We start from the raw sequence: 60,948 nt of genomic DNA, 5'->3' as shown, positions 1-60,948 counted from the left end.
TCTTTAAGAACCATAAAATGAAACAAGACATATTTCTAGGGTTGTCAGCAGGTAGATCCACTGGTTTTGTGGTAAGTAATCTCTTTGGGAGGAAGTCTTTGCTCTGATGTCTGCGTTGGATGTTCTGTGGCTCCCCGCAGCCGCCCCAGCGCAGGTCTGTTCACTGGAAGAGGAGGCGGTGATGATATTGCTTCTAACAACCAGACTGAAGTATAGCCCCAGGCCATCTTCCAAAGCCCCCTCCAAACAGCCTCTAATTAATTTTAATCCTGCCACTCCAATGAGTCCCATGAGTGCAGCAACCAAAACAAAAAAACCTTCATCAAGTCATTCAGAGGAGCTCTGACGGCATCACGTCACGATTTTAGGGCTTCAAGCAGAATGCACTATAGAAAGCTTTTAAATGCCATTTTCCTTTGGTTTCTTTATTTTCTGTCCTCAAAACCATAAAGAGCCTGTTCCTGATGAAAGTGTAGTTCTCGTGTCTCTGCAGGCCCGTCCAGCTCACGTGAGAGGTGGGTGGCAGGGCTCAGGGAGACCCACCGCCATCTCCAGGGGAATGGCTCTCCCCAGCCTGGGCTGAGCCATGCCCAGAGCTGCTCCTGCGGGCCTCGACCTCCCCAGAAAGGCTCTCTGCAAACGTGGGAACCAGCCCAATATGCCCAACCAGCACCACTGGACACCCAGCATCGGAGCCAGTACCTCTGGAGCCGCTGTTGGCTTCAGCACCCACGAACCATCTGCCTGGAGCAGGGGGAGCAGCACGCTCCCTGAGCTGCCAGTTGTGTCATATCACTTGGTTTGAAAATAGAAACACTCCCTCTATTTTTGACTAGCTGATCTATTGCTCTAACAGCCTCGTGAATATGAAATTTTGGGGATGCTCTCAAATTGAGCAGTAAAAGTGCTTTGCAAGGCACAAATCTCCACATTTAACTTTCCAACAAGTTTTATTATTATTACTAGATTTTACTAGAAGAAACACTCACCGAAAACAAGTTTCTAAATTGCTATAGAAGACCTCCCAAACTGAATTTTATATCTGTGTGTGTGTGTAAGAATATTAGTAATGGTAGATGTGTATGAATAGAACAGAGGTGCTCATGGAGAGGGAAGCTCAGGAAGACAAGAGCAATTACGCTGTAATGCAAATAGGTGGTGAATATTTCCTTATGAATCACCCTAGCAAAGAATGTTGTTTATCCTTTTGGTTTATTCCATTTAAAATGTGCGTGAAGGAATTAAGTTTTAAGAGTTTCTTGGGAAAAGGACTCTAGCTGGAGATGTGTGAGGAGACAGACACTTAAAATGGGCTGTTAATGCCAGATCAGAGAAAGACACATGAAAAGAGCTGGATTAGAAATGCAGACACCCCCTTCTTCTTGATATAGGTTATAAATCGGGGCCACATTATTTTTCCCCCACATTTCCACAGTTTTGATGCATTATATAGAGCAGACACACATATTTTCCCCCCACTGCTCAATGCATGGCTCCCTTTATTTACTTTATACAATTCAAATGCTGCTCTGATGTCCAAGTTATTAAATTCCTTGTAAGCTTTTCCTCAAATCCCTTGTGATCCAAGGTGCTATTATTACCTCTATTGCACTGACTGCGGAGCTGAGATCTATAGTGATTAAAGGAAATGTATCTTCTAACTGTGGATGTCTAATTAAGAGAGATCTACAAACTGTTTTCTCAGATCACTCCTTATGTGTCCAAAATGGTCTTCAGCAGCAGTTGAGTACAAATTCAGAGCCCTGCATCTCAAATGAACCATGAAGAAACTGAAGAATACCCAATTAGTAACAGTCTGTGAAAAGTTAGGTTGAAGTGAATTAACCAGCATCACAAAGGAGAAAAGGTGGCAAAGGAAGGGAAAACAATCGGTTTTCCAAGGCAGCATTCAATCATCTTAACCATTAAATAATCCTTTCTTCTCCTTTTCTCTAGGCTGATTTGCTACTTCCAAACTCTGAAGCAGACAAAGGAAGGGTCCTGCAGCCAGCAACCTCCTGCACCTCCACCCCTGGTCCTTCCTCCTCCTCCCTCGTGCTGGCCCCAGCAGGGGTCACTCAGAGCCCAGGAACCACGGACTGCCCAGCACCACTCTGGCTTGGCTGGCATCCTCTGGATCATGCTAACAGCACCATGGAGTGCCACCAGCAGTGCCAACAGGACTGGCCGTGTCACCGGTGTGCCCAGCACGTGCCTGGCCATGCAGGGAGCCTGGCTGGGTCAGCACCAGCCACCTCCTCCTCCTCCCCTGGAGGCAGATGATCCGACTGGGGCTCCTCCTGCTCGCTTCAGCTCTGATCCTGGGGAAAGGCACTGCTACCACATGGTCCAGCTCTTTTAATGCACAGCCAGACATGGATGATCTCAGCTTGTCCCCTCCCCTCTGCTGGTGACAAGCCTCTCTCTCCCCAGTGAAGTGCCAGACCCTACATGCTGCTGTGGACACTGCCAAACCTAGTGCTGTTCTGTAGCTTCCCTCACGGAGCAAAGATGCCAACCAGGAACCACCAAACCCACAGAAATTCTCAGGAGCACACTCCTCCACAAGCACCGCAGTGTGGGACAGCAGGCACCAGCTCTGACCTGAAACCCAGGGACAACCTCAACATCTGGCTGAAGTGTGCCCACCACAAATGGAGTCTCCTGGACAGCTGTTTGATCTAATCCCCTCCTCCTGCACACCTGAGAAATGCAGGAACATTCTTTAAAGGTTACAGTGTGGGTAAACCAAAGATAAATCCCTAATGCAAAATCCATCCTCTGCCAAATGTCACATTTGAAATTTGGGCTGGAGATTTCTGGGGAAAAAATGTGGTTGAATTCCTTAATATAAACAAACAATTGCATCTCTAACTCTCTTTTTTTTTCTTTTTTTTTTTTTTCCTTTTTTTTTTTTCTTTGTAGGACTCAACAGTTTGATTGGTGGGGAAAAAAAAAAGACAAAGACCATCAAAAATGGCACTTAGAGCAGACATGGAGAATTTCCAGTTGAAATGCTTTATGCCAGACAAAGGTAAAAGCAGCATTTCAGAATGGGAAGTGAAATTCCCAGGTGTTGGTGCTGTGGAACGCCAGCACTGAAGGTCTCAGGTTATGTTGCCAGGACAGGAATACTGGTCCGACTCCACTGGAGTTCACAGTGGCAGCAGATGGCTTGTCAGGGTGATGGGAAAAGGCAGGTAAGCTCTGCATCCCAACTGGAGCCCCCAGGGCAGGAAAGGCTCTTCAGGAGTGTCCTGGAAACACAGCGGTGTTGGCACTGACAGCGTGGGAAGGCTCGAGAGCTGCACCCCTCCCTGGCATATAAACGTGTCTCCGAGTTTTTGTAGTGAATGCACTCTGGGACATTCTAGATTTACACCAGTAGGATGCTCACGTGTAAAGAAATGCTTCTGCTTCCAAGGTCTACCTATTCTGCTCCACTAAATTCCTTGAGATCTCCTTAGTATTTACATGCTCCGTCCTCGCAAACAGTCCTGCGGTATCTGGAATGCTCCCAAGTGTCCATGCTAAACACAGTGATTCATTGCACTGTGTTAATAATGGACAAGAAAAGAGGCTTTTGAGTTCTGTAACCCATAACAACTTTGAAAAGAACAAAGGGCCCTCTCCAAAGTCACTGGAGTTAATGGGCTCTTTTCACTCAAACTCAACCTGGGCTTGCCGAATATCTAAACCGGGAGCTGCTGCCATCTCACTCGAGACAACTCTGGCTGCGGCGAGAGCGGCTGTTCATTTCCCGTTACCCCTAATGAAACAAAATCATGGAAGGTTAAAGAAAGGCACAGATGGTCTGTGGAGGTGATTGGAACCAATGACTTGGAACCAGCACCCTCCCAGCCGTCCGCACTGCCCAGCGCAGCCGGCGGCACGCCCGGACTCCCTGCAGGATTTTTCAACCCCGTGCCTGCTTACCCAGCAAGCATTAATCCTTATCAAGGAGATCATTTGTGCACATTAAGGGAACCATTTTCTCTCCTCCTTTCCCAAGGACTGTATTTCTCTGGCTGCCTCTGGCAGAGGCTCCTCCGGAAGCCAACACAGAACCATTTTTCCAGGCAGCAGGCAGAAAACATAGGCAAAAATCCAGAGAAAATCCGTACAGGACCATTATCCAACCTGGCTTTTTGGTCCCCGGGGATCAAAGAGCAGTTTGGTGTCTCTTAAACCTGATTCATTTCACAGATCTGCAGAGAGGATAGCAGGTGGATTAGCCAGAAAGGCTGAAGTGGAGGGACCGTCCCTTCACACAAAATGCTGGTTTATATTTCAGAAGATATATTTAATTTAGTGGTATTTCAGTCATTCATTTTGTTTAAATACATTTTAACTACCTTACATATCCAAATGGGAAAAAACTCATCAACTTTAAGGATTCATTTGAGAAAAGTTCATAGTTTATGGATTCAAGCAAAAGACTCTCATGGCAACATCTAGCTTGGAAAAATTTGCTTCACTTCAGTATTTTTGTTCTCCTTTTGGAGCCAACTACTCTTTTTGAACCTGATTGTCTAAGGACTTAGTCATGAAGCAAGATCGCCTGCCTGACCATTCCCACCTCATGCCCAACTTGGCCAATTCCAGCCAAAATGAAAGAAGAAGAAAAGCCTTAGACACACTCATGTGACTGTGGATGCTGTTGCTCGGGGGAAGCAGTGTGGGCACGGTGACCCCGTTGGGGAATGCTGGCTGCTTGGAGGGAGCTGTGTTCCCAGGGACAGGAGCCCATGTGCCACAGCCCATGTGCCCATGTGCCCATGGCTCTTGGCTGCACCAGCCCCAACACAGGGCCCCAACATTCCAGAGAGATGGAAGGAGCTGGGGGATGTTGCCATGGGATGGACAGAGCGAGTCAAGGGCATGGCCTTCAGGGAAAACCAAGCCTTGTGGGTTCACCTGCCTATAGAGCAATTCGTATTACTGCAGAAAATTGTATGTCAGAAATGCGCTGTCTCCAGCTAAGAAGGACCTCCCTAGATAAAATTCAAGGCTGACATAAACCCATGCTGAATCCCCTTGAGCACCCTGGGAAGGCACCATGGAGTGCTGGTTTTCCAGGGAAAATGTTCTGCTGGTGTTTCCCAGCTTACCCATGCAGGATAACTGGATGGGTAGACGTGAGGATTACTGGGAATTAGAAAGAGGCTTAAAGAACACTTGGCATGGGCTGACAAAGGCAGAGGAGCCATGTGCAGCTCCACCGGAGGAGCGAGTGCCTGCCCAGATCCCTGCCAGCACGGGGAGGGGGACGCAGGATCCGGGAGGAAGCGCACCCGCACCTCCGCACTGCTCTTTTGTATTTCAATTTTCTTTGGCCAGTGGGGATGATTTTATAGCATCACAGCAGAACATTATCTTTTATACTTTGACAAAATGAAACTGAGTCCTTGGGATTTTTTCACCCACTGCTCTCTTGGCTACTTCACTGCAGTACTATTTCATTACTTATTGATTTTTCAACGTGCTGTCTGCATCGCTGTAATTTACACAAGTTCTGATAGCCCTCAGCGATTCCTAACACCTCAGGGTGAGATCATGGAGCTCACTTGAGATACCAAAGGTAGGCAACAAGTTTGTCAGAAAAGATGACAAATTGACAAACTTTATAATCAAGGAGGAAATTTGAGCAGCTGCAGGCATATCATATCAAGATGTTTTTCTTAGCCAAACTGAATTAGAGCAAATTTGTACCCCCAAAATTAGTCTCACATACAGCTAATAAGGGACTGTGAAGTGTATGGCTATACCCCAAGAAATTAATAATGCATGTCCCACACAGGGCAGCTGAAATAATGCTATTTTACTTGTAACTGGAGATAACCACTGGTCTGTGGACTGGCAGGTGGTAAGAGAAGGCAGCCTCATCGTGAGCAAGGACAGGGAACTACAAAGAGCTTCTCTTACACTGAGGCAAGAGAACGTTGCTTCTTCAAGGCCTTCTCCGGAGCTGTGCCACTCTGAGCAGCTCAGAGCAGTGGCAGGTGGCAGTGCTGTGTTCACCCTGACCAGACCAGCCTGACGTCCCTGACACGATGTCCCATCCTAAGGTTTGTCCAGCTCCTCGGAGCTCCCACACAGGGATGCTTCTGCGGGAAATGCGTCAGTGCTCGGTGAAACGAGCTCTAATCCTGCTTTGAGTTTCTCATTATACTGTTCACAGAGTCGAAATACAAATTTAGGTCACTTGCCATGAGAATCTGGCTATCCTATGGTTACAGGTTTCTGTTACACCTGTACTTGTGTGGTGAAATCCCTTTACCCCTCAGTAAAGGGGCACCTTCTCACTCGAGCTTCCCTGGGGACAGCCAGCAGCAGACTGGTGGGAGACCAGCCCCAAACAGGCAAACCTGAGCAGAGACTGAAACAACACAGACTTTCCGGCTGTATCCTAAGCATGTGTTCAGATTTAAAAGGAAATATTTGTGCTGTCATGGTTTTCCAAATCAAGAAATTATATTGAGAGGGTCTTTTCTTCTAAAAGTGAGACAAAAAATAAGGCAGGTGCCCCCACAAGGCTGAGTTTTCGTGGCCAGTGAACAGACCACAGGATAACCAGGAACAAGATGGCCAGTAAAATTAGAGGAATGAATTATCAGTGAAGCTCTGTTAGCTCTTCCACAGCATCTTCCATAGCATGTTCCATCTTATTTCCCACTGCAGACCGGGATTAATTGGGCTACTCAACAAGGGCAGCAGTCAGAGCACAGCTCGGAGCTCCTGCCTGGCTGGGACTTTGAAATCAAGTGGTTTAGAAAGTACAAAGCTGTATCTGAATTGTCGTGCATTCAGAAAGATTATAATGCTCACGTGCTGTCCTCGCTTTTATTGCCATGAAGTGATCGTGGCCTACTCTTGCCTTTTCCTCTGGGCAGCGCGATGCGCACCGGGCCCAGGCTGGGGCTGAGCACGGCTCTGCAGTCCCCAGGAGATCTTCCAGCCCAGCATTTTCTCATGAGATTTGTCAGCCATTAAACGCTTCGTGGGAATGTGTTGGTTTAAGCCGATCTTGTGAGGAGCCCCAGCAGTTTTCTGACAGACACCTCTGCACCCTTGCACATTCTTGCAGTGTCTCAGCAGTTCCCACCCCACAGCAATGTCCTACACCCTGTATGGACAACACACATCTCAGGTACTGATACTGAGAGAGTCCATCAATTTAGTTCATTATGAAGGGAAAGACAAATGCATCCAGAATTGATGAAATATTCCAGACAATAACATTTTTAGAAGTACTGTGTGTTCATTTTAATAGTTTATGAATTTGAAGTGGCTGATCTCTCCCTTTTTTTTACTATCCTAAACCGTTCAGACAACAACTGTTACACATATTTCTTTAACGCTATTGTAACTTCAGCTCATTTCACAGGTTTATTTCATATTCCTGAACTATCATATTTCAAAATTTACAGTCTTGCACCAAAGGTCGCATCTGGCCACGTCTAAGTCCTCTAAGATCTGTGATTCTGAAATGCTAAGCTGATGTTGGTTTAATTGATTCTGTGGAAGCCGCGATGCCTGTAACTCCTGAGAATTAGGGCTTTCCACAAACTGGCAAACTTTCAGTGGGTAAAATAAATATCCTCATATCCATGTGATAGAGGGTATATGCACAGCACGCAGTTATATCAACACACCTCTCTAATGATGCACTTTAGATTAAATAGTGTGTCCAAAAGAGCCAAAGGATCACAGTTTGTGGAGCACAAGCCCAAACAAATGCCAGTAACATGTTCCAGCCGTTCCCTTTCTTGGGTGCAGCTGCACCGAAGTCTGAAGATTCCAGCAGGAGGGTTAAAGGAGCTGGGGTGACCCCTGCTGCACCCACGAGCACCCGAACAAGCCCATCTGCCAGCACAGGGTTCCTGGGGTGCCCCTAGCCTCCCCCATGCCAGGCCATGCCCTTACAGGATCCCACAGAGCACTGGACACACCTGCTATGGGATAGCCGAGCCTGGCCTGTACACTTCTCAGAACAGATGTAATAAAACTAATTTATTGCCCCTTTCCCCCAACAGGATTATAGAAACATAAACAAAGAAATGTTGAGTTCTTCAAGGAAGGGCCCCTTGAACTCACGGATGTGACTGGGAGATTTAAGACCACTCTTCTCAAAGTAAGGCTCAGAGTACAACTTTCCTCATCCTGTTTCTGCAGAGTTCTGGAGGAAGTACAGCAGTTTGGGCTGGAGGACTGCTTCCCTTTGAGACACCGAAGTAGCAGCTGCAGGACTGCAGTCCCCTGCCAGCATCCCCCACGCCGGTAGGCAGCCTGGGGGCTGCCCAGGAGCACGGGCTCGGAAAGCTCGGTCCATGCTGCAGAGGGATACGAAATTACGGCCAGGAACCTCGGGAAGTGCTACCGAGCGATCAGCAACCGCGGCCGATGCCAGCACGTACGCGATGGAGGAGGATCAACGCCGTCAGAACGTGTGCCCAGCCGCGTCTCCCCCCAGCCCCGTTCCCTGTGCCCGCTCTGCGGGCCGGGATCCTGCTGCACTTGCCAGCTCGCCCGGACCGCAGCCGTGACCGGGAGCGGGCAGCCCCGGCAGCGCCGAGGGCCGGCCGGGGACGCTCCCGGCTCCTTCCCCGAGACGACGGGAGCAGAGCTCCCGGAGCGCTGCCTTCCCAGCAGCTCTCCTCTGAGTTTTGCTGATAATAACATTACGGTTTTCCCTGCGCTGGCAGTCGGATGAGAGGAGCCCGCAGCCTTTGGAGGGATCGATCCGATCGATCCCAGAGGCTCCGTGTCATTTCCAGGGGATTTGCTAAAGAAGCTACTTATGTCCCTTTTTCATTTTCACCAACTCATTACCAGCTGCTGCTGCTCCCTGCACGCCAGCAGCACCTGCAGGCGTGGCTCGGGGCGCTGCCAGGCCGGTGCCGCTGCAGGGGCCGCTCCCTCGGCGAGCGCGGGGCCGGAGCCGAGCGCCGAGGGCGGGTGACGCACCGGGGCCGCTCCCCGGCTCTCCCTCTGTGCAGGCACGCACCGGCGCTCTCCTTTCTCTTCTCCTTTTTTAAAGGGCAGCCCAGCAGCAGACTAAGCAACTGATCCCCCGGCTTAACTTTTAAATTAAGACCATTGTAAATTTGGGAACTTGAGAAGAGATGGAGAGGACACCCATAATCCTTTGCAAATGTCAAGTGGCTCTCGATATTGGTTACTTTTCAAAGGTAGCTAGGCTACAGCGTGCTCAGTAATGAAAAACCCTGCCAGGCCCACTCCATAGGGCTTCAGTCAATATACATAATATTATTGGGCTTTGAAAGGATTAAAGATTGTTTCTTTTGCCTCCTTCTAATATGGAGATCTATCGCACTTAGAACTCCGAGCGCGCCTTCTCCCGCGGGGAGGAGGCTGCAGCCCTGGGATGCTCCAGCGCCGCTCCCGCGCCCGTCACGGCGCCCCGGCGCCCAGGGATCGATTCACCCGCTCCGCTCAGCCATTCCTGCCCTGGGCATCTCATCGCTCTCCCACGTGGAAGTGGAATCAACACATTTTTAAAGTAAAAGTTAAGCAACACTGAAAGTCTTCAGTTACCAACAGGGCCACAGGGCAGACTTGAAAGGATCGAAACATCTGGAAAAATACCATTTTCCACTACATCCTACTCAAAAAAGTTCATAGATCTGTGTTTTGACTGCAAGAACTCAGTTCCTCACAAACACCCATTAAGTACAAAAAATCTGAACAATTAGCACTGACTGGAAGCTCCCAGGGCCCCTCAGAGCCGTCACGGCAGCTCTGGCAGAGGGGGAGGAGGCCCCAGAGCAACCCAACTCCTGATCCAGGTCCCCTCATTGAGTCTGGGGCTTCTGAAGCACCATCTGCAAAAGGCACATGCAAACTGTGATCTGAGGGGTCTCAGACAGAGCCCCTTATGGCTGAAATACCGACAAACCCAGATGGTTTATCTTTTCACATCTGTATTTTCTTGTCCTGATGTTTAATTAGTATTACTTCATTGAATATGGGGAATTTTTCTTCCTTCCAACCTTGTAAATACGACTATGGCAGGATTCCCCCGAACTCTCCTTTTAGGAAGCCAAATGTGCAATGTTGGCAAGGCTCTGCTCTCAGTTATACTCAAGAGAAAGGCAGCACTTGAGATTCCTGAGTAGGAGAGAGCAGGATTTAGCATCCTGGATGCCAGCGGGGCCCTGCAGTCCCTCAGCTCCCTCTGCTCTGGAGTGCAGCTCCTGTGACTTAATGGCAAAGAGCCATTGATGCCTCCCCACTGGATCTTTGCTGAAGTCACACTAATTCTGAAAAAAGTACTTGAAAAATGTAGTTTTTCCCTTACTATCCATATGGTATCATGATCTTCAACAGGTGAGCTGGAGACCAGAACCTGCAAAGTTCCCATTTCAGCAGAAGACAGGAAATAGGAGAAGAGGAATTAAAGGAAACGCTGTAAGATTTTTAACAGTATCTTAAAAACCTAAATCGGGAAGATTTTCAACTGAAATCCTAACAGAAGTCCTGCTGCAGGTTTCAAGCTTCCCTTCTTTAGGGCTGACTCAACTTTGATTGAATTCAAGAGAAATGGCATCACCAGAGGATAAAGCCTTTGATTTCAGATTGATTTAGAAAAGAAAAATATTCCATGTTAAACCAGCAATAAATAACAGGGAATCTTTACAGACTGGATGACACATTAGTTCGGATGGTGAGAATAGCTTTCCTGAGGTGAGGTGAGCGACTGCCCCTGAGGTCCGGCTGCACAGCCTGGCCAGCTGGTTTGACAGGCTTGTCAGGAGTCCTGAGCTGGCTGCCACTGGCCACTTGTTTACAGTGACCACAGAACTCCATTTTAAGAAGGATTTTGGTAATTCTGTGTGTCACCAGAACTAATCTTACAAAAACGGGTAGGTTTGCTTTATTGTAATGTAAATTTCTTTTAGAAGTTCTGGATGAAAGAATTAGTTAGATATAAGGATCCAAATGAGTTCTTAAAAATTTACATTAACTTTCCAGGGCAACACGTACCCAAAATGGAATAACCAAAAGCTTCCAGTGTCTCTGGTTTGCCTGCTTCTTGTGGGGACAAGCACAAAGTGCTTGTGATGATAGAACAGCTGAGCTGCTGATATCCTTTATGAGATATTGAGAGATTCCAGAAACTCTCCTAACATATTGTAAATATTTTCCAAAAGTCACAAAAATTCCCCTCTGTCTTCAAAGGGTCTGTAAAACTCTCCAGAGATCTGCAGGTGAGGAATCCCATGTGAATGGAGGGAGAAAGGAGAAAGAGCGCCAAGAGAGCAGAAAAGGCCCAATCCACGGGCTAGAAACACAGACATTACACCAAGATAATGGGGGAAAGGGAATAAGAACTGAAAAGGAATCCATGTAATGACCAGATGATCCTTGCTCAAATAAACTCTCTTTATAGGCATCACACTGTCACTTTCATCTTCTGTGATCACAGGAATCCCAGACTTGTGTGGGGCTTCTTGTCTGGTGAGGGAGGGAAACGAGACCCACCCCTGCACTGCCTGCAGGTGTTGTACCCACCTCTGCCAGCAAAAGGGTCTCCAACCTGTTTTTAAAGGCTCCAGCACAAATAGCCCAAGTCCATTAAAACAAGGGAATTAGCAAAAAATAACATCAAAAGATTCTAGCCTGGCAGGGTGATGAATCAGAGGTTAAATACGCAGCACTTGTTCAGGTGTTGCTTGGGGAATTTAGTTTTTCTTTTCATGGTAATTTTAAGTTGAATTTTGAGGCCAACTGTTGTATTTCTTGAGAAATCTATACCATTCTCCTAGCAGTTTCCTCGAATTAACTGACAGAGCTTCACCAACTAAATTCCAATTTAAAAGATTTGTCAGTAAGAAAATCCCAATCTCAATAAAAGGTAAATGCAGCTGGAGCTCTCTGAGCCAGGCTGATGGCAATAAAGGAACAGGGAGTTTCTATTAGCGTGAGTAAGTTAACAGATTCCAGGTAATCCTTCCTATTACCACCAAACACCTGCATACAGATGCCACATCGTAAGTGAGGATGGATTTTTAATTTCTGGACACACCTCATGCTGGGAAGGCAACGGAGGAGGGAAGGATGGGGCAAGACCTTTGCTGAGAAGAGGCTTCCCACTGCAAAAGTCCACGGGATGCTGTAGAATGGTAAAGTCATTCATCACATGTATTTAAAGTTGAATTTGCTGATATTTTATGGTATTGGATTTTATTTCTATTAACATTTTATGCTGAAATTACAGAATGATTCGTGAGTACTGAATTTTTGATTGCTTTTATACTTGCTGGGACACTATTAACGTTGATTTACGTTAATAGCACTGTAAGAAGATATTAACAATGAAATTTCCAAAAGCACTTAGCATCCCATAATTGGAGTTAAATGACAAAAAAAATGAGGGGATAATAAAGTAGAGAGAGAGACAGAATTTTTGACAATACTCCCTCTAAACTGTATTTTTCAGGAAGAACTGGAGCAGGACAATTTTATAAAAGAATAAAGTCACCCATCAGGAAGAGAACACTTGTACTAAGAACGTGAGGGTGAGTGGAGCTGCAGGCGCAGCACGACTTCCCAGGGAGGGATGCCAGGGAACAGCACGGAGTCCCACCGTCACACAGCCCGGGCTGGCAGCTCCCAGCTGAAATCCAGGAGAGGCAGGGGGAGGCTGCTACAGGAGGGACCTCGAAGTGGGCCGAAATGAGCCGGGTTTTGTCTGCTGAGGTCGAGGATGAGGTTTCCCAAGGGAAGGACAGAAATGGGACCCAGTGAAGGTGCTGCGGGATCGGCCAGGACCCCAGAGGTGACTGCACACCTGCCTACGACTTCCTCCGATCCCAAATCCGCTAAAGCAAACCTAATTTACTTCTTTAAAGCAGAATTTCCACAAAATCTACTTTGACATCACTTGGATACTGTTTTTAAAATTCTCTTTCCATTAAAAAAGCATCAAAGTGCTTTTTTGTTAGAAAGTGCTTCACTGATCTCATCGCCAGAAGTTAAACAGCTCTGTCGGGGAACACACAGGGCAATGTGACAAATTGTATGAAAAACTGGGGGAAAAAATAAACTTGAAACAAAAATCTTAAACCAGACAACATAAAGAAACAAAACACCTTGATTGGCTTTGAGTAGCTCTGGGAAAAAAATGCCAAGAATGTTTGTAGGGAGGTGTTTTATCAGTTTTGTTTAAATGACATTTTTGTGGGGGTCAGAAGGGAAATTTGACAAAACACTTTCAAGCAGTTTTAATCAAGAAAATAACTACAAAAATATTATGTTGCAAGAAGATTTTTTTGTCATTTCACTCAGACCAGGAGGGAAGCTCATGTCAGACTATTGTTAAAAACAAATAATTTCAGTGGCGTTTTATGGCCCTCTAGAATATGGAAGAAAGTCATTGTAGAAGTCGAACTACAGAGTAGTGAATAAAAACTCCTGGCTGTACTCAGGAAAACAAATGTGTAGCAACAACAAGTCTCACCAAAGCAATGACACATCAGGTGTGGGATGCAAAAATGAGCAAGGCAAAGGAAATCTTCAGCTCTGTTTGAGATCCATAGACTCAAATGATCACAGGGAACGCTGGGACCTCACCGCCTGGTGATGCCATCCCCAAATTCAGACATGAAGCTGCTGTTACAGATTTCAAAATACAAATATATATATATGTGTGTATATATATATATATATATATATAAGCAAAAATGAGCAACCTAGTCTAGTGGAAAGTGTTCCTGCCCATGGCACGGTTTGGAACTGGATGAACTTTTAAGATCCCTTCCAAGCCACACCATTCTGGGGTTGTATGATAAATACTAATGTACAAACCTCAGCTGAGCAGGGATCTGTGAGATGGGTTAGTGGCTCATGACCTGTCTCTTCCCACATCAACCCACCTCAAGTCTGGAGTGGTCCAGCTGCAGGTTGTGGCAGAGATCATCTGGGGAATGAGTTCTTTTGTGTGACCACAAACAATGATCGTGCTGGTCAGGAAATGCAGGATTTGTTATTATACAAAAGCAAAAAGATTTCTTGTTTTGAAAGATCAGCCAATATTTCCCTTCGATGGGAGAATGACTGTTCCACAGGCATGGCTGTATTTTGGACACTGTAAAAAACAAACAAACAAACCCCAACCCAACCCCTTTTATCAGCAGGAACCACATTTGCTTACAAAGAAGATCTGTCAGCAGCCCAGAGTAAATAGATCAAATGGAGCTGACATGCTACTAAATTTAATATGCATCCTTGTGCCTTTAAAATTCCCATCTACCCACGCATTTCAAAGGTAAGTTTGTGGATTTCTTAAGTAATTATATTTCAGTAACAGGCGAGAGAGAAACGCCTGGAAACTTAACAAAACCACTGACTGCTATATAAATTACAAACTGATTGATGGATGGAGAACTTAGATGAATTGTTAAATTGGCACATGATTGGGTAAACAGGTCCAAGGCTCGTGTAGGGCCCAGCTCAGCAGACTGTGACAGACACGGACCCAAAGGAACAGCCACGCAGACGAAGCAAGGGGTGAGCGCTCACTGGGTACCCAAAGGCAGAGTCAGGTACTGGATGGGCACTAGCGTGGAGGAGAGACACAGAGCTGCAGAGCCAGGTACTGGCACGCAGGTGTATGAGGACACAACCGTCCCCGGCCCCCTCACCGTCCTGGCTGTTCTCCCACAGCCCGTGTGCAACCTGCTCCCCACCGCTGCAGCAAACCCCACCTCTGTGGGGCTGACACCACAGCCAGAGGGCCCCGGGGGAGCAGGGCTGACATGAGGGGCCAGGAAACGGCTGTTTCAGGAGCAGAAGTGTCAGAGAAAAGCAGATTGTATGAAGAGGAGAGAGGAGGTGGCCATGCTCCTGAGGGCAACACCGATCCCCACAATGCCAAATCCTCCCAAGGGCCCAGCGCCGCACTCGCCTCTCCAAGCTGCGCCACTGGCCAGCGCCTGCAACATCTCAAGTGGGAAAATGTAATTTTATTAAGGCTCTTGGAGCTTCACTCTGAGCATCTGCACTGCAGCAGAGCATACAAAGGGAGGTTATGAAGAATTTCTCATTACGGCCACAGGCGCAGACTCATAACATCCCCCGGCCAACCTCAGTTAATAAAGCTCCTGCTCGGCCCACCTGCCCCCAGCCCCTCGCCCACAGGTGCCCCCGCCCTGGGCCACCCTGCGCATCGCTCCCTCAGCCCTCACGGACAGGAAACTCCTGCTTTGTCTTCCCTAACTCTTATTGCATGGGCACCTTCATTTGCAAACCTGCTCTTGGAGGCCCAGAGCTGTAATTAATCCATGTCACAGGAAAGATGTAGTGTCGGGAGAATTTATGACTGGCTCTGAGCTGCCGTGATGAGCAGGGGCACCTCAGCCCCTTGTGATATAAATGCCTCTGCTAATTGGATTGCAGGAGCTAATCAGGAGCTGGAGAGAGAATGAAGGCGCTCAGCCTCCTCGCTGCTGGCGTGGGCTGATAAAGCTGGCAGCCACGGGAACTGCATCTGCAGGAATTGCATCCTGGCCCGAGATGGCTATCGCGGCGTGCCCAGGGCCACTGGCGTGGGGCGGCCGCGCAGCAGAGCAGGGAGAGCGGCTGCCCACGGGGCTGTGCTCACACCCATGGGCTGTGCTCACACCCACGGGCTGTGCTCACACCCACGGGGCTGTGCACACCCACATAGGCATGGGACTGTGCACACCCATGGGCTGTGCTCACACCCACGGGCTGTGCTCACACCCACGGGGATGTGCACACCCACATAGGCATGGGACTGTGCACACCCATGGGCTGTGCTCACACCCACGGGGCTCTGCACACCCACATAGGCATGGGACTGTGCACACCCATGGGCTGTGCTCACACCCACGGGCTGTGCTCACACCCACGGGGCTCTGCACACCCACATAGGCATGGGACTGTGCACACCCACGGGCTGTGCTCACACCCATGGGCTGTGCTCACACCCACGGGGCTCTGCACACCCATGGGCTGTGCAGGTGGGCCTGGGGGCACAGGGAGGAACGGGCTGCACCTGGCCAGGAGCTGTCCAGGAACACCCCGCTGGCTGCTCTGGCCGGCAGCACATCGGGCAGCCCTGGCCGGGGTACGACCATGGCATTGCACAGCCGCCTGGTCTGGCCGGTGTTGCAGACACCCCATGGCCGCCCTCAGCAGTCCTTGGGATCTCCATGGCTGACCTCAAGTATTAGAAAGGAGCTGAATATTCAACGATCCCAATACTGTGTCTATTGACACCTTCAGTACGTGTCTTTCCCCCGAAAGACAGAGAACCCGAGAGATGAGGTGGAAGAGACACAACAAGGACACTCCTGCAGTAGGAGTGAGGTTGACCATGCCAGGAGCAAACTGGGCAGATGTCACCGGCTACACGTGTTCCACACACCCCACAGGCGGTCAGATGATGGGTGGGCAGGCAGGAGGTGGCTCCTGAGGACAGGCTCAGGATGCTCTTAAGATGGTCTGACTCCAGCCTTCACAGAATCTTAAAGCACCATGATCATCCCCAGCTCCTGACCAGGGCAGACCTGTCCTCAGGGAGATGGGAAGAATCCTGGATGAAGAGCTCTAACCTGGCTCTCCACCCACACAAACCAAACACACGCAGGTCCTCACTAGAGGACAGGGGTTTTTTTTTGCAATCCAAGTCTCTTCTACATTCAAACAGCTTTCCTGTCTTCTCCATGTCCTTCTTATTGCCCTTTATTTTCATCTCTGGCTCCCTTTCTTACAAATACATGGATTAGAAAGTAAATCCTGAAAATGATGACTAAACCCAGCCATCTCTCCTTACGGAAACACTTTCCCACCTTCTTAAACCTTTTTGGAGGCACAAGGGAAAATAACCCTTGTATTTATGCAAATTTCAAAGTGGCGTGTGATGATGGAAACAAAACAGTGCTGGAGCGCAGCCAAGGCATGGCACCGACGGGGCCTCTCAGCTGCTCGCCTCCCGATTCTTCAGGGGAAGCAGCTGTAGAGAAATGAAAATACAGAAGCCCCCGCACACGCCCGCCGCCGCCCGCGCGCATTCCAGCACCCGTCACCTCGGAGGCGGCAGGATGCGGGCTCTGGCCAGGCACTGCCTGCAGCCTGGAGCACCCTGTCGTCCCCCACAAGCCTCCCTGTCCCGCTGTTCCCGATTCCCCTTTCAGGAATTTACAAACATTTTCCGCAGATCAATATCTGTATTGATTATTCATTGTGAGCGAGTCGTGTGTCTTTGGTGATCCAACCTGGCAGAGTGAGCAGCCAAAGGCTGCAGCAGATACAGGGGGGGAAAAAAAGGAGAAAAAAGCCCTACAGAAGGCGAGAGAGACCCAGATCTGGCTGGGTTTGCTGCTGCCAGCAATGGAGACGGATGGAGAGGAAGGAAGGAAGAAAATGGGAATGGCATGACAAGGAATGAAGAGACAAGAGAGCCGAGGAGAAAAAGCGAGAGCAGGAAAAACAAAGTCACCGCTGGAGAACTGGTGCCGGGGCATGCCGGCAGCCTGGAGAGATTCCAACCTTGTCCTCGCCCTTCTGCACAGGGATGCGATGGACTTACTGCTTCGGGAGTGAAAAGTGACTCACGGTTTTGGTATCTGCTACGTAAGAGCTTTGGGGGGATTCCTTGGCTGGCTGACAGAAAGGGAAGAAAGCAGCAGCAGTGAGGTAAAACGCGATCCCTTCCTCCTGCCTTCCTGGGAATACGCGTCGCCCGGGCTGGCTGGAGCAGCTCGCTGCTCGCTTATGATATGCAAAAGGAGAATAATTAAAAGCGCCAGCATCACTTGCAAAGTGAGTAAACACAAAGCCTTTCAAAACATGCTCTTCAGCTAATGAGAAGCTGTAATTTCTTATACTTAAAGGCAAAAAAGAGCCTGATGAGGCTCGGTGGAGTGTGCGCGCGCGCCTGCGTGTGTGTGCGTGTGTTTGTAGATATGAGAGAATCAGTTAATTGTTGATGATGTTTAGAAAAGGGATTATGAGAAAAGACACTGAAATGATGACAGGGAACATCTTGGATCAGAGCCAGAGAAATAAAATAATCAAGGACAATCAAGCCTGCAGCTCCGGAGAAAGCGACGACTGTTCTGCCAGGGACTTGGAAGGAATTTCCCCGCGCTGCCGAGCTGCAGCTGGAATACGTGCTTGGCACCAGGAGAGAGAACTGCAAGGAGCAGTTTGCTTGGAGCATGAGACCACAGAAGAGAGAACTATGGAGCTCTGCTATAATTCAGAGGGTAAACAGCTTTGTCTGCTTATGTGTCAGGTGGAGACTTGATTTTGTCCACATCTGACCTGCCCTGAAAACGCAACTTCTGAAATCCCCTGGCTGAAGCCGGAGCTGAGGATTCTCCAGACGCCTCTCCAGAACTACTGTGTTATGAAAACAAAGGAAAGGGAGCTAGAGGAATTAAGTTCTCCTGTGGCTGCAGGACCTGATGGACCTGACCATGGAAACTGTCTCTGGAATCGATTCCTTCCTTAATTCTGGAAATCAGAACCCCCTTGCTCCAGCTGGGGATTGCAGCTCACAAGCACACAGGAAAGGTGGCGGTCATCGGGAATACCGGGAGCAAGCTTTCCTTCCAACCTGGGCATCTAGCTGCTGTCCTGAACGGATGGATTTTAATAAATGTTGGCTTTCTCTTGGGCTGAGGTTGGGTGGGGAGAGAGAATAAAGGGAAATTTAAACCATCCTGTGACTGCTGTGTTGTCAGTGAGCTACAGAAATGCCGTCCCTTTGTTTTGGATGCTGAACTCCGTCTGACTTCATTGTTGCTGGATTTTGGCACGTTACACTCTGGGCTTCTCCAGCAGCAGAAACACATGGTCTATTAAAGTGGGAATCTTTGGGGACGCGGAGGCAGAGGAACGAGCCAATCATACGTGGCTTTTGCACATTCCCTGTTTTCCAGCTTTGCGGAAAGCTTTCCGGACGGTGCGGATGGTAGGTACGCGAGTGCCCAGGAGGGCGGAGGGCAGCGGGGGCGCGGAGGGGCCGGGGCGCTGGCGGGGCCGGGATGTGCCACGGCCGCGGCCGCAGGGCTGCCAGGCAGACTCCCCTTCCTTCTCCCCTTCCCTGCGCCCGGCTGCCGAGCCTGTCAGACCTGAGCGGAATGTTAAACGCCGCGAGCAGATTAGCATATTAACCAGCGCTGCCCGGGCGGTGGCAGCCCGGCAGCCGTGGCCATGGGGGCACAGCCTGTCAGAGCTCAACCGGCTCCTTTGTCAGAGCCCTTTTCATGTTTGTGTTTGCCTTTTGTTTCCCAATCAGACCCTAGAAATTCATTAACAGCAATGAAAGACGGGGATGCAAAAACCTATAATGAAAACAAATGATCTATTTAAACGGTGCTGGGGCTGAAAGGAGGGGGTTCGTGGCGCCGGGAGTAGAGAAGGAAATCCTACCACCTGGAAAATGCCGGGACGTGCGTGTCCTTCCCCGTGCCAAGGCTCCAAGGAAACAGCTACTACAAAGGCGGTGGTGTGCGTAAAGATGTTGTAGCATTGTCTTTACAGAGCCTCAAACAAATACCAGCGACTGGTCAGAAGGAGAGGTCGGTGCTCATTGTCCCTGCTCCGGCTGCCGGTAATGCCGGAATTCCTCTCTGGTACTCGATGGGCTTGAATTAGAAACAACTTGCAGTGCCCGCAAAGATTTAAGATCACTTGACTTTTAAAACCACTCGAGTTGGTTCACACGGGTCCTCTGCTCTGGCCCAGCAGCGTCCTTCGGCCAGCAGCCCTGACGGGAAGGTGCGGTGGCCACAGGGGACAGCACGGACCGGGCGCCGCCACTGTCCTGGACCTGGCCCCAGGATGCTGGACCTGACACCAGGTTCTTCAGGTGTCTTCCTCTCCTGTGCTATTTCTTAAACAGATTATTTCACAAATGTTACTGTCCCCTAAAGTGTCACATGGTTGTGAGAATAAAAAGATTTAATCCAAGCATGGCCTTTTTATCAGAATTGATCAAATAAGAGAAAAACTGAAATAATGTATGTTGTATGATTTCTATTTGTAGATGGTGTGTGGGGGCTTTAAATATCACAGAGGCACAACTTACGTATTTGTCAACAGGATTTTCAGGCAAATCTGAATGTCCTCTGCCCCAGAGCTCCATGCCCAGGCTGAGTGTGCCCATGTGTGGGGTCACACAAGCAGCCGGGGACACCCTTCCCTGCCCCCGACACGGCATCCCCGAAAATGTGTCACTGGCACAGTTCTCTGAGCTCCAAGAGTCTGTAATTTGTACCTCTGGGAAGCAAAAATGTTAGCAGGGAAAAGGGAAACGGGCTGCAGCCCCTTTGTCACTGTACCCAGCTCTTACACTGGCTGGGTCCACGGGCAAAGGCTCCAGGGCTCTCTGTCTGTGTCCAGTGAGGTATCCCACTAATTCCAGCTGATTTCATCAGCTAAGAATCAAAGACAGACAACACAAAGATTTTATCTGTTGCAGGAATTGAAGAAAATCTCTCAACACCTGCCACACGTCCACATTTTTCAGCAAGGAAAACAACAACAAACTCTTGTCTGAGGAAACCTCTCCAATTTGTACCTGGTAAAGACATGCTGGATAATCTTATTCTAATGGACTTAATCTATCTCCACAATTAGATAAACAAACTAAACCCTTAAGAACCTTCAAAATTTATCCTAAAACTACCACCAGTCCTTATCATTAAAGCTTTAATTGTAAAGGAGCAAATAATGGCGAAATCACAGAATTATAGAATGGTTTGGGTTGGAAGGGACCTCATCCAGTGCCACCCCCTGCCATGGCAGGGACACCTTCCACTGTCCCAGGCTGCTCCAAGCCCTGTCCAACCTGGCCTGGGACACTGCCAGGGATCCAGGGGCAGCCCCAGCTGCTCTGGGCACCTGTGCCAGGGTTTGCTGTGTGCTCAGGTTCCTGCTGACCATGGCTGGACTGTTGATGTGGTGCCAATGGGATTTGGAGCCGCTGAAATAAAACCACATTTTCACAGCAGCTTCTGAAAGAGCCTTGTGCTGGTTAAAAAGTATTTTGGAAAATAACACGAGAACTGTCTCTCATATGCCAAAATATCACCCAGGTGATGAGCTGCAAACACATTCCCAGGCATTTTCCTTGGTATTGAAACAAAATAGAGGAAAGTTACTAAAAATATGTTACATTCTTATACCAGAAGATCAAGACATGCATTAAAAGACAGTAACAAATACCCACTTGCACCCTGAAATACAGCCTTGATCCCGTGGTCTGCCCTTCCTCTGCGCTTATGGAAGAGCAATTAGCCCCTAAACAGGTAATTAAAATAACACCCCATAATTACATCTATGAAACTATCACAGAGTATGAACAAGGGCCTTTTCCTCACCAGGTTGAAATCAAAGCCTTCATTTGAAATCAAATGACTTCAGGTCATTTAGAATGACCAAGTCTATTCTAAATCCAAAAGAACCATTCTGACTACCATGGAGAAGAAAGTTCCTTTTTACAGGGGAAGTGAACAGAATGTGTTCTACTGACACAGAACCAAAATTGCTGATTTTTCTCCCTCAGCTGGTTAAGGCCTGGGGTCTCTTCTGAAAGCACACGAGCCTCACAATATCCGGGCCTTTGGCAAAATAGAATTGTACCTGCTTGTACCAGCTCTACAGATTAAAAAGTACAATTCTGCTAAACAAAAGTCCATTTTCCCATGGACATTAGAAGAGTAATTCTCCTCTGGAGGCTTTCTCCTTGTCTTCTTTCCACTTGTGTGAGGTCCTTCCATACTCACCTCACACTTGCTTTTCGTCACCTGTGTATGTCCCTTCAACACAATTTAACCTGCAGTTTTAATTAACTAAGATGCTCGAAGCAATCACCCCAAAGCTCCCCGAGGCATTCACCACTCATCTCTTTGTCACCCCAGTACCAGGTTTTCTTTGGAGTTTGTGTCACCTTCTCACAGCCCCACAGCCCCACTCAGTCTGATGAAGCTCTGAGGGTGGGCAGGAATCCATCCCACAGCATAATCCCACTTTTTCCTACCACTGTCATTAATGAAACAGCACAGACTGGTCCCAAAATGCAGTTATTTTGCAGGTGCTACACATTTTAAAAGAGAACTTGTGATCTCCAATACAACAAAATCAGTGAGGACATTGTAGTGTGAGAAAGTCACAACTGGCCACCAGCGTTGTCTCTCCAAAATCTTTCCAACTGTCCCCATGTAACCCCCTTCCACTTGCTCCTGTCCCCCTTCTCAGTGCTTTTCTGTCCTTTCTGTGCTCCATCCATTGTTTCCCCCCCTCGTTCTCATATCACAGTCAAGAACACTGACCCCAGGGAAGGTGGGATTTCAGCATTGCCATTCCTCCACAAAATCTCTGGGTTCAGTTTGTAACACCTGAAGAACATTATTCACCCCCTCAAAGAACACCAAGTCCTGGAACATTTCCCAACTAAATTGAAAAAGTAGATGCTTTCCTCAGGATCCTCTGAGATACTGAGAGCACAAAGCTAATGAGAGTTTGCCTATCACACAATTTCCCGAGGTTTCCGTTACATTTATAAGTCTGATGATTCTCAAGAACTTGAAGTGTGCACTCGTGTTGTAAACAAAATACTTCAGATAAAAACGCAGGAAGAGGAAAGAAACCTTCTTGAAAGGATAAAACCCCACCAAGAACTAAACACACAGAAAAAATCCAACTCCAAATTTTGCATTTCTCAGTTTTCCATAAAGATAGAGAGCTCTGATGAGTATTTTTTGAAACCTGCCATTAATCTTTCCATTGCTACCACTATCAAGGTTAGTATTTAGTTTAATACTAAATATTCCAGAGATTATGAATGACCTTATAATGACTAAGTATATACAAATATATTAAAAGCAGGTACTTCACAGTAACTCATTGAAGTCTATTTACACACAAAATAATTTTTAATGAAAAATTACTACACTTGGACCACAGGTATTTTTCCAGTGCCAAATCTCACTGGTAGGAAGGAAAGGGATATTTGTCCCATCTTCAGGAAGGTGTGTTTTCTGCCAGCACAACATTTACCATCATTTTGGGAAACTCATATTTATGAATTGCAACAGACCATCCAAATATGATGTACTTTCACCAATTCACATGGAAAATGAACCAGATCAGGGGTCTCACCCTTTCCTCATCCTTCCTCATGGCTGTTTGATTAGGACAGACGTTCAAGGGACAGTTTTCCTGCTAAGATTAAGGCAAAGGCACTAATCACTCGGCCTGTTCTTTAATGACAGAAACTAACAGTTAAGAACCACATAAATAATCAAATAACAGAGTCCTGATGGTTCTTCACCAGCCCAGACAGAGCTGCAGCCTGGCAAGGCTTTGTAGACATGTAGGAAAAATACAATCTATGGATGGCCTTGTTCAAAAAACACATTTTCACTGAAAGTAAGAGGAGCCAACACTACTGGCCAGCGAGTGAGGTGCTCAGAAACACTCCAGGCAGGTGGCATTTAAACAAAACCACAGCATGGAGGAGAAGGAGGAGAGAGCAAACCCTGCAGCTCAGGGAGCACAAAGAACCCTCAACTCTGCCTGAGAACAGCTCTGTTACATGTAATCACATCTCTCCTAATCCAGGTGATTTACATTACACATCCCAGGAGGGCGACCAACACAAAAACCACTTCTACAAGGCTTATGAAAATTAGAGCTTCCTACCTCACTGTGGAAACGTGGAGGTGTCGCAGGATCTGGTGCCGGTGAGTGGAGCAGGGGAGATGGTTCCTATTCAGACCAGAAAAAGTCAGTACAAACTCTCCAGATCAAAGCCTGCCAATAAAAGAATGGGAAGAATATAAAATATTTTGAAGGATTTGGAATAATGCAGCAAAAGAAACAGAAGTTTGGGTACAGCATGGAGTCGTTGGTATTTTTTGTGTTCAGTTCCAACTCAGCCAACATTCCCAGCCGTTCCATCTCCTCTGTCACTGAGGGCTGACCTGTAGCACCTTTCTGACAGGTATACTTTGACTCCTACTGCAAAGCTGCAACCCCAGCCTCTGGGCTTCATAGGGAAAAGACTCCATCAACTCCCTGTAAGTGGCTTTGCCCACAGGAGCCCCCATGCTCATCTGTACCACAGACGGACTCAGCCATCAGCAAAGCCAGAAGCTCTGTGGTCTCTTCTGCTCTAACCAGTGCAGCCCAGTCTGGCTGCTCACACAGCCAGCAGCGGAGCAGAGACATCAGTAAGGAAAACAAACAGAGCGAGGAGTCAGGGGAAACAGCCTGATTGATGGGAAGTCTTCTGCTTCCCAAGGAAAGCCCTCCTTTTGGGTGCCCAGCTTGGCACCTGGGTGGGCAGCTGGCCGCGAGGTGTCGTGCAACTGATGCCAGGAGGTTTTTGGGACAGGAACTTTCCCAATCCAGTGGTGGTTCTTGCTGCAGTCACACATCTGTGGCTGTCGGGAATTTATAACTAGAAATTACAGAACTCTCAGGAAACACTGTTTGCTGTTGCCCAGTTTGCTGCTGCTCTGTCTGTGCTCTGCACCTGAAGCTGCGGCTGCCCCTGGATCCCTGGCAGTGCCCCAGGCCAGGCTGGACAGGGCTTGGAGCAGCCTGGACAGGGGGAGGTGTCCCTGCCGTGGCAGGGGTGGGCTGTGGTGAACGTTCAGGCCCTTCCAACCCAAACCATCCTGGGATTCTATGGACACCGTGGGACACAAGCATGTGTGAGACACACCGGGGAAAGGCCAAACCACCACACATTCAAAGCTTGGTTTAAACCAACGGAAAAAGGAAGTTATCTGAAATAAAAAAGGTACTTTCAGGAAAATGGAAGTTGTTTTCAAACAATAAAAATAGAAAAGGATATAAACCCAGCACACTAAGTGCAAACCCACAATAAGGCAAGGCAAAACAGGGTCTGGAGAACAATCATCAGAGTTCGTAGAGCTAATAAAAGCTTCCCCAACACAAAAGCAGGAAGCCTGTCTGTCACCCAGAGCTGCTGATAGATGGGCAAGGAGTAAAGGGGGGAATTAAGAAAGATAAGGGCACAGCAGCAAAATTAAATTAATTCCTTGCACTGCCGTTCACTGTGCAGGGGTCAGCAGGGTTCATATGCCAGAGCAACAAATCACCAGAGGCCGACAGAGCTTCCTCAAGGAGCCCAAAGATGAAATTGCTGAACTTTCTTCCTTTGCATCTGAGGACTGGAAGGTGACACGTCTTTGCAAAAGGCTTTAGGAGTGACCCTGGGAATGACAGACCACCAAGTCTGATTTCCAGAACAGGCAAAAGGGTAGAAAACTGTGGGACTGATCAGAATTAGCAGCACTGAATAAACACGTCTGAGGCAGAGCCTGGAAGACAAGAGCAGAGTTTATATGTACAGATCCGAGTCGTCTGATGAGGAACCAGCCCTGCTAATACAAGAGATTTGGGCTGATACCGTGGAATCTGATTTTCTAAAAGCTTTTCTAGAACATCCCTCACTAAATGTTCTTAAAGAAACTAAACTGTCATGGAGAAAGAAGGATTAATCTTCCTGTGAATTCCCAATAAAAAGACGGGAAAAAAGGGGCACAAACACAACATTAGCAAGGGATGGAGCAGAAATTCTGCACTGCTTCAGCTCAGTCATGAATAATTTGCAAGAAGAGAAAGCAAAGTGACGCGCAGGTAATGAGGGTAACATGCAGAGTTTTTCAGGAAAGTCAAGTTCAAGAGAGAGGAGCTCCTGCCAAACCACCCAGAGTTCAGACTGGAGCCACAGTGCCAGTGCCCATCTGTGTAATGGGCCATTTCATGGGATCCATTCCTTGGACTTCGGCAGGTGCTGTGAGCCTGCATTCCCCCAGTCTCTGAGGTGGCACTGAGATGTGACAACCATCCTTTGGCTACCACCAGGCTAGTTCCTGGTGAATACCTGACTCCATCCTCTGACTGACTGATGAAAGAAGGAAAGCTTTGCCATGGCTGTGAGAAATCTCCCTGCAAATACCTGCCACCTCAGAGGATCATCCTCCAATCCAACTGCAAACGGGATGAAATCCCTTTCATTGTTCTGGGATGGATGCAGGTGGGCAGGGGCTGCTGAAGCTGCTCTCGACCTGCCCAGGAATGTGCCTGCAAAGGGCTCACTGCTCTGCTCCCGATGTCACCTGGGGGGCACAGGCCATGTCCCCTGGCTGGGGCAAGGATGGATGGAGAGAATGGCTCTGCAGCTGTCACAAAAGGACTGCTTTCTGGAAAGGGTACTCTGCTGGAAGGAGCTTGTCCCTCTGCCTGGCCCTGCCAGCTCCTCTCCTGGACTCCAGAACGACATGGGAATTCCTCCTGCCCGGCTGAAGCTGGCAGGGAGCTTCCCCAGCATGGCAGAGAGCTTTCCTGGCATGGCAGGGAGCTTCCCCAGCATGGCAGAGAGCTTTCCTGGCATGGCAGGGAGCTTCCCCAGCATGGCAGAGAGCTTTCCTGGCATGGCAGGGAGCTTTTCTGGCATGGCAGAGAGCTTTCCTGGCATGGCAGGGAGCTTTCCCGGCATGGCAGGGAGCTTCCCCAGCATGGCAGGGAGCTTCCCCAGCATGGCAGGGAGCTTTTCTGGCATGGCAGAGAGCTTTTCTGGCATGGCAAAGAGCTTCCCCAGCATGGCAAAGAGCTTCCCCAGCATGGCAGGGAGCTTCCCCAGCATGGCAGGGAGCTTCCCCAGCATGGCAGAGAGCTTCCCCAGCATGGCAGGGAGCTTCCCCAGCATGGCAGGGAGCTTCCCCAGCATGGCAGAGAGCTTCCCCAGCATGGCAGGGAGCTTCCCCAGCATGGCAGGGAGCTTCCCCAGCATGGCAAAGAGCTTTCCTGGCATGGCAGAGAGCTTCCCCGGCATGGCAGGGAGCTTCCCCGGCATGGCAGGGAGCTTTCCTGGCATGGCAGAGAGCTTCCCCAGCATGGCAGGGAGCTTCCCCACCATGGCAGAGAGCTTCCCCAGCAGCAGCTGCCTTGACTCTGCCCCAGCTGAGTTCCTGTACGGCAAAGAAAGAGCATCCAACAAAGCCCTCACTAAATTAAACCCATAGTCCTGCTTGCAGCTCAGAGACAAGGGGGGTCCCGACGCCTGCCCAGGGCGGGCAGCACCTGCCCCTGGCGGGCCGGGGCTCGGGCGCTCCCTTTGTCCCACCACGTGCCCACATACTGAGTCACTTGTTCCCGTCTGATCGCAATTAGCACCGTGCCAAATTCCTCGTGCCCCACGCTAATTCGAGAGGATGGGCATGTCACACCCTGCCAAGAATTACAGCCACTGCCAGCCGGGGCAGCCCGACCCTTTCATTAGGCCTTTGTTTCAGAAGTGAGGGCTCATGGACTCTCTTTCTTTGTTGGAAATACCCGTGGAGGCACTGGAGGAGGCAGCAGCCGCAGGCCTGGCCCTAAGGATGCCGTGTGTGTGAGTGAGCCAGGCGAGGGGCTCTGCCCCACTCCCTGCCCTGTCACAGAACCCACACATGTACAGAAATGCGCTGTGTCCGGGCGCTGGCACCCCAGAGCTTCATCGCTGCTGCGGAGCTGCGCAGCAGAGCCACAGCGCAGAGGCAGCAGCAAGCACGCAGCCCTCCCTGCCCTCCCTGGCCACACAAGCGGCGTTGTGAATGCCCGAGATGAGAGCGCAGACAGCCCCGATGCCCTGCGTCAGCCCCCACAGCCAGGCAGCTCCCCGGAGCCAGCAGGGAGGGCTCTCCGGCGACCTCGGGCCGTGCCCAGGGCCAGAGCCAGCCACAGCGTGATGAAAACGTGCTCTTTGCTGCTTCTTGTCTCCTGCTGTCATTTGAGCATCGCTCCTGACAGGATCTAGGGATACCATGATGATGGCCAGAACATCCACGAATTCTGCTTGCTAAGCTGGTGATGCTGCTGACATTTCTGGGTGGTGATTCCCTTCTGCCTGGTGTTGGCCAGAACAGAATCACAGAATGCTTTGGGCTGGAAAAGGCCCCTAAGCTCATTGAGTCCAGCCACTCCCCACCACTGCCACATCCACACGTTTTTTAAATCCCTCCCGGGATGGGGACTCCCCTGCTGCCCTGGGCAGCTGTGCCAGGGCTGGACAGCCCTTTCCAGGAAGGAATTTCTCCCAGTACCCAACCTTACACAGACTCAGCAGTCTGGCTTTTGAAGGACACTCTGCTTTCCTGAAACCAGCCTGTCTGCAGCACCCAAGGCTGTTGTAACCTGTACACACAGGCTGTTGTAAAACCTCAGTAATTCCAACTGATTCCAAGGAGGATGTTGTGAATTACTGAATTTGTCAGGTTAGCAGCACGAGAGCAAACTGTTCAGACAGAACAATGCTTCACAAAATGCAATTTAACTGATTTTCTTAATTGTGGGCTGACTCTGATTTATGCTAATTCATAACAGATTATGAACTCTATTATGTAATTAGAAAAATGACCATAAAACTTTCACAATGCTGGAGAGGTTTTTGGTTATTTGGATTTTTACGCTCCACTGCTTACGAGGGCTGGCACACACATGGCTGGGCGTGTGTCCCCACGTCCCCCCAGCACAGACCCGCCATCGATTGCGGAGCACAGCCCTGCTCCACGCAGCAAACGAAGCCATTTATCGAGCACTGGGGTTGCTCTGTGAGGGACTGAGAGAGGGACACACATCCTCCATGGAGAGCCTGAGGCACATCAGGATGTGGCCAGGTATTGTCCCAGCCCTGGAACTGTTCAAGGCCAGGCTGCACAGGACTTGGAGCGCCCTGGGATAGTGGAAGGTCCCTGCCCATGGCAGGGGGTGGGACAGGATGAGCTCTGAGGTCCCTTCCAGCCCAAACCATTCTGGGGTTGCTGCTCTGGTTGCTGGAGCTGACTGGGGTCTCTCTGGGTCACGTCCTGCTCGGCCTCCTGGCTTGGGAAGAGGATGGACCAACAGCCTCTGAGGCCGGAGGGCAAAGCGACACCGCCAGTATCCTGGGGAGGCAATCCCCCACCAGAGCACTGAGCAGGACATGGAATCGGTACATTTGAAATCCTGCCTGTAAGGTTTTTCACCCCGAGTGTGCATCTGACGGGGCCTGAGCAGGAGTGAGGGGCTGGGTGAGCAGCCACGGTGCAGAGGCGGCTGCTGGAGCTGTAATTGGTTTTCGATGATTGTATCTTTTCCTGTGGTACTGCCGCACATGGCTGCGTTTTGTACGATACTGAAAATCAATAAAAATGCATGAAAAAATGTTCTCCCACCCCCCCCCCTTAAAAGTTAAATAATCTTGTTAGGATTCTGGCACCGCTATTTTAAATCAGTCAGTCTTTGTTTTTCTTCCCAAGCCTGAGACTCGCCGGGTTCCCCCAGGACCCTGCTGAGCAGCCAGCGCCGTGTTCCAGCCCGAGCCCTCGGACACACAGGACACAGGGAGGTGTCACCTCTGGCACCGCACACGCTCTGGCTTGTATGGAGGAGTAGGAGCCAGGAGGGAGACTGATTCTCCCCCAGTTATGGGGAAGCCTGTGGCAGGAGGAGCCGGTCTCCTCCCGCTGCTCTGATGTCCCTCTGCATGGCTCCTCAGGACCAGTGTAAACAAATGTGCTCTCAAACTCACACCGTGTCACCAAAATCACTGCATTTTGTTCCTGACATATACAACAAACCATGAAAACACACAACTTTTTGGGTGGGAAGGGACCTTAAAAGCCCATCTCATTCCACCCCCTGTCCCCCTGCCATCCCTGGGCAGGGACACCTTCCACTACCCCAGGGTGCTCCAAGCCCCTGTGTCCAGCCTGGCCTTGGGCACTGCCAGGGATCCAGGGGCAGCCCCAGCTGCTCTGGGCACCTGTGCCAGGGCCTGCCCACCCTCCCAGGGAAGGATTCCTTCTTAATATCCCATCTATCCCTGCCCTTTGATATGGGAAGCCATTTTCCCTTGTCCTGGCACTCCATGCCCTTGTCCAAAGTCCCTTTCCAGACCTCTTAAGCTCCTTCAGGCACGGGAAGAGGCTGTAATATCTCCCCAGAGCCTTCTCTTCTCCAGCTGAACCTAAAGAGAGTAAAAGTAGGAAAAAACCCCACAACAACCTATTTACTCTCCACTCCAGATCAGGACTGGGATAGAGATGCTACAGGAGGTAGCGAGCGTGATGAGATGAGAACAGGGGAGCTCTGACAGGGCTGCTCACAGCTCCAGACCAGGAGCCCCACCTGCTGCTGCCAAACCAGGCAGTGCTGGCGGTGCCGAGGGAATGGCACAGCTGGGCAAGGGGCAGGACACTCACGGACACCCCAGCTCCCCACCACGGGCTCATACTGACCCCAGGGAGCCCTGCTACAGCCTCCTCCCTTTTGGATACAGGGATCTGAATCCTCTGCTTTGCCTGACCATCAAACCCAGACCCTGAAAGGAGTGCTTCATGTTAAATGGAAACATTTCTATTCCTGAAGAAAAACCAAAAATATTTTGAATTTTATAGGAATATTTCCTTTGACACAAGCAAAACTTTTCATTTGGAGTGCAGGATTTTTAAAAAAGTTCTGTTTCAAAAGAAAACCTTGCTAACAAAATGTAGTGATTTTAATTTTTTCTGATTTTTCTAAAATATCTTCACTTTTATTCAATCTCTTCCATTTAACATAGCTTTGCAAACTTTTAAAAACTGTTTTTCTGAAAATAAATTATTTCCCTCTATGTCTGGGTCCCCGCAGGAGCCTTTGCTCCGCAGTGAACACACACACACACATCTCCAAGTTCAGTATTTTGTCACATTAGCCTGGCCCCACAGTCTGGAATTCCTCAGGAATTAAAGCCTTACATAAACACAGCATTTAACTCCATTACAATATAGTAATGATTTTTAAACAACGTTGTAATAGGTTCTATAATTTTTACAAATGCATATTATTGTACTGTCACGGTTCCCTTCGCTCCGTAACAGCCCAGTCAAAGCAACAGATACAAAGGTAAACACAACTGGGAAGGTACTGAGCACTATGTGGCCCCTTTCCCAGGTTTAGAACTTGCTTTTCCCAGCTGCCAGCTGCTCCACAGACAGCCCATACTAAATGTGGGACAATTTGTGTATTCTTAAACTAAAATATTTTTCAGTTAAAGCAAGCATAAATTATTTATTCATTTGTATTTGCATTTAAATACTTGAAGAATGTCCAAATTAACTGCTTTGAAAATTGTTCCAAATTTTCCCCCTAGGTTGTGACCTTGTGGCCAAGTCTAATCTCAAAGCAAATTGGAAGAAGGGCTCACACTGAACACATCCGGCAGTTCTGATGTGCTTTGCCCAGGGAACCAATGCAGCCATTTGCAAACTCAGCCACGTGCTGGGTGTGGGGCCCACACTTGGGGTCCAGACAGGGGTTTTCCACCATCTCACCCAAGCCTAGAGCTGATGACACAAGATTTTGTTGGGAAGGTTTTATTCATCCAACTTGGTGGCTTCCTTGAAGCTCCTGTTCGCGGCCATACCCAGCTCAGCCTTTCGTTAAAAATCCTTCCCCAGTGTTTGTGGTTGTGGTGGAAAGCACCGAGTTTCAGAAACCAGAATTCCATGGAAAATAGGAACTACATCAGTTTTAATACTCAATACGTATTTGTGTCTAACCTGCACTTTAGGGAGCTCAGCTCATAGCCACGACAGGGGTTTTATTTTTATTTCCCATCCCCTCTAACCCTAACCATGCACCTACACCCAGCTCTGCACCCGGCTGTGGCACCTCACGGCCTGGGCTCACATCCCAGCCTGGCCACGGAGCTCCAAAGCCAAACACCATCTGGGAGTGGTCCCCATGGCAAGCTTAGCTGCAGGCTTCTCCTTCCTTTGTCACAAATCTGGTTTCTGCAAAGAGCAGAATTACAGCAGATTAATTCCTTACACCATCCCTCACAAGGAGAACTGCTGAGAGGGAAGAGAGGAAGCCAGGCACTGCTCTAAGATCTCAGCCAGCTGCAAAATGTCAGGAACCAGCAAGAGAGGTGGTTTCCTGACAACATGTATCCTGACTCCAGTTCCCCCAGATGAGGGGGAGCTCCTGTGCTCATGACTATTCTCCTTTCAGGAACAGAATGAAGAAAACAGATATAAAAGAGAATTCTTACGTGTGCAGAAGAGAACAATAGTCAAGAGTTTGTCTGTCAAACCTCTGGTGGAACAGACACGTAACTGAAGAAGTATCTGAGAGGTTTGTTTTACTTAATATTTAAAATTAATAATAAAATTCATTCTAAATCAAGAGAGCAGGATGGACAGGGGTTTGGAGTAGCTAAACCTAGAAACCAGCTCGGCACCTCACCTGAGTGCATCAGCTCTCTGAGTGTCGCTCAGAGTCTGCAGACTTCCAAGATGTGGAGTATCTCAGAATTTCACCAGTTTGACCTCTAGGTTTGGGTCACGGAATGCTCTGAAAAGCCCCACTCATCGTTGCTGTACCCCTGGGCAGGAAGGTGACCCAGCGAGCCCCGAGCGTGTGGCTGTGCAGGCTCAGGAGACAGAGCTGTGGCTCTGGGGCTGTGGCTCTGGGGCTGTGGCTCTGGGGCTGTGCTGTCACGCGCCAAAGACATGAACCATGTTACAATGATCACCCAGCATGTTCCTGAAAAGGGTGGAAAGGAGCTGGTCATGCTGTGCATGACCCCCAGCGGCTGGGGTGCCAGAGGGGAGCAGCAGCCCTGCCCTGCAGGGCACACATCAGTGCTAAGCTCCCACCCTTACTCCTTCCTAGAGCAGCACCAAGCAGCCCCTGGGTCCCTGCCACTTTCCCCTCCTCAGGTCATTTCTTGCTCTCTTTTTAGCACTGATTGTCCCTGTGTCTGTGACTGCAGCTCCTGCACAGCAGCGAGGGCCCGGCAGCAGCAGCAGCAGGAGCGGTGTCCCGGCACAAACACCCAGAGCCAAGGCGATGCTCCGGTGCCTCGCCGGCTCCGGCAGCACGGACGTGTCTCCTGTAAATAACCCTCGGCTTTCACGTGGATTATTTAGACTTTCTGATGAAACTGCAGAAATGCCACTGCGGCGGCCGCGCACCCAATCAGGCAGCGGCTCCCTGACCCCGGCCTCTCCGCAGCACCGCTGCTACGAGCTTCAAGGGGAAAAACCCTCCTTGTCTCTCGTTAGCCCTTTTTTTATGATCTAGGATTCTGTTAATAATGACTCCGTGTTACATAAAACAGATACATTAATGTCACCAAGTCCCAAAAGTACTGAATCAAGCTGACTCCTTCAGAAAGGAAGAAAGTAATAGATATGAGCCTTAATAAGAGCACGGATCCGAAGGATGGGAAGGGCTCCACCAAATCGCTTTCTCCTTCCTATTTGAAATGGGGGATTTAAAGTGCCATGCAGCTGGAGAAGATCACAGTCGTGGCAAGATAACTGTGAACATGCCATCAAAGGGAGCAAATCAAACGTGATTTTAGGTGGTGTTGCAAAGGCACGCTCAGCCTGCTCCACCTGCCCGCTCCGCTCCCAGTTGCTAATGGGGAAAGGAGATGGAGAGGCTCAGCAGCCCCACAACCTGGCACTCACCTTTCATCTCTGGAATGAAAGTGCTGGCTTAGACCAGCAGCTTTGGAGAAATAAGTTGCCTGGACTCAGCTTAGAGGAAAAAGTGGCCAAGTCTTTGACCTATGCACACAGCTGAGACTATTTCTACTCCTCTACAGCTGGAGCAGATGTTACAATTAAAAGCAACACCCAGTGACCATTAGTGCTTGACAAATATTAAAACAGAACAAAACCTCTAATCAGAGGGATGGAAATACTTAAGTGGCAAAACTAGTCATGTCTGAAAGCTTCAGAAAAGAAAACCAAGTCGTCTGCAATGGAACGTGATGCAGAAGAGAGGCGTGATCAGAATCAAACACTGGTGGTCTCACACAGATTCAGGGTGCACACCTGGGTGGCAAAGTCCCTGTGAATTGTGCCCAGGGAACATGAAAATTAATTAATAAATCTGTAAGCAGTTGCAAGTAATTTAAGGAAAAAAATATGATATGAAAACCAAAGTTATGTTTGCTGAATCTTGTTTTGCTGGGCATCCACCAGCCAGAGACAGGGAAGGTGTTTGGATTCCCACCTTGGCGAATTTGTGAAAAGGTAAAACCCTAAGGCCAAGATGAGGCTATAAACAGAGAGTATTTTGTAGAGTGGCACCAACACATTAGGCTGGATTTGGCAAAATGAAAACACAAGGAGGAAACATGAGGCCTGATGGGGCCCTGGGTGGTGCTCCAAAAAGATGGAATCAAGGCAGGAAAGAGCCACCAGCCAACAGAGAACGCAATATCCAGAACAACTCAGGATTTACCTCGTGTAGATAGGTAAGGAACAGGGGGAAATCGAAATTAATGGCAGAGGTCTGAGTGACAGGCTTCTGCTTCCTCCTCTCTCGTGGCCTGCTGAGGCTGGAACCCCGGGGAGCAGAAGGATGTCCATGGGTTGTGCCCAAAGCAGTGAGTGATCACTGAGCAAAGCAGCAACACACACTCCATGGGAGTGGGGACTGTGAGAGAGGGGAAAGCAGGAAGCAGAAGGTTATTCCTCAGGAAACCTCCAGGCTCCACCAGCACACCTCCTGTTCCTGGTTTGCAGCAGGACTACCTCTCCCAGCTCGGCCGGGGAGCAGCTCTATACCAGCACTCAAGTGCCATTCAGGCTCATCTGTACAAACAAATCCAAATGCAACTCCCCTGACAGAGATCCTCCCGGGGATTAGGTCTATTAAAATTTGTATTTTGCAATTACTTCAGTTTGCTTTGCTTCTTTTCAAGGTTTTATGCTAAATTACATGGATGGAGGGTCAAGCTTTGTTTAAAAGATCTGTTTTTTCTGGGTTGTGCCATTGTTGGAACAAATTTTAAATCATATGATACAATCACCTTTTTGATTGATAGGGTCACTTTTAACCAGCCTATCTGAGTTTAATAGAGCAAAATCTGGCTTAATCTACTAATTTTTAATTTAACATAAATAAAGAACATGACAGATCAGCCACTTTTCCTAATGCCCTACGTACTATAAAATGCTCAAACTGAGGGGAGGTGTGTTTATGCAGCTCACCATGACACAACAGGCACCACCACTTTTGGGGAGAAAAAGCTACATCTCTGTGTTCGTTCCAAATTCACAGAGTGGCCGTACCAGTTCTGATCTCAGAGTGGTATGAGAATTCATTTGTGAACAACCAGAAGTATAGTGTAAGTGCTAGGTGCAATTATTTCAAGCACTAACTATCTCATGACGATGGCAGATAGGAGTTAGACAGCAATGAGACCAAAACTGTGGTTATTTCATTATTGCATAGACAATGCCAGCCCTCAAAGCATGCTAGGCATTTTGCAGATCAGACGAAAGTGTGATCCCTGCTCTGAGAGTGCCTAATCTAAAAAGTCAAAGATGAAAAGAGGGAAAGGAACTCTGGATACAAAGGAATCTATGTAATGACAGGTCCTAGCTTGTTATTTTAATTAAAAATATGCTAAATCCTTCTTTTTGCCTCTTTCAGACCTCTCATCCTGGCTCTAAGCTTCAATTCCAGTGTCCACATAACCTCCCTAATCATCCACTGCTCCCTCCACATAAAGGAGCTCTTTGGAGCTGTGTCAGTCTGGGAACAGGGTACGTGGCACAGAGTGACACTGGGCACGATGACAGATCCCAAAGACTGGAAATCCAACAGATCCAGCCCAAATGTGCTTCCAGAGAGCCATGCACATCCTGCCAATAGGGGCCTGGAATTGAGAGCCTTCTTGTGATTTACAGGGAGTAAAACAAAGGAAAGTCCCCAGCAGTTGCTCCCTTGCACCTGCATCTGGGCACAGCTTGCAAAGGGCATCCCCTGCCCTAAACCTGCCTCAGAGGACCATCAAACCCACCGAGGCCAAGACATAAAAACCTACTTATCAACGATTACAGAGTGAGCCAGCGGTGTCATGCTGGTTTAAATCTTGTCCGAGAGTTTTACCGGGGCTCAGAGGTTCCACTGCCACCCTCCTGTTGGCAGGTCTCCAACTGGATGCAAATGTCCCCTGGCGCCGCTGCCTGCGCCCCACTCCCCGGCCCCTGGAGCCCACTGGATATTCCTTCAGATGTCTAACAAGCATTGAACACAACTGAGGTTTAGAGAGAGGCAGAAATCAATACAGCAGCTTCCAGCAGGCACGCTGAGGGATTAGCTGTCCCACGGAACAGCACCGGCGGCTCACTGGGAGAGTCATGACTCCGAATAGAGCGCGAGGTTTATGAGGCTGGGGGCAGCCTCTGGCCCTGATAACCTCCAGCTGCCTGGAGGACAAGTTGGCTGTGGAAACGAGCACCCTCGGCTCCCTGCTCCAGCAGCAGCAGAAGCAGCTGCCCTCGGCAGCGGGCAGGGCAGCAGTGGTCACTCCGAGGTCACTCTGAGCACTGCCCGGCCATCGGTGCTTCCCACACCTCCACTGCAGCCGGGTGACGAATTTCGGCTCTGGAGCTTGAAAGGGAACAACCCAGAAAGGCTGGGTTCCCCCTGGAAGTGTGCAAGGCCAGGTTGGGCAGGGCTTGGAGCAACCTGGGATAGGGGAAGGGCAGGGGGTGGAACGGAATGAGCTTTAAGGTCCCTTCCAACCCAAACCATTGCATGATTCCATGATTCCAACCCAACAGCAGCAAATGGCAGGCGAGGCAGTGGCACAGGTGAAGGCAATGAGATGAATCCTGGGAAACTGCTGAAAAACACATGGAAAACTGCTTGGCTTGTACCATCACCAAAGGAGGCCCCACAAACCTCTAATAACAAGATACAGGATCCTGTGTCACTGCTAGCAAGTTCCTCTGTCTTCAGAAATCTGAATCTTTGGGAGTTCTGCAAGAAGCAAGAGGCAGGGTTAGGACAACCACCCAGACAACAGTTGCTATTAGCTTAGCTAACATCGTCTGATTTTATGTGGGTTTATGAACTGAACACTTGTTGCTCCCAACTGCTCTCACATTTACTATGGTCACTGTGTTGGAACTCTGAAAGATGCGAGTTTGTCTTTAACTGTCAAAAATTGTGAGAAAACAGGGACTCCAGAGAAGAGGAAAGGGGAACCAATGTCCAGAAGGTCTGCAAGAATTAATGAGGTTTTGGTACTGTATTTGTATAGTTTGAGAGGTCTTTAACGACCTCTGAGATTTCCAACATTTCTGGTTTACCACCCTGCAGGTTTCTGACAACCCCGAGTGAATAAATGCTCAGCCTCGCCCTCCTAGAGCCTACACGACCAGGAACCTCCTCCTTGGGAGAGTCAGGAGTCCTCATTTGCCGCAGAAGCCGTGGTGGAAGCCGTGCTGCTGGCCCCCCCCGGCCCTTCTGAGGCTGCCCAGCGGGGCAGGGTGCTGTGGCCGCGGGTTCCACCTGGCCACTGGCCAGCCCCTGGCCCTCGCCCGGTCCCCCCGCGCCCCGGCTCTGCCTCAACCTCAACTCCGAGCGCCCCGCTCGCCGCCAGCACCGTGACCCGGAGCCCGGTGTGCCCTGAGTCCAGTGTGCCCCCGAGCCCGATGTGCCCCCCGAGTCCAGCCGTGCCGTCCCACAGCCCGGCTCCCGGGCAGCGTCCCCGCACAGGGACGGGCAGGGTCCCCGCACAGGGACGGGCAGGGTCCCCGCACAGCTCGGGCAGGGTCCCCGCACAGGGACGGGCAGGGTCCCCTCACAGGGACGGGCAGGGTCCCCGCACAGGGACGGGCAGGGTCCCCGCACAGGGACGGGCAGTGTCCCCTCACAGGGACGGGCAGGGTCCCCGCACAGGGACGGGCAGTGTCCCCTCACAGGGACGGGCAGGGTCCCCGCACAGGGACGGGCAGGGTCCCCGCACAGGGACGGGCAGGGTCCCCGCACAGGGACGGGCAGGGTCCCCTCTCAGGGACGGGCAGCGTCCCCGCACGGCTCGGGCAGGGTCCCCGCACAGGGATAGGCAGGGTCCCCTCACTGGGACGGGCAGGGTCCCCGCACAGGGACGGGCAGGGTCCCCGCACAGAGACGGGCAGGGTCCCCTCACAGGGACGGGCAGGGTCCCCTCACAGGGACGGGCAGGGTCCCCGCACGGCTCGGGCAGGGTCCCCGCACGGCTCGGGCAGGGTCCCCGCACAGGGACGGGCAGTGTCCCCGCACAGAGACGGGCAGGGTCCCCTCACAGGGACGGGCAGGGTCCCCTCACAGGGACGGGCAGGGTCCCCGCACGGGCACGGGCAGGGTCCCCGCACAGCTCGGGCAGGGTCCCCGCACTGGGACGGGCAGGGTCCCCGCACGGCTCGGGCAGGGTCCCCGCACAGCTCGGGCAGGGTCCCCGCACAGGGACGGGCAGGGTCCCCGCACAGCTCGGGCAGGGTCCCCGCACTGGGACGGGCAGGGTCCCCGCACGGCTCGGGCAGGGTCCCCTCACAGGGACGGGCAGGGTCCCCGCACGGCTCGGGCAGCGCCGGCCCCGCCCGGAGCGGCCCCGGCTCCCGCGCCGCGCTCTGACCCCGCCGCGCACGGCGCCGTAAATCTGCTGCACCTGATGGGAGATGGGCTTTTTAGGATCTCTCCGGGTGCTTTGAGGTAGCACTTCCATGAACTCCGTGCCACAATAAATAACGCTACCTGCAATATGTCTTAGGGAACGTGGCAGCAGCCGCTGTCCTGCCATGAATTTTTATTCTTTTGCCGTCTGGAAGATAGATTCCAGATACAGCATTTCCCCGCACTTAGTGTCAAATCTCTTTACCCCTTTGCCCCGACAGAATGACAGGGACCACAAATAAAATAAAAGAATAAAAAAGAAGCATAGGAAAAATGGCCTGAGAGCAGAGGGAAAGCACTAAACTCCCCTCCCTCTGCAGCTGAGCAGCTTCAGATCTGACAGCAGTGACTAAGGCAGGGGCAGTTGGAATGGGAAAAGGCAATTTTTGTATGCTGCCAATGAGATTTCTGCAGGAGGATTCCACAGAAAGGAGCACAGAGATGAAATGTCTCTGAAGAATATAATGTATGCAACAGTGGAGAATACAGGAAAATGGGTTTGTGTGCCGGCCCAAACAGCTGTGCCAGGGATGGGGAAATAAAGTACTGACCCAATAAAGGGATTTTTAAAGACAAAACCTTTTTCATGATAAAGAAAAGGGTCACATGCAATGACTAACAAAATGGTCTAAATATTTGCAAACCTTGATCTGTAGATCTGATACCAAGGCCGGAGTGCAAAGCAGGAGTGCTGTAACAATTACCAACAAGAATACTGGGAAAAAATGCACGGAACTGGCACGAGAATGCTGCCAGGTGCGTTGGCATTGCGAGAGCTAGGGTGCAGGGCAGGGCTGGAGAGGGGCAGAGCCCCGTGAGGCAGCTGGACACGCTCTCCAGCCAGGCTGCTGTGACACCGGAGCTGTGCTGCCCCGCAGGGGGACCTCAGCAGGGCCGAGAGGAGCCCTGGAAGCCAAGAGGGGCCAAAGCCCAGTCCTGCACCAGGGCAGCAGCAAGCCCGGGCAGCAGCACCCGCAGGGGCTCCTGCAGAGGAGGACGCTGGGCTGAGCCCGAGCCACAGTGCCCTGGGGTGTGCCACAGTGCCCTGGGGTGTGCCACAGTGCCCTGGGGTGTGCCACAGTGCCCTGGGGTGTGCCAGGGGACACGGGCAGCGGCTGGAGGGAGCCGATCCCTCCCGTCTCTGCTCAGCACTGCTGAGGCTCTGCTGGAGCCCTGGGCTCCCAGTGCAGGACTGACACGGACGTTCAGGCTGGACAGGACAACATCCAGAGGTGCCTTCCAGCCTCAGCGAGTCTGAGACCGAGCCCAGGACCGGGCTTTGCTTTCTGGCTGCCACACATCAGCAACTGAGCAAACCACTCACAGGACTCGTGAAAAAAAATCCCAAACGCAGGCAGGTAGAATATTATTAGTTGTACAATTCCTTTGGGACTATGAGAAATATCTGCTCAAACAACAGGATAACAGCTGGAAAAACTCCCGAAAAGGTAAACAGCTCCAACTAGCCAGGAGTTAATAGTGCACAGGGCTTTTTTCCTCTCAGTTTCCCTCTTCCAGTTCAATGCCTTATTGAAAACCAACATCATGGCTCTTTTCCACTCTGACTATCTGGGCTGCAGTGCCATCTCGTCTGAATTTGAAGATATTATTTTACTTCCTTCCTTTACTCTGATGAAATTACCAAATTTCATGTCCCTGACATGTAAAAGATATTAGGGTCAGCACTCCAGTACCCTCCCACTAATACACACATCCAGTTATAACACATAGTATGGCAAAGACCTCATTGTTCTGCCACCAAGTCACCATGGCCCAGTGTTCAGGTGAAGCCAGAATCCATGGATGCCCCATGAAATGTCCCCTCCAGCAGGTGTGAGCCCAGTTCACATCAAGTACGAAGACCCAGTGGCTGAAATACAGCTACACAGCTGCCCTAACATCTATCCTCTTCCTATTTCCACTTCTCAAACTGAACTTTAAACACTGGAACTAAGACTTTGCAAAACATATATTTTACTGAGCAACGGCTGCACAAAACCAGCCCCCTGAAGATGTCAAATGACACTTTTGCCATACAGCAGAGAAGTGAGGAGATTTACAAGGTCATTGACAAATGCAAGTATTGATTGAGTATTAAAGTGTCTTGTGATTAATACAGCCTTCGAAGTAATTAGTGCAGAAGATCTCTTATATCTCCCCATGTTTAAATAATGTATCTGTGAACATGCAGACCCCCTGTCAATCACTCTGGCTGAGGCCAAACACCATCTCACCTGATAACTCATTTGGAAACTGGGCTTCCTGCCTGTTCAGTCTTTCAAAACCAGCAGCTCTTCCCTAATTGCCTGGGGTGACCTATATTTAGAGCCTTGCAGTTCACTGGGGGGATAGAGAGGGAGGAGAGAGCAAGGAAAAATGCTAAAGCACCTTATTCCTACAATGGCACAAAACCCCAGGAGAAATTCAGAGGCACTGAATGGAAATGATCTGATAGGAAAGGTTCTGGCTCTGTGAGGGGCTCCACACTCTGGATTTAAACAAACTCTCCAAGCCCCTCTTGGTTACTCCTGGGAGTAACTTCTGCAGAGGGAAAAACCCCAGCTGGTGCCAAGGACTCCCAAAGTGCAGCTGGCAGTCCCGGTGTCCCTGTCCCAGCTCTTGGTGCCCACCAGAACAGCCTAAATCCCACCTGAACCGAGGTCACCAACAGGAAGACCAGGCTACCAACGGTTCCTACAGCTGTGTCTGAGTGTTCCTAGAGCAAGCTGGCACTTACTGCTCCCCTGGATCCAGGATGGAAACATTCTGCTTGAAATGCCACTTTAGGGAAGGATCAGATGACACCTTCTGGGGATTTTGGAGCCCACAAAGCACCAGGTACTTATCTAATGTCTTCTTAACCCCTTTCCTACCGCTGTCTAAGCAAATGCAATCACTTGGTTCCTCTGAAGCAAGCTTTGAGGTCATTAAACATTTACTGCTTATTGGGTAAATAAGGCTCCAGGAAGCAGTCTCCTCCCAACTCACCCATTTCTGAGTTGCTGTTTGATTCCAGGTTGGAAAAAGCCAAAAGCTGAACTGTGACCCCACCAGCATCTTGCTCGTACTAACAGAGAACAAGGACAGGTGTAGAATGCAACCATATTCTGGAATTCTGCTAACACTGCACACCTCCTTCCTGGCCAGTGCCAGTGGGTGCAGAGCTGCAGCCACTCCTGGTTGGGAACCCAGCGTAGGGGGATGTCTGGAGAAGGCTCAGCCCTCAGCTTTCATGGCTTGTTGCACTTTCTGAGGTTAAAACATGCAACAAATGGGAGTTAATCACCCCCAGACCTGAACAAATCAGAGCAACTCCTAAATTCAGAGGGAGCAAAAAGAAGGAAAATAATCCTTCTTCTTTGGAAGACAGTGAAAGAAATCCAAACCTGTGACTTCACAGAATCACAGACTGGTTTGGATTGGAAGGGACCTTAAAGTTCATCCAGTCCCACCCCATGTCCTGTGGGCAGGGACACCTCCCACTGTCCCAGGCTGCTCCAAGCCCTGTCCAGCCTGGCCTTGGGCACTGCCAGGGATCCAGGGGCAGCCCCAGCTGCTCCGGGCACCTGTGCCAGGGCCTCTCCATCCTCACAGGGAAGGATTCCTTCCCAGTATCCCAGTAACCCTGCCCTCTGGCAGTGGGCAGCCATTAAAGCTGGGCCTTTCTTCCTTCTCCTTAGATGAAGCACTAGAAATATTCTTCTGCCTTTAGCGTTAATCTCACTTTCTTTTTCCTCACACCTGCTACTGTCCCATAACTCATGAGCCCCTCTTCCTTCTCCTCTTTCAAGTTTATTTATTATGACTATTTAACCAGCTATTGGTTCAACACACTCTGCTCAAATATTCATCATTTGGTTCTCTGGGTAAACTGTATTTAATCAGCACAGCACAGAAAACAGTGTAATTATAGATGCCGGATGCCATTACACTCAGAAGAAATTAAACCTCATCTTAAGCTGTCCAGTGGTGCCCTGAGGAAAACAGGCTGCATGGTGGGAAGGTGACCCAGAGGTTAGTGCCAGATGTGTTTTTAGGTCCTCCAGACTCAAGAAATACTGAGGGTGGGGTGGCACTGAGGGAGAAGGAGAGAAGCCTTTATGGACAAAAAACCAGAACTTCTCATGAGGAAGTCAGTAAATGCACCTCTTTTTCTGAGAATACGGCAGTGCCTGTTCTGCTTTATGCCAATTACAGCACTTCTAACGAGGTTTTTTTTTAAGGTAAATAATTCTATTTTAGTAGTACTAATGGAAAATGCCTTTACTGATCGATAAAGTCCAAAAAGTTATTACAGCAACAACGATGCAAGAAGACGCTCAGAGGAAGCAGTGGGACAGACTCCTCCAGCTGGCACAGAAGCACTTAAAACTCAATATTACCCCCAGCTAAAGCAGCACAGGTTAGCCAGGCTGTGGCAGGAAGTGCCAGAGGAGACCTTGCCCCTGCAGACTCAGCCCATCACCTGCCATCAGCGCCCGGCAGCAGCGGCCCCGGCTCAGCCCAGCAACGCCCAGAGAGTCCCAGAGGGGGAGGGGAGGTATCGTTTTATTTATTTTATTTTTTTATTTTTTGCTAATAATACATCTGAGGTTCAGATAAGTAACTAAGAGGAAGGAGAGCTCCTTCTAGTCCATCCTGCTGCTGACAATTAAGAAACCTCAAAGTAATTTTTGAAAATGTCAGCGTCTCATTTAGCAAAGGGATAAATAATGAATGAAGCATAATCACTGTCCTGCGCTGGTGGTACAGCTTCGCGGTGTCATTAGTAAACTAACGGTATAATATCTTCGTGTCACAGTTTAATTATATCTTGTAATTAGTTTCAGCAATGGATTGCACAGAGTCAGGCCCCCTGAGCTAAACAAAAGGTAATAGAACTTTCAGAGTCCTCGCATAAATCAATTATGAAAGTGTCCTGTGTTATTTGAGGCTTGTTTGCTGTAATTTTATGCACAAAGAAGAGATGATCCCTGCTGCCTACGGAGGGCGATTCACCTCACCAATTGCCTGCCTAAATGAGTGTGAGTGCTGAGGGCAGGGGCTGCTGCCAGAGCCAGCGGGGCGAGCTCTGTGTGCAAACGAGCCGGCCTGGCTGCCAGCACCACGAACGCGGGAGCCCCGTGTGCGCCCGTGGCGTAAGAGCAGGCAATTCTTCACTGTGAGAACGGTGAGGCCCTGGCACAGGGTGCCCAGAGGCTGCCCCGGGATCCCTGGAAGTGTCCCAGGCCAGGCTGGACGAGGCTTGGAGCAGCCTGGGACAGTGGAAGGTGTCCCTGCCATGGCACAGGGTGGAATGGGAGGAGGTTTAAGGTCCCTTCCCACCCAGCCCCTCTGGGATTTGATGACACGCAGACACAGTAGGATGGCACCGTGATCCTCCTGCTGCTGGTGCTGATGTGCTCTAGGCCAGCACCAGTGATGAGCACAGCTGTGCTGTGTCCAAAGCTGCACACTGTTGCATTTTTGTTCACTATCCCGAGCACCATCCAAACAGCACCTCCACCTCCTCTCCCTGTTCCTCACCCAGAGCGAAACTGCCCTGTGTGTTCGGATCTGATCTCCAGTTTGCATCAGCACATCTAGGCAGATTAGTTTTTAACAAAATATTTTTCCCTGAAAGAGTGGTCAGGCATTGGAATAAGTTGCCCAGGGAGGGCTTGGTGTCACCCTCTCTGGAAGTATTCAAGAGATGTCTGGGTGTGGCACTTGGGGTCTGCTTTAGGGGTGGTTGTGGTGGTGTTGGGGTGATGGTTGGACCTGATGATCTTAAAGGTCCCTTCCAGCCTTGATGATTTGGGGAAGACCAGCCACCAGCAGCAGTTCCTGGCCCAATGACTCTTCAACCACATTTGGGGCTGTTCTTTCTCCTGCTTCATTCCTGATCTTACTCATCTGCTGCCACGGCAGAGAATCACACAGGAGGGCCGTGCTAGAACTGGATCCAGGCAGGCTGAGGGGTGCCTCGAGGTTACCCAGTTGCACTTGCAGTGGATCAGAACGTGTTGCCATCCCACATGCTGCTACTTGAGCTCTGGAAATCCTACAGGAGATGCCCTTTTCCTAAGAGCTCTTTATGCCACACCAGGACTGTGGATAGAACAATCCATACTTGGGAAGGGGCTGGGAATGATCCCCACCATCCCAGTCTCTATGTTCTCATGCAGTTTCAGGGGGAAAAAAAAAGTTGAATTACTGGAATTTAATGTATAAAATAACACTTCACAGTTCAGGCTTAATAGCTGCATTTTATTTGCATATTTTTCCTCAGTCTTCTGAAGAGTCCTACGTATTCCGTCAGCATTCCTGTGCGTAGGGATGCACACACGAGGCTCTCACTGCTCTCACGTCTGAGTGCCTGAATCATTTATCTTTTCATGTTGCTGCTCTGCCCCCACTGCTTGGTGTTGGAAGCTGCCTATGTGACGTGGGATGGAGAAGGTGGAAAAAAAAAACCCGTAAATAAAATAAAACCTCTCAGTGTGTCTAATTTTGGCCTACTGATATCTCCAAAAGCAAAAAAGGCTCACAGCAGCAGCAAAGGGCTGTCCGGGGGTCACCCAATCCTCAGCTGAGCGTCTGGGACCCCACTGCGGGCAGCAGAGGGGAGTGTGGAGAGGAGTCTGAAAGGTGCCAAGACGTGTAATTGTCTCAGTCCTGATCAAGCTGCAGAACACACTGGGGTCCTGCTTCAAAGCCCTCCTCAAGTCTGCCTTGAAAGCGAATCCCGTGGCACGCTGGCCTTGCTGTTTATACAACAACTTCCAGGTTTAAATGAAAAGCTGCTTCCCAAAGCAGCCTGAATCCTCCCATTGTGAGCCCTTCAGCAGACTTAACAATAGGAAAAGCACCGACTAGGAAAAAAAAAAGGGGGGGGAAAGGGGAAAAAAAAGTCCAGTCCTCCGAGCGGTGCTGCAATCCAGCCGGTTGCCATGGTGACATGATGACTTGTTCACATGGCAACATACCTTGGGTCCACTATTAAAATGATGAGAGCAAACTGGGTTGCACTGAGCACAGCATCCTGCGTGCTGGAGCAGCCGCTCGCTGCGGCCAGCGCGGGAGGAGGGACCTGCGCAACAAAGGTGGAGAGGGCGCTTCTGGGGGGGCAGGGGAAACCGAGGGGGATAAACCCAGTTTAGATGCGTATCAGAGACGATAAACTAAATTTGGCTTGGATATCAAATCTGCCTTTAGAAGCCAGAGGATGTTTCCCGTACGTGAGTGGCAACACCCAGAGGGCACTGAACTTCTTTAGGATGTGACCTCAAGGAGCCATGGCAAAAAAATGAATTGGGAAAGGAAGGGAATCACTGGGGACCCCATCAACACAAAACCAATTGTGGTAAAGATAAAGCTTAAGAAATAGCTGCTGCAGCAGTGAACTGCAATCATGTAGTTTGTAATTTACATTAAAATCCCAAACAACTAGCAAGTGGGAAATTGTGCAACATATATTTAGTCACAATGAATACCCAAGATTATCAAGAAGATATCCCTGATGCCGTGTTATTGGCGTGTTTTCTGCAATTCTTTTAATTTTAACAGATTTGCACCTTTTCCTGATAGCACAGCAAATTGTGATACTGCTGGGGAGCTCATCATCCACTTGTCCCTCGTTTAGATGAAGGACAGGATGAATCTCTCTGGTTTATGAAGCATGTGCATCATACAACAGACATGAGAAAGTCTCTTAAAATATAAAACACGGGGGGAAATACCCTTAATCCAGGTTCTGTTTTAATTTAATTTGCAGAATGAGGATGCAGTGAGGCTCACCATGGGTGAGGAGGTGGCTTTGGAGTCACCCATGGGAGTCCCCAGCATGGAGGGCACGGAGGGCCCAGCTTTTAGCAGGTGTGGGAGCAGAGGAGGATTCATTTAATCTCTGTCACCGATGAAACAACAGCTTTGTCCTGCTCCCCAAAACACAGTGAACAATAATGATCTCGTAAGGATGGTAAACTGCATGTGGAAGGGAAAAAAAGCAATCTTCTGGTGTCCATCAAGCCATGACAACGGCCACACTCGCCTTCCCTCCTGAGGACCAAAACAGCTACAAAGTGCCTGAAATCATTAAGCAGATGAAAATGCCAGAGGTGGGCTTGGGCTAAACCTCACGCTTTCCCAAACACAAGGCATCAAATTCCAATCCCTCACCATTCACTTGCTGTTTCCTGTTTCTCTGCACACACCTGTACCCGTGAAGTTTGTCTGTGCTTGCGAAGCCCAGAGAATCCTACACCCTTCCCACCCAGAAGTTCCCTATCCATCCATGGGCAGCCACGCAGGAGAGGATGGCAGCAGCTGGAAAGGGCATGCTGGCACAAAAAGCCTGTGGAGTGCATCTGTACATCCGCACAGCCACAGCTCCACGTTGGCTTTGTAGGAGCTTTTCAAACAACAAAGGCATTCTGGTGATCTAAGGTAAATAGCATATTTTGCATGAGTCGATATGACAGTGCTGGCAGGAACACAGAGGTAAGGGGCTGGTCTGGAAGCAGTCTGGGAATCTAACTTCATATATTGGAAGGCCTCATTTTTATTGATAATACTTTAGTCGATAAACTCAACAGTGTAAATGAACTTGGAATCTTTCACTGTGACTCAATGCTTTAATGTCCAGTACAGGAAGTTGTAGAGCAGAAATCAAGACTGTAACTGACCAGAAAAATCTAAAAGCAACAAACAGGCTTCATGGTTCCATTTTGTAAAGACTGATACCGAGCTGGAGGAAATATACCCTCGGTATTTATTTCAATTGGTCTAATTCAGACTTTCAAAGTGCTCACAGGAAGTCTTTTGCAGTGCTTTTCTCTCTCATCTCTTACTGCTCCACCCTGGCATTTTCAGAAATGTTTTGCCACTTTCCACATCCCACTGGCACCACACACAGCTGCCCAATCCCTCCTTAAAAGAGCTGCTTCTACAAATTGCAATAATCTTACTTTTAAAAAAGAACAACAATTCCTATAAAGAGCAGAGAAATGGGACCAAGTTCACCTATTCCTAAACGTTTGAGGATAAACCTAACTTTAGAAATGAGATTTATCCGAGGAACAAATCAGGAAGAATTTTCAGCCACTTGCAGGAACTTCATTAAGGAAACAGGAACCCGCAGGTTCACCAGAGAGCCAACAGGTGTTTAAACAATTCCTACTACCTACGCTCTCACGTCGACTTTATTTTCAAGTTTCACTCAATGATGGAGTTGTTCCTCAGCTCCTTGTGTGCTTAGCCATTTAATTAAAGCAATCCATATTGAATTCATGTCCAGATGCCTTGACCAGCAGAGCCAGATCCTCATTGGCATGCCAGCTGCTCAAAGAAGAGCACAGCCCCTCGCATACTAATCAGAGGGGAAGGCAGTGATTCATCAGCCCGCGATACTGCTTCAGCATCTACAAGCACTTATGACATGTAATTGCTGGTGCATAAGCAAGCCAGGCCACATTAAAAAGCCCACAGATAGTCAGAGATAAAAATTAATGACTTTTGCTTTGTGTAATCCTGCCTGTGTTGGGGGGAGGGGAGGGAGACTGGGATTAATGGACAAATGTAAGGAGGCACAAAGGAACAAAGAGTTTCTTGGCCTTGTTTACATATTGAACAATAATAATAAAAGAAAAGTGACAAGTTATGGGAAAGGCAAGTGTGAATTTTCGGCACGAGTGAGTTGGAAGACTGCTTGCAGTTCATTATGGATGCAGAATTTCCATACTCATTATTCTGAAACAAACCTCCTCGGAAGGCCCTTCTGGGAGCAATGGCAGCAGTTTTTATTATTCATCTTTGGCTGGTACTGAGGATGTCATTAGAAGAGCTGCACGGCACGCGGGCCGGGGGGATCGCCGTCTGGGGAGGAATAGCTTATCCTGCCCGCGGCCGGCAGCCACGCAGCCGGGTCACCGTGGCCACGGCTGGAAAACCAGCCAAGGACAGGGAGGTAAATCAAGGACAGCAGACAAAGACATGATGTAATGCACCCACAACAGAACCTTCTGCAGATCAGGGGCTCATCAAAATATTCACGCATCAGCACTGTTGTTTGAATCTCCCTCTCCCTGCCCCAAGTTCCCTTTCTTCCCCAGTGATGGATACAACCTCTTTGGAACACTTTTGAAAGAAAATGCCATTTTTCTGTCTTGTTTTTTCTTTAACATTTGCTTTCTAAAGCTTTGATGAGATGTGAATCTGAAGTTACATTAGCTGGCTTGCCACTTGGAGGGAACAAAGATGATGTGTGTGATCTCACACATAATCAGACCTAGTCTCACCCAAAGCCCACCTCCAACCCACCAGGCCATATATACCTCAGCAGTTTCCAGGGCTCTACTGAACTCAGCAGAAACCTGCCCAGGTACAGTAGCAGAGATCTGGGAACACTTTCCTGGCATGAAAACTTCCACTTACACGTGCAGCTGCACGTTCTCCAGGCCAGTACCTCCAGTTCACTCCTAAATGCTGGCTCCAGTCTGGACTCTGATTTCCAGTCCACTTCAGCCATGACTCTCATCCAAGAAATCCAATTTACTACCTGTTGAATGGAAGTTTCTTCTCTGTAGCTGGGAAGAGTTATCTTAGGAACTATGGAGTTATCCTAATTGCATGTATCTCAGCACTATGGAAAACTGCCATTGCCATGACAATAGTGCCAAAAAAAGGATAAAAAAAAAGTATTCCCTAGTCAAGCATGTTGATCATTTTAACATGCAAATAAAGCTTTCCCACAGAGGTCAGCACCACAGCTCAACCTGGAGGTGACAACACAGGGTCTGGCATCCAACGTGGACCCGGCAGGGTGGGCGTTACACGAGGGCCGTGCTTCGTACAGCACAAATTAATTCACCTTCCATTTGACCCCATCTCCCAGCTGGGAACATCTGTAAAGCCAGTCTGGAGCACTCCTGTGCCTTCCCAATCTTGCACAGCCCTGAGGAGCGGAGGGCAAAGCAGCAGGTCTCAGAAAAACAGAAAATCATTGCTATCGGCAGGTGGCTGAGCAGCCACTCAGAGCCATCACTTGTGTTTAAGCTCTGCTGCATCCAGCCTTCCCCCCTGCACATCTCACTCCTTATGTTTCAGGTTTACCACCTAATTTCCTCTGTTTTGCAGAAATATTTACCGGGTGCAGGTGAGGAAGCAGCGGCTGCAGCTGCATTCACATCACCATAGGATTTATTTACAACTGGGGCTTTGTGGTGCAGCCAGATAAAAGAGGATTAAATTACGCTCTGTAGATTAAGAGTCTGAACACTATAAAACTCCTAAGCCTTTGTATGCTAAGCAAGAACTTTGACTCCCATGGGAGCTGAACAGAGATTCTGCATACACAGAGAAGACTTGGATTTTTTTTTTTTTTCCTATCTCAGTGTATCTTTTCCAAACAGATATTATCGAACTGATTTGGAAACACTTAGTCAGCACCAAAAAAGTTCAACTGAATCATGATGTCCAGTGCATTTTTCATCTCAGCTCCTCCACATGCTTGTTCAAACAGATTTGCCATGGTAATGGTGTTCTCTCCAGTCACACAGTGTCCATACACCCGTCCTGCTGGGCCCTGCCCACTGGAAGAACACTGTTTAGGATCTTTGCTTACTGACAAAATGTACTAACAGACCACTCACCCCAACCCCTTTCCTGTCCCTCTCCTCCTTCCTTTCTTTTCTCAGACATAATTTACAAAATGCACACAAAAAAATCTCTTTCAAACTAGCTATTTCTTCCTCAGCCTTATTTTCCATTTTTCCCTCCACACTTTTGGAGAAAAGCAAGAAAACAGTTCTGTTTCATGTCCTCATACAATATCTTCTGCACTAGAGGATAGAATAAGATGATAACCTGCTCTAGCAGAAGATGTCTGAGTTTAATCACTGTAAGAGTCCACTAACAGCTGTTCCTGGAGTTAAAAACACCAGGTGGAAGTTACCCATGTAAAACTGCTCAAGACTGCTGGGATTTTCTGTATACGTGATGGATTGAGCACTTCAAGGTAAGTCTTGTGTTATCACCCATTATTTTCTTTGCTCACAGGGTGCTGAGGCCCTGGCACAGGTGCCCAGAGCAGCTGGGGCTGCCCCTGGATCCCTGGCAGTGCCCAAGGCCAGGCTGGACAGGGCTCGGGGCAGCCTGGGACACCTTCCACTGTCCCAGGCTGCCCCGAGCCCTGTCCATGGCAGGGCTGGGGCTGGGCGAGCTTTCAGGTCCCTTCAAAGGCAGGGCAGACTGGGATTCTGTGAAGAGCCTGCTGCTGGGGAAGGGCTGGAAGAGCAGAGTCCCTGATGCAGGCCAGCCCACAGGGCACTATCAGACAGTAAGGGCCTGGCAACAGCTGAGGAGGGGATGTTAGCAGTAATCACAGGTAACTGTCTCAGACAGACAGAACAGAGGGGTAAAAAACCTGAAGCGGCTATCTTTAAAAAGAACAAGCAGATCTGAGTAATCCAATTTAGGGGAGATAAGAGTCTGCTGGTAGCACTGTCCTTTAGCTGGACAAACGCCTTCGTTCAAGTGTCAGCCCCAATCCTGGGGAGGTCACGCGCGGGGCCCGCAGCCTAATGGACTCCTCAATTGCCTGAGTGGATTTCCCAACAAACGCGCTGGCCCAACAGAATTGATTTTCAGGCAGTGCTCGGGTCCCTAACGCAATTACCCTGCAGCGAGGCCGCCCAGGCCGCCGGGCAGCGCCAGGAGGCACAACTCCTCTCCTAATTGTTTAAACAGCTCTGGAATTCCTTTTGCTCTTTCTCAACAGAGAATAATTATACCCCTGCTTAAAGAGGTCTGGAGGGATCTCAGAAGAAACTTTCCCTTCCAGCTTTGTGTGTTAATGAAAAAAATCAAGTCTTAGCTCTCTAATAGGCGAATTCAATTTATGACAAGCAAATACAATCATCTCGACACCAGCACTGCAACAACGCCCGCCCAGCTGCTGCTGCACATGGATTCCTACAGATCTTCTGACACAGGAGAGCCAAATTTCTCCTTGATACAGTAACATCAGATTTGTGCACCAACTGGATGGAGCAAGATCAGATTTACAGTGTTTCCTCTAATTTGTTTTTTTCTCAGGGAGTGTTTGGACTTACTCTGAGAGCCAGGAGGTGACCCTGGAAGGTCTGGGGTTCTGAGAGCTGTACAAAAAGCCCCCAAACCCAGAAGTTACCCGCCTGGGACTTCCCAGTCCTGCTGTCCCATGCCCTGACAATGCCGGGCTCCAAACACCACAGGATGGGGACTGAGAACCACCACGCTGGCTGCAGCTGAAAGCCAGGGTCCTGCCTCCAGCCACGGCCAGAGAACATGGGCAGATGCGCAGGGATTCCCCAGCTGGTACTTCATCCAGCTCCTGCGTTCAGTACCCACCAATGAACCTCTTCCCCACAAATTTCATCTATCGTGAACTCATTTATTCCTCTGTCCTCCACAATATCCTGTGCAATAAATTCCATGAGTTAATTCTGTGCTCCAAGTAAAGGGACCAATCTGTCTTTGGTTTAACTTTCTCTGTTTGGTGCATACCTCACTTGCTTCTTCCAACTGTTCCCCAACCATTTTTCCTGTGCCACTCACGGTTTACAAGCTGCTACTGCATCTTTCTTCATCCCATTTACTATCGTGGATTATGAATTCCAAACATTTTAGTTCCTCTGCTGATAGGAGATGCCTCATACCCATAAACAGTCTGACTGCCTGCTGAGCTGCCCATTTCGACACTCCCAGGTAAGGCCCAGCATCCTGCTCATCCTTCCGAGGCTGCAGCACTTAGGAACACAGAGCACCCCCTGTATCTCCAGTCTGGAGTGCCAAAGGATGTTCTATCCCTCAGCTTTTCAAAAAGCCATTATTTAACCCATGGTGCTAAAAAATTCTTGGCAAACTAAAGCTGCAGCCATACTAAGCTGCCTGACTGATTTTGTATTGAGGGAAGAAGTGCAGTTGCAACCAGGCCAAAGCTGTGCCTGAGCAGCCGGAATCATTCCTTGACAGAACATCTACCTGGGTGATGGATTCACTGCAGCCCAGTCCTGTGCTGGCTCCATCCATGTTTCCTCAGCCAGTCGGACGCTGCTCCAACCACACTGCACTCCTGCTGCTGCTGCACAAAGCCATCTGTCAGGTTCTCAGCCTGATTTCCCTTTTCCTGTCTTCCACCAAAGTAGGAGCAAACGGGGCCAGATTCCAGCTGTATTTTTCATCCTCCAATTAGCAGGCTCCAATTCATCACTCTGAGTATCTCCTGGCATCAGTGCTGAGATTCCCTCCTCATGCCTGGTAAATCGGTCTTCATTTAAAACCCTCTCTCTTAGCCCTAAATGGAAATCAATTCTGCAAGTTTAGCAAATAGTTAATTACTCCACAAAGAGGATTGATTGGCCTTTGATCACCAGAAAGCTCTGTAGTGCTATTAGTCTCTTTCATCTGTGATTAAACCACAGAGAAAAAGAAACAAAAACTAAATTAGGCTTCTCCTGTTATCCTACAAATATTTAATGATGGGATAATCTCCTAAAGGTGTGATCAGGGGATATACATTCTGCCAGGAAACGTCTCCAGCTCAACCTTGAACTCAAAATCTCTCCCTGCACAGAGTCTGGCAATGAACTTTACAGAGGCGTGGAGCTGAGCTCAAAGGGATGCTTTGTAGTACACCCTCTTCTTGGCCTTTTCTTCTTTCCTCTTCTTATGTACGTTTTAATGCAGATAAAGATTTTCCCAACGGAGCCCTGACATGAATAATAATAATAATAATAACAATAATAAAGGCTTCCTTTAAATTCAGTTTTGGCTCTGCTGACTTTCTCAGCAGGACAAGCCTGTGTCCCGTTGATTTGCAGCATTGTACAGAGCTGTTTCCCCAAATGATGGGATCCTCCCACTTCAGACAAATTTCAAGTATCGCAGTCCCCCACTGCTAACCCGTTCTAGGATTCAGTCCCAGGGAAGCACAAAGCCACAGAGCTGCACCACGACAGATGCTGTGGTGGGAAGGTCACAGGATGGAGGGTTAGGATCAAGCTGCCTTTCTCACGTTCCAGGCAAATTTAAGGTCTGGGAATCTTCCTCTCGTGACACTAATGCAAAGTTCATTAGGGGTGGCTGGCACGGGCTGTGCCCCTCACAGCCACAGACACACCAGATGCAACCCAAACCTCTCCAGAGCCGTGGGCAGCCAGGCCAGGGCTGCGCTGGACCAACATGCACCTGGGAATTGCTTCCTCTCCATCACCACCAGAATTTTAGGAGAACCATGGAAACACCCCTGCTCTTCCCCAGCAAATTTCTCCCAGCTGCAAATGGTGCTGCTCCCAGTACACATTCCCAGATGCACCAGTGAGGGCTGAACCCAGCACCAGGCACAGAGAGTGCCCCAAGTTTCTGCAGCCTTTGTCTCCCTGGCTGAAGAAGGTAACACCTATGGCATTTGGCTTCTGGTCATCTGGGAAGCCAGTCCCCAAAGTCAATGATGCTTCCACAGCCAATGGTACCAATGGCAAATTTCAAAGGATCATTTCTGCCATCGGCATGGAGGGCAAAGACCCTGTTCTGCGGGCCAACAGGGAAGCACGGGACACAGCCACGTACCCAGGAGAAGGTCGGATTTCAGGAGGCGTGTCTGGCCAGGTGACCTGATCAAGACACAAGATGGGATGGATGCAGCTGGTAATGCTGAACTTCAAGAAGTTTCACAACTCGCTGTGCAAACTCAGAAAGTTATCATAACTTTTTTTAGCACTAAATGTCATAATATTCTTCATTCATGAGAAAAGAAGAGCCTCCTGACATGTTTTCAACTCTCGAATGGCAAGGAGTCCTTGAGGGGCCGTGCCACGCATCAGGCAACAGCAGGCGTTAATTAGCCCAGATTTCCTGCGGAATTGTTGTGTGCGGGTGCGCGGGTGCGCGTGTGTTTTTCTTTCCCTGGGTGTCTCATTTGCAGAATGTTCAATCATCCCCTCTCTCCCGACTCCGCAGCCGTGTGTGCTCCTGTGCGACTGCCGAGTGCTGACACCTGTCACACAGTGCCACCGCAAATTGGACGTGTCAGCCCCAGCGTGCTGGTGCCAAGGTGTGAATTAGATGGAGGCTCTCACCGCCGCTCCCCTGACCTCTCCACTCCATTACCAGGACATCCCGAGCCTCGGGGTATCAAAACCCAAAACACAAGGAAAAGAACCCTACACACCCACTGCAGCCACTGCTGACACTTTCCTCTCCAAATGAGGGGAAGATTTAAATAACCAGAATTTGTAAACACATTGATTTCATTTGCAGAACACTTTGCTTTTTTTTTGTTTGTGCCATACCAGGAGGCTCTAGAGACCAGGAAAAAAAGGGGAAGTGAATAGTTAGTGGAGCTTTCAGATGAAAAGACTCCCAAGTCACTCTGCACAAAGGAAAACAAGCGGTTGTGTCGTGCCTGTCGATGTGGATGTGGTCACCAGCAAACTGTGCCAACACCCCCCAAACAAAGCTCGTGGCTGAGATCACCCCAATTCCGGCCCTTACCTTGCGTGGGGCTTGGGGAGGGGGGTGGGGGCTGTGTGTTGTTCTGTTTTTTAAAACAATGGCTCCCAGAACAAAAGGCTGATTTGTGCAGCAGGCAGAGCTGGGGACCACCTAGAGCACGGGGCTGCAGCCCCATATGGTGCCACACAATAACAAATAAGAACAACAATAAGGAAAGCTGCACCCACTTTGCTCGGTACGGTGTTCTCAAAGTTACACAGTACGAAGCAATTATCCCAAAGTGGCAATTTTATTTGAAAATAACATTTAAATTAAAATGGGCATTTCAGGGCCTCCCGCTGAAGAGTGACATGGGCTGTTCAGGGGCCCACTGTCACTTTGCCAGCTGTCACATGCTGCCTCCTGCTAAATGGGCGCAGTTTGCCTTTACCCTTTATCCAGACTCTTAAAAATGCCGCACACATTTTATGAAGACCAGCTAAGTGGGATTGCATCTCTGACAGCTGTTCCAGCTTGGACTCAGCGAAAGCGCTTTGCATACATCTATCTTTTCTGCTAACAATTTGGAGAGGTAACAAAGCTCAGGGAGAGGGCTGTGCCGGGGAGAGCGCTGGAAAAAGCACTGCCACGCCCCGGTCACCTGCGAACACCCAGCCCAGGGTAACACCAATCAAGAGGATGTTTCATGAGAACTCAGCTTTGGTTCAGTAACTTTTAGGTCTCCTACCTCCTTGTAGCAGGTAGCTGTACATCCTGCAAACCCCACCACAGCCAAGTGTCCCCGTGGAGCTGGGCAAAGAGGCAACGTTGTCCTGGGCCAGATCACCAAGAAATAGGGACAGCAGGGCAAAGCTGACAGCACAGGAGGGACGCAGGATTCTCTGGATTCCTTTACACTTGGCAAATTCTGAACTGCTCCTTAAAATTTTGCAATTTTCTTGATTCTCTCTCCTCCTCTTTTTACCAACACATTTGACTATTAAATCTTGCCACAAACACTGTCCTTCAATCATTGCCAGGCTGAACCTTTATGCTGTGAGTTACCACCTGCACACTCTCACCACAGCCTTCTCTTGAGGCCAGTGTTCCCCAAACCTAAAGCACATTTCAAGTCTCAGATATGCTCGAGTGCTGCTATGGACACAGCCACACGTTCCTCAGCACATGCAGACACATCCAAGAGCAGCCCCAGACTGTCTCTCGTGTTCCTCTACACCTGTCCCCGAATCCCAGAGTCACTGCAGCTGGAAAAGCCCTGCCAGACCAGAGTCCAACCTGTGACCCACCCACACCTTGTCACCAGACCAGAGCACGCTAGGTATTGGCATTTCTGCAATCCTGCTGGACCTCCTGTCTAGGAGGAGGCAATCCCTAAAGCTAACCTAGCTCTTCTGAAGCCCTCTTCTCTCCAGGACCATACCCCACGGATAAGGAACAGTGTTCTGGTGAAAGCGGCAATTCCTATTGGCAAGGCGGACGCAAGGCATCCATTCAAAATAGGGTAAACACTGTCTGAATCGGTTCTCTAGAATCACTAGATACTCATACTGAGGATTTTGTAGTTATGAAGAGTTAAATCATGGAATATATAAATATAGAAATAGTTTTGAAACAAAACGTTCCTCACTAAAAAGCTGCTATACAACGGAGCTGAAGTGGTCACCATGGCTCCTTCTGTTTCTGGGCTCAAGAAGAAAGTTTCCTACCAGGAAGGCCAGAGTCTTGGGTCAGTGTTTCCCCAGTAAGAAGGGCAGTCTTGGATCAGAAGTTTTCCAGTTCCATGAGACTCTCTGTGCCTTAACTTCCTTCCACAACAAGATGATGTTTTCATGCTGGATTATGTTACAAAGATTTTCAGAGCTGAGATTTTCACATCTATGGTAATGAGGACCCCTTGGAGTAGGTGGAACATGTGCAGGAGATTCACTGATGGGAAGCAAATTCTAATTTCTTCCTGCTTTTATTGCTGATTAAAGTGAAGAAATGTCTGTACTTTGCTCCATTCTGTGTTATGAGATCTCACATAATCACTGACAATAGTTTAAGGTATTATCTGATCTGTGGAAGTGCATGTATTTTAAAAGAGGTAAAAGTCTTAAACCCAACATATTAAACATGAAAGGGGTGTCTGGTTTACTTGTTCAAAGAAAGATATTTGCTCCCAGGAGTGACACATCTATTACTAATTAAACAATTAATTTATTATGCAGTACTTGCAGAAAACAACATATTTGAAGTCTGAAAACATCTGCTAAAGAATGGAAAATAATTTGGATACAAACAATTATCTTCAGGATTTTTCTTTATACTGGAAGATGCTAAACACAATTCAAGTGTTGTTTGCTCTGAGTTAAGTAACAGTCATGGTGTCACCAGCAATGCCGAGGCAGAGTGGAGCAGGAGCAGGGAGTCATTTTCCTAAACATGCCCATTTCTGGGTCATTTTAGAGCACGTGCAGAGAGACAGACAGTTCCTTACAGCTTCAAGCTGTCAGTGTGCAGGATCACCAGAACACAAGGGATTCTCTGCCCAAGTCCCATGAGGAGCTGTCCCTTGCCCGCCCAGAACCTCGGCACCGGAGAGAAGGTCAGCTTCTCCACCCCTTTCCCAGTGACCAAACATCAACAGCAGTCAGTTTTTCTGTCCTCCACGACCTAAAATTCCTCGCAAGAAAACCCACAGCACATCCCATATAGCTGTACATATACACCCACATATATGTGCTATGGAACGGGAGGGGAGGGATGCTCTCAACCACAAACACAGATGCAGCTGCCTCTCGGTGAGGATTCAAAGGTCTATCCCTTTATCTGAAGGTATAATTCAAAATCTTCTCCATCACATCAAGCACCCCACTCAGCTGGAGCGGAGGTCCTAATCTGCCCTGCAGAGCCTTTTTCACTCCCAGCTTTCTCAAATACCTTGACACTGAAGGAACTATCGCAGCCATCAGCTTTCACTTCAGCTTTTCTTGGCCATCATTCTCAGATTTTTGTCTCCTGTTGACTTACTTTCTCTCTAACACCACTAAAAATCTTTTACTTAACGTCTTTATTACTTAAATACTTGCCTAGACACCCATTGCTTATCACACACAGAATGGAAACATCCTTTCTCCAGTCTTAACAGCTTCTTATTCCTCTGAGAGCCAGGGCAAAAAAAATCTTCCAGGTTTAGCACGGTGGCATTGCATCCATCTACGGGTGCTTCCTTTTCAGTGCATATGTATTATCTCCCTCCTTTACAGTCCCTTATGATCCATTCTCTACCACTTCTCCTTCAGTATCCAGCAGCTAATTCCATCCTTGTACTTTTCTTTCCAGCAGCCTCTATCACAATTCTTTTCTGTATTCATGTTCTCTCCTGTGCTGCTCTTTTAACTGGGCCCTCTCTAAGACCCATTGAACAAACCCACTGTTTTTGAATTGTTTATTAGAGCTCTCCTTTTCTGTGTTGGCTGCAGTTAGGCCAAGTGTGTCTGGAGCCCACTGCTGATCACACCACCCCATATCCCCATGGTTTTTGTGTCACCTCTTGATTTCAGCAACACTTGTCACTCATCTCAGACAAGAAAAACCCTCAGGTTTACAAGAAAACCCCTTAGGCCGAGATTGTTTTTATCCCAACAAATGTATCGAAACTCCTTTCCCTCTGAACTGCAGCCTCTTTCTCCTACAGCACGTCTGGGCTGAGAAACAGCAAATCCTCAAGGGGTGGAGAGGCCACCAACAGGACACGGCGCTGGCAGGACACACAGCTGGGCCAGATGTCCAGAAACACTCCAGAGCTGGCAGTGCTGGTGGCCACGGGGCCCCTGAGAAGGGTGGGGTGTGTGGGCACCTGCCTGGTCTCACACAGCTCCATCCGCACCGCTGAGCTGCTTCAGCGCAGTTCTCACAGGAGGAGCTTCCGCCCTTCTGAATGTGATCAGAGAAGAGACTGGAAAATGGGATCCTCATGTTCATTATGAGAAAAGTAGTGCTTGAAATAAAGTCCCAAATATGTTTTGTAGTTGCCTTAGATATCACCATTATTAGTGGCCTTAAGAGGTGCGAGAAATTTCTATAACTAAAAACGTAACAAAGGACCAGAGTACTTGGGGAGAACAGTAGAAAATCAGGATTCTTTTTTTTTTTTTTTTTTTAATAGATTTTAAAGGTATACAGTTCTTGCGATTTAAATTTACCACCAAACCTCCCAGCTTCTCCCCCAGTGTACCAATTCAGGGCTACTTAGAAGGAAAAAAAGGAGAGAAAAAGGAAAATCATTAAACAACCCCCCAAAAAGAGGGCTCAATGAGGTCTCATTTCGTCGTAATGAGCTCCAATTTAACATGATCATTATTTCTGACATTAAAGGCCTGTGAATAGTGTCACATGCCCAGAAGCTATTTTTTTTTTACCCTCTAATGCCAGAAATAACAAGCTGCAGTTAAGGGACAGTGAATCAGGGTCTGTAAAATTACATTAAAATAGGAATTTCACTACTGATAGAATGACTCTTATCTAGGCAGCCCGTTCTGAAGGAGGTTTCTGGAGCGTGTGGCTCCTGGAGATGGGGCTGGTACCCGCCAGCCCCCGCACAGTGCCCACGTCTGCTCCGAGGAGAAGGAGCCAGCACCAGGCACGGAGCCAGGCTGGGCTCATTCCAGCCAGGGACTAAGTCCCCCTGCCAAGAGCCCCTTCCAGCAGCACGAGCTCAGCCTTCCCCAAGCAGGGGAGCTGTGGGTGGGCCGAGAAAGCCCTTGCAGAGACACCCCACAGTCAGAGACACCCCACGGTCAGCGGTGGGGGCGAGGGGTGAACCAGCAGGGCAGCCCAGAAGAGCCTTCCTCGAAGGAAAGGCACCGGCTTGGGAAACACGGCTTGCCTGAGTGCAGAATAAAGTATTTCACACAGGGCACGAGGGGATGAGAGACGCCGGTGGCACAGAAGCACTTGGAGCACGTTTCCCTCAAACATGCGATACCTTGACAGAACCCTACACAGCTTAGAGCCCTTTCTTTCAGCTTTTCATTTCAAGGAAGTTACTGGTTTGCTGCAGGTCACCTCCCACTTTTGCTGTCTAAAGCTGTCCAAGGTGATTCCACAGCTCACAGAGGTGCCAGGGGGTTGATCAGTGCATTGAGGTGTGCAGAGAAGCTGGAATGCCAGAGGCGGCCAGTGCAAGGTAAAGGGAAGCTCAGCTACAGGTACGCTTTGGGAAGATTTGATCAATTTTAATTCCTTATATCAAATATGAATGATGCCATATTTCCACCCACAAAGTACAGATCCAACACCAGGGCATGGCTCCAGAACTGGACCAAGACTCCAGATGGCCCCAGCGGTCGTCTCGCACTCCATGTGAAATATTTAGTGTTACAAGAAGACAGAGACACATCTGCACCCTCAGAAAACAAACTTGCCTGCATGCAGCACACACAAACCAGCTATGTCCAGTGGTATTATGCCCATTTTATGGTACATGAAAGCGTCACTGATGTAAACTGGGGATGAACAGATGATTTTGGGCGTATTTTTGCCTGAAACACACGCAGGTAAGGTCACCTCCATCCAAAAGCAAACAGTGAAATTCTCCAATGAATGAATGACCCCAGGTCTCTTTCCTGGGCTCGTGTAAGAGCCCACAGACACAAGCACATGCATGTGGAACTGACTGGCTTTGCACAAATCAATAGCAGGTCTGGATCTGAAGTATGAACTGTGGGCAACTGGGAACCAGCAGTTCAGCACCTGCAAGGAAGAGACAGAGGGAGAAGGGGCAGAAAGAAATGCAAGTTGATATGTACCTGTGAAATGTGGGTAAGGGCAAGGCTGGAGGAGCTTTCAAGGAAAAAGGCCCCAGTTTGTGTCTTCATTGATAATTGGTTTGTTTGTGTGGAGCAAGCAGGCGGAAAAGGCATCGGAAAAAAGTGATGGAGTGAAACAGCATGGGCTGCGCTTCCCTGCCTGACGAGGGGGAGAGAA

The 60,948-nt window shown here is 49.2% G+C and overlaps 1 protein-coding gene and 1 long non-coding RNA gene across 2 annotated transcripts; both read left to right on the top strand.

Annotated features, from left to right (window-relative positions):
* Nucleotides 1–16,431: 16,431 nt before the first annotated feature.
* Nucleotides 16,432–20,018, top strand: LOC137481507 (uncharacterized). Its single transcript, XR_011003516.1, has 2 exons — nt 16,432–18,967; nt 19,295–20,018. It is a non-coding gene; the product is annotated as an uncharacterized lncRNA (long non-coding RNA).
* Nucleotides 20,019–26,315: 6,297 nt separating this feature from the next.
* LOC137481235 (putative lysozyme-like protein) lies at nt 26,316–27,059 on the top strand. Its single transcript, XM_068202806.1, has one exon. The coding sequence runs from the start codon at nt 26,316–26,318 to the stop codon at nt 27,057–27,059; it is 744 nt and encodes a 247-aa protein (XP_068058907.1).
* Nucleotides 27,060–60,948: the final 33,889 nt, after the last annotated feature.

This window comes from Anomalospiza imberbis, chromosome 12 (assembly GCF_031753505.1).
Source record: "Anomalospiza imberbis isolate Cuckoo-Finch-1a 21T00152 chromosome 12, ASM3175350v1, whole genome shotgun sequence".
Taxonomy (NCBI): Eukaryota; Metazoa; Chordata; class Aves; order Passeriformes; family Viduidae; genus Anomalospiza; species Anomalospiza imberbis.
The sequence above is the reverse complement of the archived record's forward strand: the minus strand, read 5'-3'. Positions and strand labels throughout refer to the sequence as shown.

Bases quoted from the DNA above. Each gene is read 5' to 3' on its own strand.
- LOC137481235 (XM_068202806.1), top strand. From the start codon at position 26,316: ATGGGAATTCCTCCTGCCCGGCTGAAGCTGGCAGGGAGCTTCCCCAGC.